Source organism: Vigna radiata, chromosome 7, assembly GCF_000741045.1.
Source record: "Vigna radiata var. radiata cultivar VC1973A chromosome 7, Vradiata_ver6, whole genome shotgun sequence".
NCBI lineage: Eukaryota > Viridiplantae > Streptophyta > Magnoliopsida > Fabales > Fabaceae > Vigna > Vigna radiata.
In genome coordinates this window covers 3,748,098-3,808,609 of record NC_028357.1, presented here as the reverse complement: position 1 = coordinate 3,808,609, position 60,512 = coordinate 3,748,098, and the positions used below count along the sequence as shown (strand labels likewise).

The window sequence follows — 60,512 nt, the reverse complement described above, 5'->3', positions numbered from 1 at the left end:
TCTGTATTTATTGATTTTGGTGTACTTAATTGAATACGTCATGTTAACCATATCACTTTGTTTATTAGCAATTGAGGTGTTGATGTTGTATTTGAATATGGTAGCTTACCCTTATTGTTTGTGTATGAATGCGATGATCGTATAACTCGTGTTGTTATACGGGAGCANATGTTAATACAGATGTTCCAGCTGATAATTAGAGCGAAAAGAAGTCGGGAATGGAATGGAGAAAGATTTTCTTTGTTTTTGAACATTTTCAGTTAAATTGAATTTATGTCATTTTATTTTCAATTGACTTGGAACTTACCAGTTTGTAATAAATTTCCCTTTAATGGGACCGTGATGGTTTATTGTTTATTTCCTCAATCTAAGATTTATATGGATGAATTATTTTGATTTCGTTATCAAAACAACATTTTTTTTTTCTTTCTCTCATAACTAACAGAATTGGGATGTTACAACATCTGCAATAACGACTAAGGTAAAGAGAAAAACACTTGTATCCTTTTTTTGATCTAGTAAAGCATAAAAAAAAACACATTTTTGTGATTGAAGAGCAAACTTATCGAGACCATAACTAAAATTATGAACAAAATATGGAGACCCAAAAAATTTTAAAGGTAAGGGGTGAAGGGGTTCACAAGGAAATAAAATAGAACAAGTTATTTTATTATCTAAAATAAAAGTGGACATGTGATTAATGAGATAACGTGCAGTAAGAATAACATCCCCTCAAAAATATTAAGGAATGTTGCCATCAATTAAAAGAGTGCAAGTTGTTTCAATAAGATGTCTGCTTTTACACTTAGACGTCCCATTTTGTTGAGGTGTATTAGCATATGAAGTTTGATAAAGAATACCATGAGAAACCATAAATTTTTTAAAAGAATGGGAAAGATATTCATGACCATAATCATTGCGCAAAGTTTGAATAGAAACACCAAACTGATTTTTAATTTCATTATAAAAGGTCTAAAAAATATGCAATAAATCAAAACGATTTTTAATTAAATGTAGTCAAGTGCGTATGGAATAATCATCAATTAAAGTAACAAAATATTGAAAATCTAAATTAGACTAAACACGACTATGTCCCCAAATGTCATAATGGACTAAGGGAAAAGGAAATGAAGCACATTGTGAGACATTACGAGGAAAGAAACTACACATATGTTTTCTTAATTGACACGACTTACAAACCAAATTGGATAACTTGGATAAGCTAGGTCCCCAAAGGTCAAACTAAGGCAAAAGGAGACACAACACACTGTGAGACATTGCGAGGAAAGGAACTACGAATATGTTTTCTTAATTGACACGACTTAAACCAAATTAGATAAATTGGACAACTTGGATAACTTAGAGTCAACTTAGCTAACATTAAATAAAATATATTTTTAATATTAGTTTAATTTGGATCGGTTTGGTCAATGCTTATAACAATAACCTAAAAAACTCTCATGCAATGCAACAAATATAAATGAAAAAGAAAATATAATATATGATGAAGGAGATGAATGTAAATAAATGTGTATGAATGATATGAATGTGGATGAAAGAGATTAATATGAATGGATGAGATGAGGAGAAGTATGTGGATGAAGAAGATTGATTGACAATAGGAGTAAATCACAAAAGTATTTTCTACATTATTCATTAGTGATCAAACTCCACCTTCACATCAAGTTTTAAAAAACAAAAAGTCATGTGACCAATTGGCAAGTGAACCAAGTTAGTTGTGGTATAATCAAATGGGGGTTATCATATTCATAGGGAAGCAATAAGTATATTAGTAGTTGGTTTTAAGAGTTTTTCAGGAAATTTGGATAATAGTAGATATTATATAGATTGAATGGATTGGAGGCTAGATCTAGATGAAAATGTGATAAACTTAATGAATACAACAACATTTAAATACTTCCAATTCATATACGAAAAATTAATTGTTCCAAGATAAAGTTCTAAATAATTGTACATAGATTCCTCTTGTAACAAGATTACTTAAAAACCTTATGGAGGTTCAATCTCAAAGACTTGCTCCATGGTTGTAGATCTTTGTTCAACTTAACCTAATATATCCCACCATATGTAGATAATCTTGATGATAGATATTATTTTTCCTATTCTCTAAGACCAAGAACACTTGAATTCCTCATATTATGTTTATTTAAGTCTTGAACAACTTACGTAATTCCTTGGCATAAGTTCTGCTCAATACCCGCATTTAGATTTAAAATAGGGGGGCCAAATGCAAAGTTCTATCCTTGGTAACTGGTTTTATTTGGTTTGATTTAGTTAGTTCACTTACTAAAACCCCACTCCTGACAACTTTCAACAACTAGATCATGCTCTAAGGTGTACTTCAAGACAAGCATTAAGCATAAATCAAATCAATGGAAAGTATAAGCATTTAAGAGATTAATTGCAGAAATACAAAGAAAGAATAAGAAAGTTATTGTTCCACTAGTATCAATAGAGAAATCAACAACTCATGGAGTAGAGTGTTACAATACAAATTTATACTGCTATTCAGTTACTTCCTTACTCAATGCCTAAAATAAGAACATGAGGTTTGTATTTATATACTTTTTCAATGGTGCTCAACTTCGGCTTTGGTGTTCAACTACAAAGGTTTCCCTTTTAACTACCTTTTGAGCACTTAACATTAGTCATGGAGCTAGATTTGTTGTAGCTTTAACCGCCTGGGTACTTGAGGTTTCCTTCTCATGAAGGTTTTCTCAATCGCTTTTTTAGTGCTTAGCACTGTTATTGGGCTTAAGTTGCATATCCTTAAATTCTTGTAAAAATTGTTGTAAATCACCAAGAAATCATCAGTGTCAAGTTTTCCTAAATTCCTTTACCCTGTTATGTGGTTCTAAGCTAAAGAGAATTAATTCACCTAATTTTCTATCAAATTCATACAAAATAAGGGTAAAATTGACATGCAAAGAATACATAAATTGAACACTTAGCAAAGATATGGAGAAGAATATGGATGAGAAAAAATGTAAATGAATATGTGTATAGATGAAAAAGATGATGTGAATGAAGGAGATTAAAATAGGTGAACACTATAAGAAAAATTGATATTACTGACGACCTACACACAATAAGACGGAACAAGAATTTATGTGTGTTAGGTAAAAGAAGAAAAGGAAAAACTAAAGGTGAGGTGAAGTGATAATTTCTCATCAGATTTGGACAAGAAATTTGTCTCTTTTGTTATCGACGAACAAATATGTCAATAATAAGAATTTTAAATTACTGACAAATTTCATAAATGAATTTTAAAATATGTGATTATTGACATATTTTGCATGAAAAAATCTGTCCATAATTAAAATTTGTATTATGGACCGATATTAAAAAATAGGTTCGTCAATAGTTAAAATTTCAAGATCTATAAAATTCATTTGTAAGTTTGAATTACAAACTATTTTACTTTTATTGATAAAATTTCGTTAATAACTCTAATCAGTTTTGTAATGAAAAAAGATAAGTGTGGATGAAAATAACGAGTAGGAATAGATTTATAAATGTGAAAAAAAGAAAATAAGCATGATGAAATTTATATGGAAAAAAAATGAAATTGTGAATGAAAAGATTTGTCATCTTTAAATCCAAACTATTAAATTAAATATAATATATGATTATATTATTTTTAATATTTATTTTAGTTAGTATTCACTTATTTATAATTAACCTTATTTACTTTTAATATAAAATTAGAATATACTAATCGATATTAATTTATTTATTTTTAATATTTATTTAAATTATGATAACTTAATTATTTTTAATTTTTATTTAAATTATAAAATTTATATAATAAAAAAATAAAATTGTAAATGAGATTATTTATCACTTTTAAATCCAAATAATCAAATTAAATATAATACATGATTTTATTTATTTTTAATATTTATTTTAGTTAATATTGTTAACTTTATTTATTTTTAATATTTACTTAAATTATGATAATTTATTTATTTATAATATTTATTTTAATTAGCATACAGTCGAAACTTTGTTTTTAATATTTATTTTAATTTATGTCCATTAAGCCAATACTAGTTTATTTATTTTAATTAATACTTTCTTAATCAATACTAATGTATTCATAAATTTATTTTTAATATTATTTAAGTTAACCTATAGTTATTTATTAAAAAAGCTTTAAAAAAATCATTAATCCACACTTTTCTCCTCAATTTTGCAATTCTAGAAGAACAAATGCGTCTTTATAATTCCATTTTCATGCTCTCTTTTATAGAAGAATAAAAGAGTAATTAAAAGAAAATACAGTGTAAAGTTGAGTTTACTTTAAATAGAATTTACGGGAAATGCAAGGTTTGCAAAATTGAAAATCCGAATAGAAAAGAAATATGTGTAAATTAACATAATCAATTTTGTTTTCAGTGCAAGTGATTAAATTATATTAAGAATTAATTATAAAAGTCTTGGTATTATAAATAGTAATATCATATTAAAATAAAATAAAAAATATGTATTAATAATAAATAAATTTATCTCACTTTTCACTCATTTATATCTTCATCTAATTCAAAACTGTCTTATTTCTATTTGTTTTACTCTCTTCCTTTTCATTATTCAATTCAAATAGAACCTTGGTTGTTTCTTTCAGTGACATGACAACAAAACATCAATTGAGAGAAGGTCACTCCACTAACAAAGTGATGAAATCACCTATGACAAAAAAAAAAAAAAAAAACCCTAGAAGTTTGACCTTGGATCCAGTTGTTTTATAAACAATCTATTTAATTAAGAAATAGTTCTTTAGTAAATTTTACTAAGTTGTTGTTTATTAAATTAATCAAAAAGTCATCTAATTGGGAGGTTGGAAAAGAAGATTATTAAGGTAAAGCATAAGAAAAGTTAAAACAGCATGATATGTTAATAATTTTTTAACATTTTTAATAATACTTTATTATTTTATTAGTTTGTATATTTAAAAAATAGGGCTACATATGTTTTTAGTTCCTATACTTTGCGGCGATTTTGGTTTTAGTCCCTCTTTCAAACTAACGTACAATTTAGTCCTTTAACTTTAGAAAACTCTGGTTTTAGTCTTTTTTATCAAATAAAGTTAAAAAAAATTTGATAAAAAAGACTAAAACCAGAGTTTTCTAAAGTTGAAGGACTAAATTGTATCTTAGTTTAAAAAAAGAACTAAAACCAAAATTGTCCCAAAGTATAGGGACTAAAAACATATTTAACCCTAAAATATACTATGGTAAAAAAATAATTAAAAGAAAAACATTTCCAAAAAATTATATGGGTAATTGTTACTGAAATAATGGTTATGTGATGTTACAACTTTCAAGCCTCGTGTCATGTCTTCTCTTCCTTTGCCCTTATATGTCACCCCTTTCCCCACCTCCAATATCTTTTCCTATCTTTTCATTTCTCTTTTCTTTCACCTTTTTTTTTTTCTATTTAGAGTACCTAAATTCTTATATTTTTCAAAATTTTCTCCTTGATTTTTGAATATCTACTTTTGGAAATATGATGAATTTCCAATTTTCCACTTTTAATACATATTTTTATAAACACTAAAAACATTAATTGCGGAGAAAAATATTCTGACTTCTATATATAATGGAAACAAATATTAAACTAAATGCTGGTACGTAGTAATAATATTTTATTTTCAAACAAACATATTATTGCAAGATGTCAATTTTTTAAATAAATTTCAATATTTCCAAAATTTAGTTCTTGAGTATCAATAATATTAATTACTTGTAGGGAAAATGATCTTCTGATAACATCCTCGTGAAGCAAAACAAGTTGAACACACAATACCCTATGAAAGTTATGAAGCAAACAAGACCTGTAAGAAAAAAAGGTTTCTGTCTTTTTGACTTTTCTTAGTTGGTTAAAAAAATTATAATTACCATTACTTTAACATTTTCTTTGTGGAAAAAGTCTCTTTAATAATTTATTTTTTTTACAATTTTTTGATAACGCATAGGTGATCATTTGTAATTTGATTGTCTGTTTCAAATATTTTTTTAGAATGAATTCAAATAGACCAATAAAATGGTGATACGTATCCTCTTGTCAAAAAGTTGTTAAAATATCATTGTTCTTTCTTACTACATCATCAATTAACTTTTATCTCTATTTTGTTATTCATTCTCCTTTTACCTAAATTCATTCGCCATGAAGGTTTATCACTTATTCTATTAGAAAAACGGAATTTTTATTAAAAATATTTTGTAACACAGTATTAGAAATGAATTTTAAGTCTAATTCAACTCTATAGATATTGTTAGGATAAACTCTAATCATGATTCTGATACCATTTTAGAAATAAACTTTAAATCTAATTCAATTTCACAAAATTAGATTATAGAATAATACTTACATCTATTTGTATAGACTTAATTGATGTTATTTTTAGTCCATATAAAACTTTCAATATACAATTTAAAAGGTATGACTGTTCCGAAACGAACATAAGAGTATTTTCACGAGAGGTGATAATAATCACACATAACTAGATGACATGTTCTTGAAATTGAAGTCTTCTTCTTCCATTATAGTAAACACTTGAATACTGCATGGTTTGTGAGGCATTGATGAGACATTTATGAAAACGGAATTTGACCTCTTCACTTGCATGGTGGGAAAAGCACCATTAATGCTAGTCAGGTAATACAAGGTATCGCTATCACTTTTCGCCACACTCTCTCTCTAAAGGGAACCTTTTTTTCAATTTAAGACGAGAATCTGAGTTAAAAACAATATCGAAAAGTTTTATATAAAGTATATTTTCTGGCTGTTTGGTCCTCGAAAAACCAGAACATATTCCATTGAACTAAACAACAAAGACAGGTGTGTTTTTTTGAGGTGGTTGAATTAGAATAAGTAGAAAGAGAAAAAAAAACGATGATTTGTCTTGGTGTGGCATTCCTGATATGATACAGTATAAAAGGTGAATTGCAGAAAGTGAAAGTTGGGAGTCCCCACGCATGATAGCGCAATGTCAATTACCATCTTTAATGCCGCAAGAATAATGTAGACATGAAACTGGCGGAAATTTACTGCATACATTCTAGATGCATAAAATGCCAACCAGAACATTGCGATTTTAAATCAAACCATTCTCTCCCACATAAGTCTGTCTTTTCCTTTTCCATGGCTTTTGCTAATGTGAGATAAGATAGATGCATGTGCATGCTGCATCATCAGGTTTCATCCCAGACTGACATGCATGACCATGACCATGATGTTTGGTTTTGAACATCATTAAACTGAAAACTGTTTTATGGTTAATGATGATTGAGATTTGGTTAGTGATAAGCAAAGATGTCTGGTGAAAGAGAGAGACAAGTCGAGAGTGGATGGTAATGTCTGCCTCCGAAACCCGAGAAAGTGGCAGTTAGTAGTCATTCTCATTTTGGCTCAACTCACATCATTTATTGCACACAACAAATCACACTTACACTTTTTCTTTTTATCAAACACCTTCATTTTATTTTAAAATTACGTGCCTGCTTTCTTTTCAAATAAATTATCCATTTTATCATAAGACATTTTTAATTATCCAAATAAAATTGTACAAACATGTTCAATTTCTGTTTAAGCTGAAATTCTACTTAATTTTATTAACATTAATCATACTTAATCACACTGAAATCCTGATTGATCTTTAATAACCATTTTGGTATTCACACTGAAATCACTCTCTCTTTGATTTTGAACTAAAAAATGTTAGTTGCAGTGACGAGTTCATACTTTTATATTAATAGTTTTATATATATTTTTTATTTCAAATTATAGAAGTCAATATCATATGACTTCATTCTTTCATATTTTATAATTCTTTTCTCTTGTTTATAATGTTTTTTTTATATAATTTTTATATAAACTTATTTTTAATAGATTTTTCAAATTTTGTATGTTTTCTTAAATTTTTATATAATCACATATATTTTAAAAAAAATTAATAGTAAAAACTACCAAAATGATTCAATACATAGATGTTAAAAGAACGACTACGTACAATAAACCTCTTTCAAAGAAAAGAGATATATTTTTATAGTTTATTTAACAATTCATCTGCTTCTCCTTCATCTCTAGCTGAAACAACTAGAAAAGTGAATCTATAAACTCACACCATTAGGTGGTCATCATAAAAAAAATAACATACAAAAATAGAGAACAGAAAAACAAGAATAAACTAGATACCAAAGAAATCATATCACATTCATAACATGAGATACATAAATCATTTACATCACATACATCATCAACCCAAACATCACATATATCAGTTTTCTTTTTTCTTATTTCTTGGAATTATTCTCTCTGTAGTTATATATTACTTCTTTTTAAATATTTTTCATATATAATTGATTGTGTATTGTTTAGAAGATATAAATGAAAACACAAACGGGCAGATATGTCCCTGTACATCTGTTAATTTATATATAAAAAAATTACAACTAAATGTCTAGATGCAAGTTCAGATCCAAAATAAAAACAGAGAAATGCAGTTAGAAATGAACTGAAAATTCATTACTTATTTATTATTTTTAAATTTTAACAGTAATTATTAAAAAAGTGAAGTGTTTAGTCACTATATTTGGTTGTTACATTAGGATGTAATTTTTTTACAACATAAATGTATTTCGGTTAAATATGGAATAATTCCTGAAAAAATTACTTTTATAATTCCTATATTTGTATATACTTTTTTATATTTTTATTCGCAGTCTCTTATTTTTTTTTCTCCTAGCCATCATCAATATGCGATAATTCCACGATTAAAAATCAAAACATTTTATGATTATATCATTTTAAAAATTAAATTATGATTATATGAAAAGAAAAATTCTTATACCGCCAATCCCTTTTAATGAAATTAAGAAAATAATAACATAAATCTTTGGATTTAATTTCAATGATTATTAATATGAAACGTTTGTAGTGTTAACTTAAAAGATAATATTTAAAATATATTTTTAACATTAATTACCATAAAATGAAAGAATAATAAAGTGTTTCCTCCTTGTAAATACTTCTATTTAGAACATTTTAAATTATTTAATATAGACACTTTGGTACAAAATATAAAATATAATTGATCAGATTGTGAATGAAAACTCAACAAAAGTATATACTAAAATATATTTTTAACTTATAAGAAATAACAAGAAATGCTTATATTTTTTGTTCTTAATTTAAAAATAATTAGTTTTTATTTACTTCTTATGTGATAGCTAATAATCATTTATTGATTATTTATGTATTAAACAAACAAATGTGATAATTACAGATGACGAAATATTAACAAGTGATGTGTCTCCAGAGTTTGTTTAATTTTCAAATTTTTTATCTTATAAAAATATTAGAGAGTTATAATAATTCTTCCAAATTTAAAAAAAAAATGATAATTTTTTAAAGATAAAGCTCGATTATTTCTTGAAAATTAACTTATTTTAATAATTCACGATACTACATTAAATTAAGTGTAGGTATAAAAAGTAAATATATATAGCTCTGAGCAGAGCCGCGTGTTACAGACATAATGCTAGGTAAGTCTGACACTCAAAGAAGAAAGATAAAGGATCACGAGATTTCTGAGGTTGTGTTTTTTATCTTTTAAACACTTTTATAATTATATTTTGTATAAAAAATTTGTAATTTTTTTATCTAAAAAGTATTTTTAGTACCTTTGATAATGATTTTTTTTATTACTATCATAATTTTTATTATTATCAGTGTAAAAAGTACATTGAAATAGATATATTTTATAAAAGTTACTGATAAATATAGTAAAAATTTAGAAAATGACTTTAAGAATTAAAAACAATGATAAACTAATGGATAATTTTTGAAAACTAAAATATTCTATAATTTAAGGTACAGGAAAGGAAATCTTAGACAGTCATGTGAAGAGATAGGTATTTGTTTTGTTTTGATCTATGAATTTATTTTGGTAGGTTGTTCTGAAGTTTGTGTCTCAACCATGGTAGGTTGTTCTGAAGTTTGTGTCTCAACCATGTCAACGTCGGTTAGGGGTTTTGGAGACATGTCCGCGTAAATAAATTCAAATCACTCAAGGCCCATCTTTTGTCTCCTTACCCTCCAAAAATTACTGGTTTTTGCTGTATACACTCCTCAACTTACATAAATACCCTTTTCTATCCTATTTTGTACTTCTTCTACTTCCAATGCCTCACGACTTTATCTTATTAAATAAGACATAACAATTATATTATAATAAATATTATATTTATAGGTGGCATAGTAATAAATTGACCTGATTGTTATAATGTTAGAAATAATAATTAACATATTAGTTATTGCTTTATTTTCATGATCATGTATTGATAACAAATATAATTTGTTAGCAACAATTTTATTTCTTGTCTTTTTTGTCGAAACATTTATCATTTTGGACGCCTTTTTTTAATGTGGTATTCTGTATCTATCCAAACAAAAGCCCGTGAAAATTTTGAAATAGTATTTTATTCCACGATTCTGAAAGCTACTTTTCAAAATTGCTTCAAAATGACTAAAGCAATTATATCAATTTTAGCTATTTTTGTATGAAAAGAATAATGTTATAAAAGAACATTTATAAATTAAAAATATAATTTAAACAGGTTCATAAAAAAACCTACATTTTCCCTACGAGAAAAAAAATACACAAAACGCAAATTATTTTCCAGTATAAAAAAATGTTATTAAAGGAAGAACTTAAATTCAATCCTAAACATAAAATCCATAATAAAAGGGGAATGACAAATACAAGGAACCTAATAGATGTTAGAAGTACAAGGACTTCATTTTAAATTTAATTATAAAAAGTATAATATAGTCATTTCTTATAATATTGATTGCATTACCTGTTTCATATCGATTATTTCTAAGAAAATTATTTATGAATTTCTGTCTAACCCAAATAATACATGTCTCATTAGTAGATTGTTTTGGTCCCATGTGCTTTTTGTCAATCAACTCACAATTCCAAAGTTTATTTTCTATTATTTCCCCCTTTTGTCTAACGTAAAAAAAGTCCTATGTACTTCTTGATAATAATCCCTACATTTCTACATTAATTCAAATCACGTATTGAAAGTAAAAGAGAGAGACATGGGTTGGATTATCATATTACACTTTCTCCAACAATTGAAGAAAACTAATATGATTCACAAGGATATTGATTTACTTTTTAAGATATTTAAATGAAAATTATGCTGCATCTGGAACTTATTTTTTCAATTTTAAAGTTCAAAGGACTCGCATAGAACAGAGTACATACATATCATACTTGATTAAAATCAATTCAACACTATTTATTTACTAGTGTAGAAAGTAAGCAAAATAACTACGGAAGAGAACAAAGAAAATATGAAGTAGCAGAGATGAACCAATGACTTAGCCCATGGCATATTTTTGAGTCCATGACCGGGCAGTGGCCTCATACTTGGATCTATCAGTTTTGTACATATGAGCAATCTCAGGCACCAGAGGATCATCTGGGTTGGGATCTGTCAGCAGAGAGCATATAGACAAAAGGACCTACAAAATTTTAACATTTTTTAGTATATCACTGGCAACAAAATTAATAAATAAAAAGAAATTATCAGATAGATTACCTTGGATATTGTGAGGGCAGGGCTCCATTGCTCTTTGAGAATGTCTAGGCAGATACTACCGTTACTGTTGATATTAGGATGGAAAACCTTTGTTCGGAATGAAACCTTATCCAACAGATAATGAATACGTATTAAAAAACTTGGATTTTGAAGAGATTATGTCCAAAATCCTTGAATATCTCTACTCACCACTAGCCATTTCTTTAACTGATAATGATTTAAAAATATAACAAAATTAAACAAGAGTCCACAACCAATGATCTGATGAATAAATCAGATTCATTTTCTTTATCGGCAAATCAGATACATTATTACACTGCAAGTCGACAACAAATAGTTTCAATCCACTACAATTGATAATGCATTACCCTAAACTAAAATTGAAATTCAGTCATTTACAATACTTCAATGAAAAAATCTAATGAGATTAAAACTCTTGATACAAAAAAAATTCATAGTTAGCACAAGAAAAAGCAGTCCCAGTGCATGCATGATATAGACATATACATAACAGAAATGCGAATAGAGTAGTAGAGATTGATTTACCTTGGGTGGTTTGAAAGGATAATCAGGAGGGAAGTGAATTGACACAATAAATACACCTCCAGCAAATGGGCTATCCGCAGGGCCCATAATTGTAGCTTGCCAATGGAACATGTCATCAGCTACTGGACCTGAATATAAAAGTTCAATTATTCAGACATTGACGGACAAAGAACAGTCCAAAAGTTCTGACAGTTTTTAAGCAAACGAGAATAATTGGGGTCCTATCTTAGTTCCTTACTACCATACCATGGCATTATTTTATTTATTTACCCACAAAAACAATCGATGCATAACCTGGGATGAAGTCCTCAAAATTTTCTATTTTACTAGCAGAATTAGCAGAAGAGTCACACTGTCGGCTATATTCTACAGACTTTGATGAATGATTGTGATAACTAGCAACACAAAAGAACAAAACCCCTAAAAGTGCATACAGTTTCAGGCTGTACAAAATAGAGTAATCATAAAAAAAGCCGTCAAGCAATACTATAAAAATAAAACAAAGAGTAATATCAACCAACAATTGTTCAAGGTTTTAAATTGATGTCACAAGGATAGTTTTTTCATGCTCTTGAATATTCACCGAAGTAGCAGACATATATGGCCAATTTGGTCACAATTGTGGGCTGACACCAAAAATATCTAACATTAATAATCAACCATCACACTGAAAATTAGTATAGACAAATTCTGGATTGTTATAGACATTACTGTCGGAAATGCGGCCACAATTACTCTGGCAGACACCAAAAACCTTAACTTTGCGACTGAAATTGCAGCCACGGACCATTTTTAAAATGGTGTCATCCATTCCATAGTAACAGTCTATACCATACTAACAAAAAATAGTCCGCGAAAAATGTAATTTCTATCCCAATTTCAAAATTTTTGAAACCACCGAAAATTGCTAATCAAAACTGAAACAACAACTACAGCCATAACTTAAAACCTTAGTCTATACACTTGGCCAAAAACAATTTTTTTCAACGGAACTACGTAGCGCAAAAGAGCAGAGAAACATACCAGCACTGCAGGATGCAGGGGGATCTTTCTGCAGGTCCTTCAATTCCTTGTTGATTCGTTTGGTGGCCATCTGATCAACGCTGTCACATTCAAAATTGCATTAATATATACATAAGCACACACGTATACATGCAACAATATATCCAATTATTCATGTACTTGGAAATATCTTCACTATTATTTATCACAATTAGACAATACATTAGGAGGAAAAAATCAGATGAGAATGAAATATTAAAATAGAAAGTGATGATGGGATGTGTGTAATTTTGAATAAAAAGCAAAACACGGAAGGAGAGAAGTGAGAGTTGAAAATGGAAAAGAGAAAATTTGACAGACCTTGAGTTGTGCTAGGGTTTGGGGTTTGAGTTTTGTGAATTGGAAATAAAAGAAGAAAATAAAAGGAAGAGAGAATTTGAAAGGGTAGAAATTTAGAGCTTAAAAACCGAGCTCTGAGGCCTTCCCTTCTTGCCACGCACAGGGTTACCTGGCACTCTCCCATTTCTATCTATGCACAACTTTGTTATTATTTTTTTTTTATACTATAAAACAAAATATTATTTAATCTTTTCACATTTACCTTTAAAATAAAATTCAAACTAAAATTATTTTAATCATTGATTTATGCGTAACTGATTATAATTAAAATTATTTTTATTTTGATAATTTTGTGAAATTAGTTTTAAGTTAGAGAAGAATAAAAAAGGTGTTTTTAAAATTTTAAAACTATTCTGTTTTAATTCGACAATTTTGAAATGACGAAACCGTAAGGTATTAATAAAAGAATTGTATTTTCAATTAATAAAAAAGTATAACAGGAATGAATTTTATCATATAATTTTTTTTTTTATAAATGTCAATAAACTTATCAAATGTGGTGATTATAATTACATGAAATGGAAACTCTTTATATTACGGATGTATAGACTATTTATAGATAATATTTTGAAAAATGAAATTGCATTAAAATTAAAATTACAATAGAAGCACAATAATATTTCTTTTTCATTTTCTTAATCATGTTGAAGAAAATTACAATAATTGAAGAACATATATATAATTGAAAAAAAAAATCACATTAATAAAATTACAATTAATTAAAAATATATATACTTGAAGAAATATTACATCATCTTGAAATTTAAAAAATAAAGATATATAAATGTTTTTTTATAGAAGAAGAAATAAAGAAAGTATCATTTACTGATGTTTTAAATGAAGAAAAACTGAAATTATTTTTCCTTTTCAAAAACTATTTTCAAATACAATATCACGTTGAGAGTAAAAGTATACATCATGAAAGAAAGTAAAAAGTACAACTAATCGCGTGCACGGAGGATTTCGGGAGCTTTGCTCGAAGGGCGCATTCTTCAACGAGAAAGGAAAAAACGAAATAAAAAGTTGTTCAGCTTTCTGTAGTTTAACATTTACTTTACTCTTCCTAATTTTGTATATTTTTTTATTTAAAGATATACCTTGTTTAGGTAGGATTTGTGTTCGATTGAGTGACTAACTATTTTTGACGTGCCTTCCTTATTCTCGAAGACTTAGATTGTCTGAATTTTTGTTTTCGAAGATTTGGATAGTTTGAATTGTTATTATTATTGAGTATTTGGATCTTATACATACTGATTGTTTGTCTTGATCCTATATTTATAGGACGCCTTATGAATTCTAATATGACACAGACTTAACAAAATAAAAACATATTTACTTTTAGAGTTGGTGGGTTGCTCATAAACAACTTATGAATATCTTTACTCATATTTGATCATTCTACTATTATGTGTTAGATTACTGGTCCAATTACTTATTGGTCCATTGTCACGAGACTTAATATAAGTCACTCAATTTCTAGCCCAATTATGATCCAAAATAGACATAATGTTATACATAACCGATAAACTATTTATCTTAACCACTCGACCCAGATGTCGTACTATACATACATCATTTATAATTTTTTGTAATTATATTTTTTATCAGAGGATTGAATTTAAAATTCATTTTAAAAAACTAAATTTATTTTTCTTTATTGAACAAAAACAATTTTAAAATATTTAAATAAAAAGTAAATTTTTTATGGATTGAATTTAAAATTCATTTTAAAAAGCTAAATTTAGTTTTCTTTATTGAACAAAAATAATTTTAGAAAAATATTTAAATAGAAAGTAATTTTTTTATTTAAATAAAATTGTATATTAATTATAAAATATTTTATATTAATTTAAGATTATTTATTTATTGTATTTTTAAGGTTAAACTCCTTCGGAGGTTCCTATTTATGTCAGGTTTTCCCAATATGATCCTTGTCTTTTAAGTTTTGCCAATTTGGTCCTTTATATTGAAAAATTGAATCAATTGGGTCCTTGTCGTTAAATCAACTTAACGGGATTAAGTTTTTTATGATCTGTGAGGGTGACGTGGACAAATTTTTGAGACGTGGCTTGCACAAACCATTATACGTGGTTTTTATTAATGAAACCCTTGCACGTGGCATTTTCTTAAACAAACATTTTAAAAGTTGAGGTTTTTTTGAAACCTTTTAAAATTAGGGTTCATTGAAATTTGAATCGGAATTAAAATTGGGAAGAGAAAATCTGAAGTGGGGTGTATCGCAAGCACATGCGAAGTCCATAGTGGAGAGGGAATTTGCTAAATTAGGGCATTGGAGCTTCATTATTGGAGTAAGGGTTGCTATCTAGAGGTTGGATGTGAATTGTGAAGAGCTTTTTCATGTATCGCAAGCGGTTGGTATGGATTTTCATGGAAGGTTAATATTTGTACTATAGATACATATCAATTTAATATTCGATGCTTTTTGTTGTTATCTACTCATGCTTTTTTTAATGTGGGTTGGGGTTGTCTGAAAATAGATTGTATGCATATTGCGGTTGTGGTCTTGTATGTTCCCCATAGTTAAAGTTCCTTCTCTGCTATCATTATCAATTGATTAATGTTTTAATATTTGGTGTTTTTTATCGTTTTACGTTTATTTATAGGTGTAGAATATTCTTGATTGTGTTGTCTGTGATGGAGGATGATATAAAGTTTATTATTCCCCATGGGGGGAAATTGGTGAACGAAGGGTGCCTCAAGTATGAAGGGGAAAGTGATACTATGTATTTTGACCCAGACGTGTGGAGTTACTTTGTTGTAGTGAGTGTAATAAAAGGGCTTGGGTATGATGGACTTAAGGATTTGTGGTATTCTGTTGGATGTGGTCCTATATTAGATGATAAGCTAGAAGCCTTGTGTGATGACCTAGGAGTCATGCATATGGTCAATTTAGCTAGGTTAAATGGTCGGGTTCATTTATATGTTGTGTACACTGTGTCTGAACCTCATGTCATTCACATGATTGAACATAATGTTGATGAAGGAGGTGAGGAAGTTGCACCTGAGATGCATAAGGGTGGTGAGTGTGTAATGTTGGATGAAAGGACAGAAGAAGATGATGGTGGTGTAACTTCACAATTTGGCGAGGCCACAAATGATGGTGTATGTCTTAGGCAATCCTTAGGAGATGGTGGTGTCATAGAACAGTTGGATGAGGGGGTAGGTGGTGATGGTGAGAGGATAAAAGGTGATGTTGATGAGAGTGACAGAATAAAAGTTGATTTTGGTGAGGGTGACAAAATAAAAGTTGATGTTGGTGAGGGTGATGAGAGGACAAAAGCAAATANTTTTGAGGAGACAATAAAAGTTNATGTTGGTGAGGGTGATGANAGNACANAAGCAAATATTGTTGAGGAGACAATAAAAGTTAATGTTGGTGAAGGTGATGAAAGAACATAAGCAAATATTGTTGAGGAGACAATCGAAAGTGATGAAGCACATGATGAGAGGACAAAAGTAAACAATGTTGAGGGTGAGACAATAGAAGTTGATGAAGCACATGATGAGAGGACAAAAGTAAATGACGGTGAGGCTAACAAAACAGAAGTAGAAGAGATGGAGGACATAGAAGTACAAGTCCATGAATAAAGTACATCAGATGATGATAATGGTGAGGTGAATAGTATGGATGGGTTAGTAGACATAAATATCCAGTGTGACTTTAGAGAAGGTGATACTTCTGCTAATACGGAGGTTGATTGTAGTGTTCTTTCTGAGTCAGATTTGGAAGAATATGACACTAGTGATACTAGTTTATTCAATGATGACTAAGAATATGAGGACTTAACTTCTCCTGACATCAGTGATGAAGAAAGTGACGTTGAAGAGGAATATGGGAATTTTATTACATTCACTATGCTAAAAAAATATGGTTGATTTCAACTGGAAGGTGGGAACATTTTTTGGGCAAAAAAAAGACATCTTGGATGCCATTAAAACCTATGCACTAAAGAATGGAAAAAATCTCAAATTTATTAAAAATGATAAGAAAAGAATAAGGCTTAAGTGTGTGGGAGCAAAAGGAGAATGTCCTTGGATGGCTAATTTTGGTTACATGGAGGCAGTAGATACATGTCAATTGAGGACTGTGGTGGATAGGCACACATACAGTAGGGAGCACAAGTTAGGCCTATTCAATGCAAAATGGCTAAGTAAAAAATTGGAAACAACAGTTAGAGAGATAAAATAAGTAGAAAATGGAACATAGCAATATCTAAAAATATGGCTTACAGGGCAAAAGCCTATGCTTCAGAAGAAGTGGAAGGGTCCTTCACTATGCAATATAGTAGAATTTGTGATTACGCTAATGAGTTATTAGCAAGAAACCCAGGGTCCACTATCAAGGTCAGAGTTGACGAAAATGATGCAAAGCACATATTTTTTAGGTTCTACGCATGCCTCAAGGCATGAAAAGATAGCTTTGTCTCATGCAGGCCAATCATTGGCCTTGATGGAGCCTTTTTGAAAGGTAGACATCATGGAGAGTTGTTAACTATTGTTGCTCGAGATGTAAACGATCAAATGATGCCACTCGCATATGCCATAGCAGAGGTCGAGAACAATGAGACTTGGACATGGTTTATGGAGCTACTCATTGAAGACCTAGGTGGACCTGAGTTTTGTTCTTCACTTACATTGATATCAAATCAACAAAAGGTAAATTGCATTATATTTGTTTGTCTGTGATCTTATAATGATTACTTGAAATAAATGTCATCTAACTTATTGCTAACTCATTCACAGGGACTGTTACTAGTTGTGCAAGATATACTTCCTGGAGTTGCACACAAATTTTGTGTAAGACATTTATATGTTAATTTCAAGAAGAAATACCCTGGAAAGAATCTTAAGAAGCTTATGTGGAGGGCAACAACAACAACCTACCCACAGAAATGGGAGAATGAGATGAGAAGTATAAGAGAGGTCAATGAATGCGCGTTTCGCCATTTGATAGCTATTCCTCCAAGGTTTGACAATCTCACTTTAGATTTCTTTTACTTTTTGATTATTTTAGTTATTGATTGTATGACTTACATCTACATTGAAGGCTTTGGTCCAGATCAAGGTTCACAAGCACAACTCAATGTGATACCTTGGTAAATAACATGGAAGCATTTAATGGTGTTTTGGTTCACACGGAGACAAAACCAATAATTACAATTTTATAGGAAATCAGACTTTACATCATGAAGAGATGAGTCACTAATAGGTCAAGGGTAAGGTCATTTAAGTTGTCAATTTGTCCAAAAATACTCAGTAGACTACAAAAGGAGGCACTACTAACAAAGTACTGGATTCCCAGGTATTGACATATTTATTTCTTTCTTTTTTTCTAGAACAGGTACTCTGCATTACTAATGTTGCCTAATGTTCACAGCTCATCTGCACAAAATCTATTTGAAGTCATACATGTGTCCCAAAGTGGGGACAAGTTTGTGGCGAACAAAGATGAATATTCACGCTCCTATAGAAAATGGAGCATCAGTGGAATACCTTATGTTCATGCTTTGGCAGTAATGAGGCTTCTCAACCTAGATGGAAAGGACTACATACCTGTAGGCTTTCTCACTTCAAAGTATGAAGAAATGTACTTATCTATTATCTATCCTATTAATGGAAACAACATATGAGAGGTAACTGAATATCCAGATGTCATGCCTCCATCAAAAAGAAAGTTGTCTGGCCGTTCTAAGAAGAAAATGAGGTTAGAGCAATCAGAGTTGAAGAAAAATAGCACTAAAATGACCAAAGGTGGATTGGTGAAGAGATGTAGCATGTGTAGGGAAGTGAGCCACAATAGAGCACGTTGTCCCAAGAGAAACGAAGAAGCTATTGTGCAGCCTAGGGAGAAGAACCCACTTCATTGGCTCAGGGTGCAACACAGGGAGAAGAACCCACATCATTGGCTCAAGGTCAAGAACATGGAGAAGAACCACATCAAAGTTGAACAATGTTTTAAGTTTTATGAAAAGAAATGTAATAGATAGATTAAAGTTTGATGTAATACATTACAACACTCTTTTAGAAACAACGTTTTATCTTTTAGTATTCTATATATTGCTATTTGTATCAACAATGGATGACTAAATTTAGGTATTATAATACAATATGTTATTATGTCCATGAATATATATTGGTATTTGTATGACAGAGTTATGAATGACAAATTTGATTAGAACATTTTAGTTGTGAGAAATGTGATATGTGAAACCTACACATTTTATGCAGATTTGATTGGAACATTTTATTTGTGAGAAATGTGATATGTGAAACCTAAATAAACTACATCAGATATGTCAAACATGAATAAACAACATCAGTAAGATTACTAGTTACATTGGTTCATTATAGGCTTACGTGACATGTCAACAAGTACAATCAAGAATAATGTTCACTTCAAATCTTCATTTCATTAACCATTGAACATCTTCATTTCATTAAACATTAAATATCTGCAACTATTACATCTGCAGCTAACACAAAAAACTATTACATCTTCATTACATTAAAGAAAAATACATTAAACTGACCTACATTACACCTACAAATAGGCACAGGTTATCATGCCTTTCCCATTAACATTGCAACTACAATGATGTTCATTACACATACAAAACTAACAACCCTAACAAAAAATTTCGTCCACCTTTCAAGACCCATCACGGCTTTTTGCACAACAACTATCTTCTTATCACTTTCATTTTCAAAACTCTTCAGCAACCTCTCATAATTTGCTTCCAACACCTCACAACTAACACTTTCGTCAATTCCCCAATCAGTGTACCATGTGAAGTAGTTGCATCCAACATTTTCACTTCAAACCTTATACTTAGTGCAACCCTATAATTGTTTGCCTCGACTCTTACTGGTCTTCGTAGTCCTCAGCACAAACTTCTCCCCCTAATAGCAAATCAGTGACGCATTTTTCCTGTTCCAGCCTCCATCTCCATGAGTGCTCAGAGAGCATAATTGCTTTTGACACTCATTGCAAGTGGAAGATGAACATGAATGCCCCATAGACATGGTTACGTCTTGTGTTTTCCCACTTCCGTATTCCAAACCTTCAATTGCTTTCCAATCTTCAACAACAACGAACCCTAAATCCTTAAATTTATAAAATCAGTGATGACAACTTTTAAAATGTCTCAGAAACTCCAGTTTTTAAATTGTTTGTTTAAGAAAATGCCATGTACAAGGGTTTCATTAATAAAAAACCACTGTCAAGCCATGTCTCAAAAAATGTCCATATCACTCTCACATGTCATAAAAAAAATAACCCTGTTAAGTTGATTTAATGACAGAAATCCAATTGAGTCAATTTTTATAAAGGACCAAATTGGAAAAACTTAAAAGACGGGGATCATAATGAGAAAACCCCACATAAATAGGAACTTCCGAAAGGATTTAACCTATTTTTAATTAAGAAGGAACAATGACAAATTGTATATTACATCAAATTTGTAGCTATATTGCTACGTGTCAGATTATTTCTTCACTATCTTCTCGTAAATTAGTGAAAAAGATTTTTTATAACTAATTTATCTAGCAAATTAAAAAATTTCTTGTAAATTAGTATCAACCTGTCTTTCGTTTTAGTTGTAAAAGTCCTAAATATTCTGGAAAGACCTAGGGTCACTTCATCCAAATTTATCTCCAAATTAATATATTCCCTTTGGCTATATAAGATAAAATAGAAATGTTAATAAAGTAAGAAATAGTAGGTAAATATCTAAAATAAATCTATATGTAATAAAATACAATATAAAAATTGTAAGTTATATATATTGGAATGATCTATGGAGATTTCCATTCCAAGTATCCTTTTCACTGCACTCAGGTCTTTCATGACAAATTCAACTAAATTTCGAGTTTGATGTGGCTAAATTAGACCAAATTTTGCTCAAGACTAACACAGACAAATTCGACTAAATTTTAACTAGGATAGACTCGGTCAAATTCCATTAAACTTCACCCAAGGTTAGCTTGACTAAATTTGGTGGAATTTCTGTTGTGGATGACATGGCCAAAATTTTCTAAATTTTGAATAAGGTCGACTCAACCAAATTTTGGTCGGGACCTAGCCGTTTGAATTTGGCCAAATTTTGGTCAGGGCCGACTTTATTGAATTTTATCCAAGGTCGACATGACTAATTTCGTGCATGCCCAACTCAGCCAAATGGGTCAAATTTCGGGATTAACTCGATCGAAATTCGCCAAATTTCGATTGAGGCCTTCTTGTCTGAATTTGTTCCAATTTTGGCCAAAACAATTTAACCGAATTTGATCAAATTTCAGTCGGAGTCGATTCAGTCAAATTCAACCAAACTCTAGCCAAGGTCGACTTAACCAAATTTTACCGAATTTTAGTTGTGGCTAATTTAGTTGAAAAGTCAAATTTCTAAAAAAAGTTACTAGACCAAACTCTACCAGAAGTTTACTCGGCCAAATTAAGTCAAATTCTTTTAATGTTTGAAAGAGTGAAGTGCATGTTACTGTTCCGTGCCTATATACTTCTATACGTTTTGCAACGTAGTAGTTTTACGTTAAACCAATTGAACTGCAACTTTAAATTTTCAGTTTTTAAAAATTGATTTATAAAGTTGTTCATTCAGTTTTTTTTTTGTTATAAATAGTTTAGTTTGCTTTTTTCTTTTAATAATATGATACACTTATTTGATATTTTAGTTTATTTTGATTTATTTGTTTCCAACCTACAAGAAGAATGATATATGTCTCGTTAATACGAAGTTGAATCCTATTACAACTAATAATATGTATGTCAATTAATTTCCAACATTTCAAAAATCATTTTTCTATCTACTATTCCACTCCACTATAACTAATATGATATGACATGTCATCAATATTTCTCATTTATATTATAGTGGTTGAAGTTAATTTTATCGTTATATATTAGAATAAAGTATAGGAAAAACTTTTTTTAACAATACTTTTTTAATAATTTTTTGACAACGCATACATGACAGTTTGTGATTGGTCTGTTTTAAATATTTTTTAGACATAAATTTAAATAAACCAATAAAATGATGACACGTGTCCCGTTGTCAACAAAGTTGTCAAAAAATGTTGTTAAAATATCATTGTCCTAAAGAATATCCCCACTATTTACAATAATTAAATTTTATTTATTTACCATTCTCAATCTTGCTAACTTTTTTCGCACACAAGATATCATGATTTGATTAAGTTATCCGAACATAATTTCACTCGTAGGAAGATTTTGTGAAGTGTAATTTTATGCATGCTGATTAAATTATCACAACTTATAATTAAAGGTTAAAAGGAAAAAGAATAAATGTGCTTGAAATGAATGAAGTATATATAATAATAGAAAAAAGTTTCTTTAATTTTTTTTTTAAATCTGAAAACGTATATATGATAATTTATAATTTTTTCATTTTAAATATTTTTTTAAAAATAAATTTAAATTGACAAATAAAATGGTGATACATATCTTATTTTATTATAAAAAATTTATTAAGTGTTGGTAAAATATCATGATACATAATAATAAGTTGGAGAAACCAATCATTCACTTGTAGAAGTATGTTTAAAGCCTAATAAGGAACAGTTGTTAGTAACTAAGCATATTTCATATATATTCCTCTTGTAATGTGGTTATATTTTTATATTTTGTTTCTTGTGAAGTGATGCAGCATGACCTAAATCTATGTGAGGAACAAGAAAATTTGAGAATGCAAGTATTTGTTTAAACATTAATGTAACGGAAATTCCACGCAACTCATCTTCCAAATGATTGAAGTTACCAGAAGAAACAAATAGTGATGAAAAAAACAGCTGCACTTTACAAGGTCCTTTTCTGCACCCTCGAAAGTTTCGTTAACCAGCTGTGTTTGCATCAAACAGTTACAGTTCCTATGTTACTGTGACCATTCTTAAAACACCATCTTCCATTCCCTCTTTCTACGCAACAATGAAGGAATCATCGGACACTGAAGGTCAAGCATCAGTTCTTGCACCTCCAAATGGGAACAGCACAGAAACTAGGTCGAATTATAGTTATGCGAATGAAGAAGTTATTGGAGATGAGGCATCAAGGTTTGAGGTTTGGGGATGGTATCTGTATGAGTTCTGCTCTTACTTTGTTCAAACTGTTCTCATCCCTGTGGTTTTTCCTCTCATTATTAGTCAGTTACAGCACCTTCCAATGGACCCTGTTCAGGACTGGTTCAAGAACCACCAAGGTCTGGTCTGTTCAGAAAAGGAAATTAACCTGTAAGGACACTCATCCTTTCAGTTTTCTTCCAAAATCATATTACGTATTTACTCCTTAGATTGTTATATTTCATTTATTTTATTTTAAAATAGGATAATTCAATTACACAAATTATTACCCAATTAAGTCTGTGTGGTATTTTGTGTATAGTTTTTCAATTGAAACATTTAAATATGTGTTCAAGTTATATATATAGAAGAACTTTGAACTTATATAATAACATAATTATTTTTCTTTATTTTTAATAGAATAAATTATAATCAAATGTATAACTTGTATATTTATTATTATTATTATTACTATTATTGTTATTAAAAATTTGAATTTTATAATTGAAATATTGGAATGGTCATATTTATGATATTCTTTTTATCATAATTAATTACGTTGAAAGTTTTCAACAAATTAATACTTTGATGTATTTAGTGTATCCATTGGTATCATTATTGGTGACTCATCATTATAGATATAGATAGAAAAAGCAAGTATAACATTTTCAAAATCTATGGAAATAAAACAACAAAAATAATGTGATTATAATTTAGTTATTTTATAGAACTATTTAAAACTGAGCAAAAAAAATCTCACAAAACATTAAGATGCTGAAAATAACTTTGAGATTAATTTTTTTTTTCTATCTCCTTATTCATGTCATTTTTTAGGAGATTAACATATATAATAAAAAGGCAATGGTGATAACACACCTACATTCATGGTTTTATGATGAAAGAATAAAAAATAATATTTTAAAGGAGTATAATTGTGTCAAAGTATATCTTTTTTTTATAATAAAATACCGTAAAGACCATGTCTACATTTCCATTCCAATTTTACTTTACTTATACTGAACTTTAATTAGGTATAAAAATTTACCACAACTTCCATGTTTTGATCACATCATATTATACTAATTAATATTTTATCTTGTTTTTTTTTTCTTTATTTTTTCTGAAAATATCAAATATATAATTGAAGATGCATGCATATACATGTTTAACCTAGTAATCACAAATAATCTCATTAGAACTAAATGTTTGCATGAATGGCTGCATGCAGGTACAGCACACTAACAAAGCGCACCATAACAGTGAATGGTTCAACCTTCTCCTCTTTGGAGTGGACAGCAATTGCATGGGGTGGAGGTCTTGCTCTAGCCGCTCCAATTCTGGCCTTTATTTTTCTCTACATCAATGGTTCTTTCCAATCATTCATCACAGCTGCAGCCACAGGCATTGGATTCTTCTTTTGCCTCCCTGTGGGGCTTTTCAAAACCACTAAGATCTTTGTTCTTTACATTGCAATGATTGTTGTTGCAATCACAGTCTCAACTGCAACACACACTCACCACTTAGCCCTAATGGCTCCTAAAATTTCAAGACCATCACCATTAAAGAGACTAACCATATTTTCCACAAAACAAAGACTCTCTAGTTGGATCTCTCTCTTTGCCACTGCTGTTGGCTGTTTAGGTGCATGCATTGTCTCATCCTTCACCTACCACATGCTTAGGGAGCCCATTGAACGTGGGTTTATCAGTCTTTGGATTGTGACAATATTTTGTGGCTTGTTATGGCTAGTGGGAGTGTTGCATGTCTTCACAGCAGAAAACAGAACCACTTCTGTGCCAAATATTTTGTCCTCAAGGCTTCAACTTTTTACAATATTCAAATACCCACATGCAATCGGATGCTTGGTTTCTGTTTTACTCTCCTCGTTTACCACAATGGGCATTTTCACTGGTGGGGTGCTGTTCATAGTGGGCCAACTCTGCATCGTGCCAGTGCACTTGCTTTATTTCTGGTTAACCTATTTCCTCTTCCCTCTGGTTTCTCTGCCACTACTATTCCAACCACTACAGAACCTACTCAAGGCCAATTCTGCGAAAATGAAGATCGTAGGGTTACTCTTGTCGCTTATAAGTTCTGGTTTTGGGTTCTACTTCTGGGAGAGTCACTGGAAATGGGGGCACTTGCTGGTATTCGGGGCTATTCAGGGCACATCAAGTGGGTTGTTGCACACTTTTGGAAGGGTTTTGATGTTGGAAACTGCTCCATGTGGTGAAGAGGGTGGGTGTTCTTTTTGGTATGGTTGGGTGAGAGGTGTTGGCTTGTTTGGAGGTTTCGTGGTGGGTTCAGTGGTGCCGAGGAGTGTGAGAACTTCCTTTGGGGCTGCGTTTTGCAGTGGCCTTGTCGGCATTGTGGTTCTGCTTTTTGGAAATGTGAGTGACTTTGGTGCTGCTAAAGAGGATGGTGAGAGGGCATTGGATTCTAAGGAATCTATCAGCGTTTGAGAGTGAGTCGTGTAATAAATCAATGATTTTGTCGCATTGTACATTTTGTCTGCCTTCACTTTTTGTTTGCTCTCTCTTGCAATTGCATGGAAAAGTCGGGTAATAGGATTGATTTGGTGATTGGTTTTGGGTTCTCTAAATGTGTCAAAGATATTGGACCCCTTCTTAAAGTCTTCAAAAAGTTTTTGGAGCATTCAAATTGGCCATCCTCTAATGTTGTTCTTAGTTATTTGCTTAACCATATTTTATCATAAAATTTTACAACTTAACATAAAGATAAAAAGAGAGAAATATATTGCATAAACATGTCACCATCACAACTTCTTGATGTAAGGTAAACATAGACTTAGACTTGAAAATGAGATTGGTTTTATTATTTTCAATCATGACAATTACAGTTTTCTTATTTCTATATGTAACAATCTAATATTCTAAAAAAGAAAAATAAAAAAATAATGTACTAAATAGTAATCTAGAAGATCATACACTTATCTTTTCTATTTAAGAAGATTCTATAGATATTTTTCTAATTAAGAAGATTTTATAAATATTTCCTAGGTTTAAAAGGTTTGAAGGTTTCTATTTCTGCAGATTCGTTCCAATTAGGTCCTCTAATTTTGGAAGTGCTCAATTGAGTCCCTAATTTGATAAATTTGATTCAATAATTTCCTTTCCGTTAAATGCAATGGACAGCGTTAAATTTTTAAATAGGTGACATGTTGAGCATCCTTTTATTTCTAGGTGGCGCAGTATGAGTTTTATATGTGGATTTTTATCATTTTAAATTATAACAAAAGCAGAATTAATGATTTCTGGAAATATAATTATAACTTATTAAAGTAATGTTTCCTATTTTGACGTCAGAGATAGGGAGTGTTTGTGAAATTGAGGAAATTAGATAAATTAGAGTTTGTGGGCTGAGAAGAGGTTGTGGAACCCTTACCAACCATACGAGCTTCCAACTTTGCAATCTTTGTAGGCAGAGAATGATCGAACTGGTTTGAAGAGTTGGACGAGAAATGAATGAGCATGTCATCTATCATTGTTGCTGTTACTGCAAACTGATTGGCAACAAAGAAAAAAAATGTCTCACCTCAAGATAAACCAACAATAATGAGAATTCAACCGATTTAGAGGAAAATGGTGAATAAAACTAGGCCATATGCATTCGTGACTAAAGATGCCAATTTTCCACAGATCCACGTGAAAGAATTGGGGTTTATGAAAAGGGAAAATGGAAGAAACATCGTTCAAGAAATAAGGTGATCAGAGAACTGAGGCACTGATGTGATTGAAAGAAAAAAATTGAAAATTTGGGAAATTTAGAGTATCTTCTGCCTTTTGGGTGTAGAACTCAGAGAATTAAGCGAAATAGAGAATCTAGGATTTTGTTGTTTGGGAAAGTGGTGAAATAATCAAAAGATTAGGAGGGAAGAATGAACACAGGGGAAATGAAAGAAATAATTAATTTTGCTTTTATTATAATTTATAATTTAAAATTATAAAAATCCACGTATAAAGCTTAGACCGTGTCACCTAGAAATAAAAGGATGCTTCAGCATGGACCCAATTGAGCACTTCCAAAATTAGAGGACCCAATTGGAATGAATCCGCAAAAATAGGGACCTCCGAACCTATTAAACCATATTTCCCATAATTACAACACTCCCTCTCATGTTGGTAAATGAATATCAATAATTCCAAATTTATATGTTATTTAAAGTTTTGTAGGAACATGAGTTGTAATCACAAAGTATCTGTATAGATTATCTTTGGTAAAAATTTCTATCAGTTTCAATGTGTTTGGTCTTGTCATGTTGTACTGAATTATGGGCTATGCTTAGGGCAGACTTATGGTCACAATGTAGTTGCACAGGGTTATCCACCTTGACTTTAAGGTCACCTAAAATGATTTTCATCCAGAATCCTTCACACGTTCCTTGAGCAAGAGCTCAAAATTAAGCTTTTGCACTATAAAAAGATACTTATCTTGTTTTTCACTCCTCCATGTTACCAGACTATCTCCAAGAAACACGCAATACCCAGAAGTATATTTTCTGTCAGTAATAGAACCCGCATAGTCAGCATCAATATATGTTTTCATAGTCAATGTGTCTTCCCTTTTGAATAATAGCCCTTTTCTGGACTTGAGTTCAAGTATTGGAGAATTTTGTCAATTGCTTGCATATGTCTCTCTCTTAGGTCGGGCATAAATTGGCTCACTACACTAACTGCATAAGTAATGTTTGGTCTTGTATGTGATAGATAAATAAATTTTCCTACCAATATCTTATATTGGGCCTTCTCTACAGGAGCACTTTCCTCACTTTCAATTCTATGATTTTGTTTTATAGGGACTATTGAGGTTCTACATCCCAACTTTTCTGTTTCTTTGAGGAGATCAAATACATATTTCCTCTGGGAGATGAAAATTTTGTTCTTGGAGTAAGCAACCTTTATCCCAAGAAAATATATGAGTTTTTCTAAGTCTTTCATTATAAATTGGGCTGCCAATTTTTCTTTTGATGTCATATTTTTCTATTTCATCATCTCCTGCAATAATCATATCATCCACATAGATAAGAAATAGAGTGAGTTTACCGATATAAGAGTGCTTCGTGAATAAAGTATCTCCTGGGCTTTATCTGTATCCTAAGGAAACCATTGCTTTTGTAAATCTTTCAAATCATGCTTTAGGAGATTGCTTAAGACTATACAATGCTTTCTTTAGGAGGCATACCTTGTTTCTTTCATTTTTCACTTCAAAACATAGGGCAATCTCCATTTACACTTCCTCTTCTAGATTTATATGAAGAAATGCATTCTTCACATCCAGCTAGTGTATGTCTCATCCAAAATGAGCAGGTAAAGCGAGAACAACTCGAATTATATTCATCTTTGTCGTTGACACAAATGTCTCCTCATATTCAATCTCATAGATTTGGATATAATTTTTTGTCACCCATCTAACTTTATATTTTTTTATTTTCTCATCTGCCTTATGTTTAACTAAATAAAAGTATGCTCTCCATCTCTAAATAAAGATGATGGAACCCCCGCTCACAAAATTAGGAAAAATTAGAAATTACGGAAATAAAACAATTTTCTAACCCTTACCAAAACTTTACTCAAAAACTATCGTAAATATGTTTTAAAAAATAAATAGTATATTTTTAACTGCAATTTCTTAAAAAACTGCATAAAAATTTATGAGGTTACAAAAATCATCAACAATGAACCCCTACAATATTACTATATTTGTGTAGTAATTACTGAGATATATGTGATTAAAAGAAATATTTCAGTTGAGAGATTCCTTTTCATTCTTTTGTTGAAATTTGCGAAAAATAGAAGAAAAATTAATTAAACGTACGTATTCACAATGGTGAAGTCGAATTTCCCATTGAATTGAATAAGCAACATGAATACCTATGGTATTGTGAATTTAGATAGTTTTGAAGTTATTCTACGTTGTAATGTTCCTTATTGAACCAATAGTAAATGATAAATACTCCTTTTAACCTCCATATTATTTCTAACAACACCATCCATGAGCTGAAATTTATTAGGACTAGATTGCACACTATGTATTTGAATGTTGGGATTCAGAATAAAAAATCATGTCTTTAAACACAAATTTTCCTTCCTTTCGTCATTTTACTATACTCAAACTTGAAGAATTTTACAGAAATGTAAATTAGAGCGAATCTTATGGATTTAATTTCAATTACTACCTACTCTAGAAAACAGGATCACATGACTAAGAATTAAATATATATTTAGTGTGTGAACTCTCACCTAAAATTATAATTCGATTTTATCTAAAACATTAATATATTTTAGTTCTCAAATTTTAAAAATAAATAAATTTAATCATTTTAATTTAATTATGTTAAATTTTGTTAATATGTAAAAATATTTCATATTAATATTTATTGTTTAATATATTTTTACTTCAATGACAATTAAAAAATATGTTTAACATTTTAAAACAATTAATATAACTAGATTAAAATATTTATTTATTTTTAAAATATGTATAATTTTTTTTGCATAAAAATTCATATAATAAAAATATATTTAATTCATATTTTAATTTTAAATGTGTTAGGTGATTAAATTGTTGTTATTTTGTATATGACATATGTCAAATTTACTAAAAATATTAACAATAAATATTTATCGTGGGAAAGTTATTAGAAAGATGGTTTTAGACTTAACTAGACCTACAAAACTGGCTTGTAATTCACGTCGAGGTATAGAGATTTCGTGTATGATAGTAGAAATAGATGGTCCAATAGTGACCCGACAATTGATGGAATAGAAACATCCAAGAAATAAGAAATATCGCTAAGATAAGCTATAACCATACCATATTAGAAAGTAAGTTTTAGGCCTAACTCAACCCCTCAAAACCGGCTTGTAAGGTGAGGTTTGCATTTCACTTATATATTATAATTTGACCTTATCTTTCGTGTCGATATGTAATTTCCAACAAAAGTAATACATTTTAGTGTTTAATAAGAAGAAAAATAACACTTTAGTACATATAAATTTTTTTACATTCATTTGATATTATTATTTTTTATTTTTTACGTTTTTTCTTTATTAAAAAATATAAAAATTTAGACTTTTATAATTATTTTATCATTATCTTACATATCAAATGAGTGTAAAAGTGTCATGCTACCGTTTTTTATATAAGAAAAATACTAAAGACAGAATATTAGAGAAATTTAATTGTATATTTTTTTCATCTTACTTTCTTAATGTATATTTACTTAGAGAATCCAATTCTAGATGAGAAACTCTACTCCCACATTTTGTTATCTCTAAATAAAATTGAATGACTAAAATTACTCAAATGACAAAGTTAAGTAACTGAAAGCATAATTTAAAATGATGTTTACAAGAGTTTATGGAAAATTAGAATATATTTACAGGGTTTATTGAATTAATTTCTATTAGTAAATTTTATGACAAGGAGAAAAAAATAACAAGTTAAATAAATACCTGATTAAATTCAGAATTAAGATATTAAAATTACAAAAACTTCAAATTTAATTATGTAAAGAATTTATCATTCCAGCTAAATGTAAGAAAAAAAAATCAATACTAACAATTCTTTGTATTATTTTAATTTAGTAAAAATTGTAAAAATCTCAGTATATATAGTGTCCGCTCCCACTCCTTTATTTCAGAGAGTCAAATCTGCATCTTCAAATCACCACAGTCATGACATCAGCCGTCGACTCTCAATCGGATCCCCAATCCAATTCTCTAAGCCCCACACTGTCACCAAACGCACCCGATTGCGGACCAATTCTCCCCCCAACTCAGTGCCTCCCTTCTCCGCCCCCGAGCGACGCCGTTGAAATGCCTCCGCCGGCGCATGCAGAGAGTCTCCACTACTCTACCAGTCAACAACCCGAGCCCACAGTCGTAGAAGACGCAAATGCAGGATTCAGAAAGCGAAAGCTGCCGGCGGAGAAGGAGGGGAATTCTCTGAGACGCTCGCCGAGATTCTCATCGGGTTCTGGATCAGGGTCGCGTCATCTCGTTAAGGTGTCTCACTGTACTTTTTGCTTTGCATGCTGTCCTTTTCTTTACGGCTTTTACTTTTTTTTGGTAAAATCCGATATTTTAGGTCAGGAGTCGGTAAATATTATTTTAATCCCTTTCACTATATTTTTGGTCATCGAATTAAATATTTTTAGAGAATAAGCTCAATTTCATGATATTTTTAGTTGTGCTCAAATCTACATTTGCACATTATGATTTTATCTGGAAGGTTAGTTGGGTGTAGAAAATATTACTTTTCTTTATTTCAATTATATAAAACATACCAAAAAGGAGTTAGGACAGAATATACTTAAAACTATATGTAATATATATATATATATATATATATATATATATATATATATATATATATATATATATATATGTATGTATGTATGTATGCATGCATGTATGTATTAATGTATGAATGTATGTATTAAATATATGAATGTATGTATTAATATATGAATGTGTGTATATACATATATGTATATGTATATATAGACACAAGATTGGAGCAAATAATTTTTTTTCGTATAAATATACTCTTTTTACTCAGAAAGAAAATATTATCATATCAAAACCATAGAAACTATTTAATATATGCGGTTTTAAGTAACTGAAAATTAAAAGCTAGTAGCTGAAAGTTAAATAATTAGACTGTAGGAGATTAAAAATATAATTTTTTAACAATAGTTATTTGGTTGTAAGTAACTGAAAATTAAAAGCTAGTAGATGAAAGTTAAATAATTAGACTGTAGGAGATTAAAAATATAATTTTTTAACGACAGTTATTTAATTCACGTGATTAATAACTGTTAGAAGAGATCAATATGTAACAAAAAAGAAAACAGGGAATAATTGATCTTTTTTTTTTGGTTGCCTGGTAATCATAAATACTGCTTGCGAAATTTATATATATTGGATGTTCATGCATGTACAATCTAATAGTTGACATTTATTTATATTTCAATTAATATTTACATCAGAATACAACATGGTGATCAAATTCCAACCATGATTTTTACTTTGTGTGAAAAGTTGTGCTATCATTTTGCAACCCAACTGTTATGTTGAATAAGTATAGCAAGGTTTATCCATGGGATGTAGAGCAATGCACCAATTACCTCAGGATTTTTTATATCTATTTTTGGACTACGACATAATATTAATTATTTTCAAACTGTACTTGATTCTCTAAGCTTTGTTTCTTTCATTTCCATGCCCTCAACCATAATTGTTTCTACTGTTATTCAGTCTCATTTTTTGTCCACGTATCTTTTTCTTTTCTAGTATAATATTGGCAACACTTGAAACAATCTGCAGTAGTGGTGATGTGTATCTTTGACTTTATTTGAATTTCATGGCTTAAAATCCTGTCTGTTGATTCTTGAGTTGTGCAGCGGCATGGGTCTAGGGGTCCGGAATTACCGCTGAAGTGAGTGAACATGGAAGTTGATATATCTTCGCTTTCCTGCATTGCTTCAATTTTCATTATTTCAATTCAAGGCCACATAACGCCTTTTCGTTTTACAGTGTCCAAAATGTTTATGGAAAGTTCAATGGTGGGGAGCACTTGAGGCGATGCCCAGGATTAAATCCATCAGAAAAGCTTGATGTGAAACTGGACGGTACATTGGAGCTTAGGAGATCCCCACGATTTTCCTCTTCAAAAGGGAATGAAAACATGGAAATTAATGTTTTACAAAGAAAGAGAACATCAAAAGCAGTTCACCAAACGAAAAATAATATAAAAGCGGTTTCTACTTCCGTTGAATTGTCTAGTTCAACAGTTGAGCAGCATTCTGAAGTTAAAATTATGTCTAGAAGCTTGACCTATGGAATTGACGATACCAAATCCTTAAATTGGTCATCAGAGGCAATCTCATCCCCATATCAAAATGGCAGAACAATTTCTAATTCCTTTCCCTTGTCTCAGTTAGATGATGATCCACCAAGAAAGAAATATAGAACATCAAATTCTTCAACTAAGGAAGGTATGGATTCAGAAAGCATTGCTGCCTTCATTGGTGATCCAATACCTGAGGATGAAGCTCAGAAAAGATGGGGATGGCGATATGAATTAAAGGTTGTTGGCCTGATTTTTTTTGGCATAAATGCTATCAAGAACTTCTGTATGTATGTTGTGCTCTGATAAGGGAGAAAATATTAAACATTTTTGTGTCATTTATAATGATGGTCTCGTTTGCATTATATTTACTTTTGAAGAAACGGAACAGGTTTTGTTTGTTTCCATCTAATCCAAATAGATTGTATTCCTCTATATTGTTTATCTGATTTTTCTGCTGAAGCTTGCAGGACAAAAAATGTAAAGACCAACAGCTAAAGATAAAGTAAGTATTAATCAATTCATAATCTTATATAGTCTATTGCATGCTTGTTCTCAGTTGATGCGATTTACAATTTCTTATCCATATATTTTGATTCTGTTGGTTTCATAGTGAGGGTGAAGAAGACGAGATTATTGCAAATGTCAAATGCCATTATGCACAAGCTGAAGTTGGGAATTGCGTTTTTAGTCTTGGTGATTGTGCTTTTATAGAAGTAAGTCGAGTTTAGAAAAAACATATTTTTCTTCTGTTCACCTTTCCCCTATCCAGAAGTTTGGAAACCTTGTTATCAATACTCCTATTGCCTTTTCATATTTTCCACTACATTCCATGTTCACCGTTTCACTGACAATTTAATCAAGGTTATATATGTGGCCTAATTCTTGTCCTTTATTTCTTCCGCAATTTTTCTTTATGAATCTTATCCACATTAGTATTCCTAATGTATTTACTACTTTTCTTTTTTTTAGTCTTTTCTTGGAGATAATATTTCTCAATCCTGAAATTTAATTTCTTAGATTTAATCACAAGTATTTAAATTAGTAATTCAAGCGGAAACAAAAGGGCTAGCTAAGCCGCTTAGGTTTAGCTGGGAGATAATTCTTGTTGAAAGCTTTGGTATCAATACATCTATATCTATAAATTTCCATATTTTATTTTTGTTCTTGTCTAGGTTCTCAGTTCTCTCTATTTATGAATTTCATAGAGGAAAATGTATAAATGCGTGTTTAAGTTTTTTAAACATGCAGTTATATATTCTAGGAATAGGAGTGTAGAATGGAAGCGTACACACATATATACTTGTACACTCCTTCATGGAATAACAGTGGGTAACACTTTTTAGCATATCGTTTGTCAGGAACCCTAATAGAGTAATAGATTAGAAAAACTAATAGAAAGACTTGTACTATTGATGATTAGGAAAATTTGGAAAGAGAAAGTTCTCACTGTCACAGGAATGTTCCTTCTGAGAGCGAATGCTCACTGTCCATAATAAACTAAGATTATTCTCTACCTTTATAGACTACTCATTCCCTATGTACCCAATTTCCCCTTATACTATTGACATTTTTGTTTTACCCCTTGCCACATCATCATTCCCATTCTGTTCCTATTTCTCTTCACGTAAGATATTTGCCACGAAAAATTCTCCTCCTCTCTGTAAAGTATTAAATGGAAGATTTAAAATTTGCTATTGAGATCATCACCATCAGTTACTACTGTTATATGTTCAAATTCATCAACATTTCTAATGTCCATTGTAGAGTATGTGAGCAACATAATAGGTGCCTGTTAGTGACATCGATGAACTTTATAATCTCATGTCAACATAATGAGAGCAATTTATGCTCACACCTTGTGTAATCTTTCAGGGTGAAGGAGAGGAGAAACACGTTGGCAGGATTATTGAATTTTTCCAAACAACTGAGGGACAAAACTATTTCCGAGTCCAATGGTTCTACCGAATTCAAGATACAGTGAGTACTGACTATGTCATATTTATCTAATAATGTCAGGATATGTCATTGTAACTTCCAATGATTTTCAGGTTGTTCAAGATGAAGGTGGTTTCCATGACAAGAGGCGTGTATTTTATTCATCAATAATGAATGATAACTTGATAGATTGCATAATAGGAAAAGCTAATGTAACACAAATAACACCCAGGGTATGTCAAATCTTGGTCAGACTTCTTCTTAATCGGTTTCTACATCTGTCTGTGTGTATATGTATATAACACACTTATGTGTTTTTCTAACCAATACTAACCAATACTTATGGGTTTGATTTGCAGGTTGGTCTGAAGTTGGCTTCAATTTCACCATCTGACTTGTATTATGACATGGAGTATTGCGTGGATTACTCTACATTCCGCAACATACCAACAGGTGTGTCATTAAGGAGCACTAGATGCTATCGGTTATCAGAGTTTTTCTGGGGAAGGGGAACCCTATTTATCTTTTGGCCGTAGGGTGACAACTTCTGTATGCAGACATCTATTTTCACACTTTCATCCATAAACTATCATTTACTAGAATTACAAACAGAAGATAAGAAAAATAAGATCTTAATGGATAAAAACATAAGTTTTACCTTCATATTAATAGGCACAAAATTAATTTTACTAGTCAATGGGCATAAAATTAATATTACTAGATAAAAAATTATACCATTCTCTCTTTAAATCCCAGGAGATAATTTCTTCTATACTATAAATTATTTTGAGATATAATATTGATATTATGAGATCTTTCAATTCAAACACTTGCCTTTAATGTAACTAAAGCTTCCTATATATATACAAAAGCCCTTTTAAAATTTAATGTCGGTTCAGCCAAGTGTCTATAAGGTGATTGATAGTTCTGCATTGGTGTGTATTACTTTAGTGAATTGGGTATTACACATTTTTAAAACGTGTCCACAACAGAGGCTGGACAGTGGATGAATTAGGCCTGCAATGAAGTCTAGAGATATCAATTAATGTTGACAGTGTTAACATGTAGAGATATTTCTACACCCTATGTCATATTAATACTTTGCTTCTAAGTTTCATTTGTTCTGGTGTAATCAACGTTAACATTAACTGCTATCTTGAGTCTTCAAATATATGTTCTGTTGTTTTCCGATATTAAGAGTTTATATATTTGTCTTTGATCAGCCGTTAAGACTAATGAGTTATCATCACCTCTTTGTGAGAGTCTCTCAACAGACGCCTCTGCTGTGACAGAGAGTCTACCCTCTTCTGAGCTGTGCAAGAACGAATTATCATTACTAGATCTCTATTCTGGGTGTGGTGGCATGTCAACTGGATTGTGCTTAGGTGCCAAAACTGCATCAGTTAACCTTGTCACGGTATTATAAATGAAATGTTTCTCTGTGATGAGATTCTTCCTATTTATGGATTTTATCAAATATCATCCATGATAAACTTATCTTGCTTTGGTTGCTGCTTTGCTCAGAGATGGGCTGTTGATAGTGATATGTCAGCCAGTGAAAGCTTGAAACTAAACCATCCGGACACACATGTGAGTGCTGACAATCTTCAGCTACCACAAAGATATTTAATAGTAACGGTTCATAGTTATATTCCTTCATTGTATAGGTGCGAAATGAATCTGCTGAGGACTTTCTGGAATTATTAAAGGAGTGGGAAAAACTATGCAAACGGTATAATGCCACTGTTGCAGAAAGAAAACTTCCATGTCGATCCAATTATTCAGAAACAAAGAAACAAGAAGTTCATGATGTTTCTGATGATGAATTTGAAGTTTCTAAGTTAGTTGATATTTGCTTTGGTGATCCTAAAGAAACTGGTAATCGTGGTCTATATTTCAAGGTAATAAATCCAATGTCAACTTTCCGATATTCAGTTTTTGTCTCATTAAACCTTATTTTTCATGAAATCATGTTTATATATATTGTTTTACTTGCTTTTAGATAGTGATTGTCATGTGACCCTTATTTTTCATTATACTTGCAATTTTGTCAAATTCAAATGTTATGAGCTAATTACATAATTCTCTAGTTGAAAGAGATGATTATTGTGGATTTTAGAAGGGCACGCAAGCTTGTGGAGACTATTTACTGTACATTGAAAAAATTTCTTCATTGTCCGTGGATTGTGTGTTTAAATGAGCTTAGCCAAGCTTTTTCTAAATTATATAGTAAGCACTCAGACACATAGCCTCTACATGGAGTTTTACGCCAATGAACCCCCACTAGAATTCCATATTTATGATGTGGGACTCAAGTATCCTAACTTGTAAATGGATCCTAACATAGTTCAAGCTTGAAACTTCTAAGTGTTAAGCCGTATATGATTACAAGATCTTTTGCATAAGTGTTAAACCAACTTCTAAGTGTTAACTTGAATGCATATGTATGTATACATTTTATAAACCTAATGTATATGGAATGAATTCTTAATATTAGTGAAAGTTGTATAAATATTAGTGAAAATTATAGCATGGGTTTTCATTTACGAGAGTTTTTCTGTTAACAGAAGTCAAATAGAATCTATAAAACCAGTTTTTTTACAAATCTTTTTGCTTTTGTGGATTTGGAGACCTCTAGCTGTCATGAGAGACAAGGAAGGCTTCATTTGTGGATTTTTCTCTTTAAAGATTTTTAAATTTTAGTACTACCAACTTTATGAGATGACAGGGAAAAATTGTTCCTTTACTATGTTATCTTTTACCTTATTTTACCCTATGAATCTCTAATAGCATATTTGGGTAAAACTGTTCTGGAGGGGTAAACCGTTTTGAGTTAAAAGTAATTTGGGAGGATTCCTCCGATTATTCAAACATAGGCTAAAAATGTTTTGGCTCATAAATTGATGATGTTTGCTTTCTCGTGGTTGTTTCATAGGTGCATTGGAAGGGTTGCAGTACAAGTGAAGACACTTGGGAACCAATTAAAAGCTTAAGGTATGTATTTCTCTATTCTTTTCAATGTGGTTGATGATATTAAACAATCTGGGAGCATTGGTACTTACTTATTTATACTTGTAGTAAGTGTAAGGAAAGCATACAGGATTTTGTGAGAAAAGGGATGAAATCAAAAATCTTGCCTCTTCCGGTAAGTTGTACTATTTATACTGTAGATAGGGTAAAATCTCGATGGATTATGCATTTTAAATCGAGTTGTTGCTTAAAATTATTTCAGGGAGAAGTTGATGTTATTTGTGGGGGTCCTCCTTGTCAAGGAATTAGTGGATATAATCGCTATAGAAACTCTGAGTCACCATTGGATGATGAAAGGAATCGTCAGATTGTGATTTTCATGGACATGGTGAAATTTTTGAAGCCTAGGCATGTTTTAATGGAGAATGTGGTTGACATATTGAGATTTGACAAGGGCTCACTTGGAAGATATGCATTAAGTCGTTTGGTGCATATGAAATACCAAGCAAGACTGGGAATCATTGCTGCTGGGTGTTATGGTCTTCCACAATTTCGGTTGCGTGTTTTCTTGTGGGGTTCTCATCCCAGTGAGGTCAGTTTTAAAGTTTGGTGATAGAAAAAGTTGACAAATGTACAACTGAATACAACATCTCTCCCTCTATCTTAATGTCTATTTCAAAGAACATGTTTATGTTAATCCACCAAGTTTACCTAAAAGCGTGTCTCTCTCCATCAATGTCTTCAACAACTTGCAATAATTATTGTCATATATATATATATATATATATATATATAATGTAACATTCATTATTAAACCATAATGACAATGTTTTGTAAGAATCTAACAATTCATAAAGATCTAATTCCATTATAATCTTTCCATTTTGGGTTGTTTTGGTCTTCCTCTATCTATTATTGGGCTTAATAACCTGAATGTAAGCATTGTAAATTCCTTTCTCTAGCACATTCCACATTATTTGTTGGAAATCGTGGTTATCACTAGCTTGCCTGCGCTGTAGTCTCCTTGAATGTTTTCTTAAATACAGCCTCAAAGGTTGTGGTTTGGTCCTTTATCAACTAGAGATATGACTTAATTAAAACTTAGAAAGCTTATGCAGATCTCACCTTATAAGTTAGATTTATTAGGATGAGTTAAACTTAAACCCACAATCCAAAAGGGCATCTAAGTCTAACATTCAACATGCAGTTGAATGTTATAAAGTCATTTCATTGTTGTTATCCCTAGCATGCTTTAGTTGCGACTTCTTTGGGAGTTTCCTTAACCATAACTTTTAGGGTGTTGATCTAGTCACGCATTGACTATAGAGATGTTGACTTAAATAGAGTTTATAAAGTTTGGACAATCTTCATCTTATATACTGGTTTTGTTCGATTGAGTTATTTATAATGATATCAAAACTTGCCCTATATCCATTATTGGACCACCTATTATCCACGCATACAACCCCATAATGTTCAGCGTGATGGAGTGTATTGGGAAAACCCAAGTCTCATCAACTAGATATATAGCTAAAATAAAGTTGTAAGTTGGATAAACTTAATCTCATTAGTCGGTATTCTAGGGTTGAGTTAAATCCTAGGATCAAATTTAAATCTTCCCAATCTATCACATGTGTTGTCGAGGTCAATGAAAAACATAATAAGATCTTTGTTTGTTTCCTCCAATACCTTTGCATAAAACTCAAAATTTACATTTCCCTCCTTGGTTGACCTGCCTAGTGTAAAATCATATTGGTTATCTAAAAGTTAGGTGAGTCTTTTCTTAATCCTTAATGGAGATGAACTGACGCTAGCTCAAGGAATGAGGATTGCCCATGTTATACAATGGCTAAAGTATTCTAATCATACCTTTTCCCCGTGGACAAGATATGGAGTGTGAGTTTGTCAAACTAGGATTGTTGCCCAACAACAAACTATATGGACTTTGATATGATAATCGAAACACATTGGGGTTAATTAGCTTCTAAAAGCTTATCCAAAGGAGGAGGATTGCTCATGTGGTGGGAGTATTCTGGCCTTATTTTTTAGCTAATGAATTACTTGATTATTTTAATTTTTAGATCCTAGAATAAACCTATGAGAAAATGCCCAAGATAAAATATTCCTAAATATCTAACAACATTCAAGACATGCATTAGTGCACACTTATGGGTAGCAACCTCTCAGTTTTATTTTATTTTTGATCAGCAGCAACCTCTCCATTAAACATCCATACTATTTACCTTTTCATACAGATTCAACAATGTTATATGTTGGTTGTCTATTACCTAGCACAAACTCTACACTTTAATATAGGCTCAGGACTGGCTATGCAACAATGTACATTAGTCAGAGCTCTCACATAACTGCAAGAGAAATATCTATTGTTTGCTTACTATATTTTTTTTATATAGAAACATCTTGTATACATAACTATTGTATGGGAATAGAGAAATCTGTGAAGACGAACTCAACTTAAATAGAAATATTTGAAATGCATAACTACATATAGAAAAAAAGATCATGAAGATGAACTCAACTATGGTGCAACATAATTATTCATTAGGGAGTAGGAGTGCAGAAAAAATAATACTACCCAAAGAGTATGCTATCTCAGAGTGACTGGATTGCAAATAAAGACATGTAGCAATAAACCAACCATGTGATTAAACTGAAGCCCAAACATGAAATTTGGATGGGTTCTCCTTTGAATTTGGACATAGAACTAAACACAACTACATAAAACTACATTCTAAGGAGAGGATTGCCTAAGCTTATAAGTTCATCATATTTCTAGTTGAATTGAGACTAAACCACTTCCATTGAAGCTACAATTAAGGTAATTCCCAACGAGTGTGTGACTGTAACAGGTTAGGGATGTCTACAACAAAAGCAACTTAACATTTCCACTCGTTCTTCATCCTGAAAAATTGACTTGTTATATGAGGACTGCTTTAACTTTAAATCTTTTCTTTAAGCCGTATCTTTGATTGATGTGAGACAAAATCACTCTCTTCAAGCTACATTTAAGGCATTTCACAAAGAGGCCACCACTAAAGCCAGTTAGGAATGAATTCAATTAAGGAAACTTTTCAATAACAAAATTAATATTTTCTGTAAGATATAATATGATCCCTTAAATTCATCATCAAATCCTGAATGACGACTAATGTGATCTAGTAAGTCATGTGGTTTATGATGGAGACATAACTTTGTGCTCTAGAATTATTAATAAAGTATCGAATGTATATGAATTACTTGCAAGCTTTCTTTATTAATTTTCAACAATTAAGATTGGTTTACCCGTTGCTTGTTTTTCCCCTTATAACATTGTTCTGTCTCTTATCCTCCCTCTGCCTCTTTGTTTAGTCTCTTGTTTGAGCGCCTACTTGAGCATGGCCACCCTTCTTTTTCTGTTCACGTTTATGCTTCTCTCACTAGCCTTCTCCAGTTGTGACTGCCATGGCGCATCCGCAACATCAGCCTCACATTTGTGCTCTCTCTCTTCCTTTCCACCCCTTCTTTACACCTTATCAATCTGCTGCATGATCTGTAGCTGCATCTTTGTCTTAATGACATTTGAACATTCAATCCATGCCTGAAAAATAAAAAATGCACACATTTATAAATAGAACCACCTTTTCTTTCTCCTTGGAAACAAAGAAAGGGGGACTTTTACATTTCGATGATACCACTGGCATTGGTTTTTATGAGGGATTCATTGAAGTCGTTGATGTGGAGTAGTTCAAGTTTGGTGAAGAGTTGAATGTGGCGTTGTTTCTAAAGGTGGGATTGGTGAATCATTCTTAGAGGATGGAAATGGTAGTGTAACTGGTAAATCATTGGTTATGGAGAAAAGTGGAAAAGACAAAAATAAAGAACGATGGTAATGCCGTAGGAAATTAACAATGGAAACGATGTAGAGCGTAGATAGGGAAGAAAGGAAGGTGCAGAAAGATCGGAGGAGGGATGGAAGGATGAAACTATAATTTCCAAATAAAATGAATCGGTAGTCATCTTGTGTAACTAACCAGTTAAATAATTGGTCCACTTATAGACCACACCACTAGGTGCTCGAAAAACTATTCAAATTTTGTACGAAAAGTATAGTTCTCATGTTTAAGAGGTTTGAAGGAATTTTATAGCTTACAACAAAATGGAGAAAATGTCATTATTTTATGATTTGTTAATTGTTAATCTTTTGCAGGTTTTACCCCAATTTCCACTGCCAACGCATGATGTCATCGTTAGATACTGGCCTCCGCCAGAGTTTGAGGTATTGATCCTCATGCGTAATTGTATAATTCTATATTGTCTTGTATATTTTTAACTAGTTTTGGATTTACATGCAGCGCAATGTTGTTGCTTATGATGAAAATCAACCTCGTGAATTAGAGAAAGCTACCGTTATCCAAGATGCCATCTCTGATCTTCCAGCTGTACTGTTCTTCATTTATTTGCTTCTCTTTTTGTTTTTGTTTCTTAACTGTAAAAATGAAGAGTACCCTTCATTTATTTTAAGTGTTTGGTGATATTAACTCACTAAGATTGCAACCCTTTTCTCACTTTAACACTTTAGATTAGCATTTCTTTATGTTTACTAGTGTTCCGCATGACTAAAATAGTTCAATGTAGGTCATGAACACGGAAACTCGTGAACAAATGCCATATCAGAGTCCTCCAGAAACGGAATTTCAAAGATATATACGGTCAACTAAATATGGTAATAGCGCTTTCCTTTAACCGCTACGTTTCTTTTTTTATTTTTACTCTTTATTCATCTGTAATATTAAAATATAAAAAAAATAGTTTGAATTTTATTTCTTACAGATTCAAGTTATTAAGTTAGTTGATTTGAGTTCATCACAAGCACTAGATTACTATCATTTATTTGTTGTCATTGTATATTTTTTTCCTTTTGAATTCTTCTCTTATGTATTTTGGCAATAGATCTTTGGACCAAACGTCAGCTTTTCTTTTGTTTCCTTCTTGTTCATTAAGTAGATATGACTGGGTCAAAATCAAATGAAACAACAAAGAAAATGCCCTTGCTGTATGATCACCGTCCCCACACTTTGTCTGAAGATAGCTACCAACGTGTTTGCCAAATTCCAAAACGCAAGGTTGTTGTCTAGATTAAGTTCATGTGTTATACCTTTGATCCATTCTTTGTTCACCCTTACATTTAATACGACTGTAGGGTGCAAATTTCCGTGATCTGCCTGGTGTTGTTGTAGGAGCTGACAATGTGGTAAGACGACATCCCACAGATAATCCGATGCTGCCATCTGGAAAGCCATTGGTGAGTCTTTATGTTTGTCACTGGAAAGAGGTTTATATCCATTTTCATTTATTTTATATGCATGTATCTGTTGCTCTGTGATCATTGATTGAACTTCGAGAGCAACTCATTTTTAAGGGAATTTTGTAAAAAGTAACAATAATAATAAGAACGTGAGATATTCAAGATTGATTCTTATGTAAACGATCAGGCAAATCTCTATTGTGGTTCTTGTGAAAAGGACCAGAGAGAGTGCATAACTGTATTTGAACTTCAATATTCGCCATACCCGTTTTAAATTTAAGGCTTTTGTAAGGAAGTTTGAGAGAATGTATGAAGAGATTTATAGCGCATCCAAGATTTCGTGATATCATGCCAATCTGTGTGAACATTTGTTAAGAAAAAGAATGTTGTTGGATGGTTCTGGTTTCTTCAAGAAGTTGAAGTTAAACGGGGTTTTGAATGGCACTTTATCTGTTTAGCTTTCTTAATTCATACCTAGAATAGCGTGATGTCAAATTAATCTTACCTGGCTATTCTGTGTGGTCTCAGATCCCAGATTTTTGCTTCACTTTTGAGGGAGGGAAGTCTAAGAGGTGATTTTTCCAATAAAGTAGCAATCTTGCTTTGCAACATTTGAATGACTTCTAATCTGTATTTTCACATATATGCAGGCCATATGCACGGTTATGGTGGGATGAGAATCTTCCAACTGCACTAACCTTCCCAAGTTGTCATAACCAGGTCTTACACCGGTCTCTGATTTGCTAAAGAAATCACGCAAATCGATTTCTTATATATCTGAAATCCTGTAGGTTGTACTACACCCGGAGCAGGATCGAGTGCTCACTATACGAGAATATGCCAGACTGCAAGGATTTCCTGATTATTATAAATTCCATGGGAGTGTGAAAAGGAGGTACAAAACCATTGTTCAGTGAAAAATTAAAATAAATTTAAATGTTATAATGCCTAAAAATATACAAAAGGTTTCATTTTAATCCCTCTAAAAATTGGATTTTGGTTTGCATCCCTGATTTTTTTTTTTTTAAAGTGAGGATTATCATAGGTTTTCACATGAAAAGGAGTTTATGATATTAGTGGTGTTTTTAAAAAGCATTTAGCATATTTAGAAATGTACAGAAGGATGCATTTTAGAATGGGATACTTTGGTATGTCTGTAGTTTCACTTAATTGTCTGTATTATGTTCTTATGATACACTAATTTGTAGGTACCGTCAAATTGGAAATGCAGTTGCCGTCTCTGTTTCACGGGCTTTAGGTTACACCTTAGGACTTGCTTGTAGAAAGCTCAGTGGAAATGAGCCACTTGTAGCCCTCCCTCCTAAGTTTTCTCACTCTCACTATCTTCAGTTATCTAACAATCAGCCATGCAACACTGACAACACTGACTAGCATTCATCCTATTATTTTCCATTCATTTCATCATAGCCAGTGTTTTTAGTTGAAGTTGTCGCTGAGGAACTCTCCTTCGAATACCCTGTAAACACTCAACTACTCCACTTAACTTGAATTCACAAGAAATTATGTTCAACATTTAATTTCAGAGATCATCTTGAAAACTTCTCTCATTCGTTGGAGCATGTTTGGTTCAAAGTTTCACAAGTATTTTAACACAAACTATTCAAGTACTTGATATCTTTAGTTTAGACAAGGTGGTGTGAGATTTAACATCATTATCATTTTTCTGTCTAATGGGGTGAGTCGGTGGCTATGATAATTTATTGTTCTTTTTCGTGAACTCTTAATTGCCTTTTTTGTATGGATGTGTTGGTAAGGGAAGGTACACTACAGAGCGTGTTTATAGGTATATGTACCCCTGTTTGTTATAAAAGGAAAACATGAAAAAAGAGTGGTAACAAATTTAATGAAATACAAATTATGGAAAATAATAGTGTTTATGCTTAAATATAAATTTTTTTTCAACTCACTGCATTTCAAGATATTGATTGTCATTAATATTTACGACACAATTAATTATATCATAAATATTTTATTATATATGTATATCCATGTTAAAGATATAATGGATTACATAATCAATATTTATATTTCTTATTATAATAAAATAATAAGATTAAAATAATGATAAATAAAAATATTTGACTTTTCATTCATTCCTACTCTTTTTTTTCTTAGTGGAAATCATTTTTTTCTTTTTCTTTTTCATTTTCTCACTTTTCATCATTCAGTTAAAGGATATATAAGTGTATTTTTCTTGTTAAAAGTAAGTGTTTGAAACTAGTTTTTAAACATGAACTTCTTAATCAACATTATAATGAGAAAAGAATATTCCTGATAGTCTAAAAGAGTTATAAGTTTACTAACATTGTCACTTCGTAAGTGGAAAACCAATCTAGATTGAGAGTGTAGAATATTCCTGATAGTCTAAAATATTCACAAATTTATCAGGTTTATCTTTGGTCATACAATTCTTTAGGTTGAACTTTTAACTTCCTTCTCTGTTATATATACCTTTCTTTCACACACTCACGAGGAATCACAAAGATGTTAATAAACCTAAATAATCACAAGTGTTAATAGCTTAACAATTTCCCTTGGTTAGAGTAATATATCAAAGATATTTTTTCGTTACTTGTTATTTATTTTCTAAATGTCAAGCTCGTTTTACTTTAAAATGGAAATTAAATAATGAAAAAAATTATGCATTTTTATCTTGTCGAAAAATGTCCTACATTTTAACAATATGACTAACTAACTAACTATATTATATATATATATATATATGTATATATATATATATATATATATATATATATATATATTAAATATTAAATTATTAAATGATAGACATTTTAAACTCAAGTATTTAAAAAAATATGAATGTTTGAAATCTAAAAATTGAAGAAGTTTTCTTGAACAATAAGTATATTTTTGTAGGGGAAAAGTTTCTCGTAAAATACTCTTCACCATCTATTCAAAATAAAATTTGAGGAATTTTCTTGTAAGATGTAAAATGAAAACATATAAAATATTGGTAATTAAATTTCTTGTTTAATTGTTGATGAAACATCAAATGGATTTAAAAGAGAGCAAATAAGTCTTCTTATTACATTTGTTGATAAAAATTAATATGGTAACAAGCTTGTTTGACTTCATCCACATGCAAGATACTCTATGGTTTATTCTAAGCCTTTAGTGGAAAAAGAAAAAGAAAAAAAAAAAGAGAATTATGATAAAAAGTAATTTTATTTGAATTTAGTGAAAGAATTTATGTATATAGAATAGATTAATAAGTTGACATTTATTTGAGAAGCAGAATTACGAAGACCCAAACCCTGGTTAGGGTTTAAGCACATCACGGCAAAAATGGCGGCAAGGTACGTCATGCTCAGAACCTCCGCAAGAACCCTTTTCCAACAGCATCAGTCTCCTCTTCAACATTCTCTCTCTGCATTTCCGTTAATCAGAACCCTCCATTCCCTCGTTGCCCGGCACTTTAACACTACTATATTTCCTAACCCTTATTCTGGAACCTTCCGAGGCATGGTCTCCGCCCCAAACCCTAATCTGCCTGAAGCTCCTTCGCTCGCCCTCGATGATCGCGTACCCGCTACCGTCATAACCGGTTTTCTTGGCTCTGGAAAGGTGTCGCTTTCCCCTCATATTATATTCCTCTGTAGAACAAAGATAACTGTTTGCAAAGAGAAAACCATAAAAGTAACAAAAATAGCTTTAGAGGACTTCATTTAATCACCACATATAATGCACTGCAATGTGTTCTGTTCTCTGTTTTTTATTTTTTTTATTTCATTTTGAGTTTTAACCAAATGAACAGTTAATAACTGAGTTTTGGGCAATGCAGACTACTCTCCTTAACCATATTCTCACATCTCAACATGGTAAACGGATAGCGGTAATTGAAAATGAGGTATTGAATTCTACCTTACCTATCTTTGTACCAACTTCTGTGAAATTTTATGATGGCCTCGTCAAGTTTAATTGAAAATACTTTATTTCTGTAATTCCACTTATTTTAAATTAGGAGTAGTCTTTTTGGTCACTGTGATAATGACTAGAGATTTTCTTGGACCATATATAAGTCATGGCATCGCCTGGGCAGCTTTTTTGTAATGATAATGACTAGAGCTAAATTAGTCACTAGCAGTTGGCTTGTTGAAAAGATTATTTGGCGTCTTATTTGTTTGGAGTTGGAGCTATTGTGAAGTAAGCGAAGAATATTAGTGCTTGGAGTGTTTTAGAGGATTTTCCCTTGTAATGTTTTGGGCTTACTATTATTTATGAATTTGACTCGTTGGCGTAAATGCAGTTTGGTGAGGTTGATATTGATGGGTCACTGGTTGCTAGTCATTCTTCTGCGAGTGAAGAGATTATCATGGTTAACAATGGTTGCCTCTGCTGCACTGTACGAGGAGATCTTGTCAAAATGCTGTTGGAATTGGTTAGGAAAAAACGAGACAAGTTTGATCATATAGTTATTGAAACAACAGGTTTGTAAATTGCTCTGCTCATGTAATTAAATTAAAGGAATTTACTCAGTGGAATTGAGGTGTTGGAGTTTGGACTTTGCTTGCAAGTTGAAACTAAAATGTCCAAATTGTCAAGTAGCATTCCCCTTGTGGCAGTATGAAGTTCCGTTGTTTTGGGATTTTTGGATCTTATGTGAAGAGAAAGTGAAAATATATTTGTATTTTAGTGAAAGGGATATTATAAAGAACAGTTTGTAGAACCCCAATGAGTTCTTCTCTTATCTTAATGCTTCAATTTTGGGGAACCATAATGAGTTCTCATTATTTCCTTATCTTAATGTAGCAATTTTACTTGTGGTCATCTGGAACATTGACTTCTTTTATGGATTTTCCTTCATATTTCTCAAAATTTGTTTGGAAACTCAAGGGTGTGGTGATAAAATGTATGTTCTGTTGTTAGCTTATCCGTTTGGTCTATGAAAAAGTTCAATAGAAAGTTTTTAGTGCTTAAAGATTAAACTTTTTTTCAGGTCTTGCGAAGCCTGCTCCTGTTATTGAAACATTTTGCAGTGATGAATTGGTCTCACAGCATGTGAAACTTGATGGAGTTGTGACTTTGGTTGACTGCAAGCATGCCATGAAACATTTAAATGAAGTGAAACCAAGATTTGTGGTTAACGAGGCAGTAGAACAAGTTGCATATGCTGATCGTATTATTTTGAATAAGGTAAGCTTCTGCCTTTAAGATTCCATGCTAGTATTTTCTTTTTGTTCTTTTTCTACTTCCTTTTGTTCCAATATTGACTTCTAAGATATTTGTTGCCATGTTTCTAGATTCTGATTATTTTTAATTGCTCTTGCAGATAGATTTGGTTACTGAGTCCGAGTTAAATTTATTGACTAAGAAAATTAAGGTGGGTTGTGTTACATGTGGATCCTCTACACATTTTATTCCTTAATTGAACTAGGATGGTAACAGAATTCTATTTAGCAAGTAAAAAAGGTGATGTGTATTTGCGTTAAACTAGGATCATGAAATGAATTTATGTACTTGACTCATACAAATTTCATACAGAGCACAACTTGCCCTTGGTGATGCCATATTTTATGATTATATTTCTGTTTTTAATTGGCGTATGATGGGGATTGGTAGTTAGATTCGATTAAATATAAAATGTGTTTGTGTTGATTGACATTTGATACTAGTTCTTCCGTTGTGTTGATTTTCCAATATGGATGGAGTGGTTCTGTCATTTTGTATTAAACTGAATTCTTGTTCTAGGGGAAACTGTCATATGTGATACCTTTTACCATATATATGCTATTATTATGTTATAAATATGACTGTTTGTTTGAGAAAGACATTAGGAGAGAAATTCAATTATTTTTCATAAAAAGGATCAGATTGACGTCTGTTGATTTTCTTTTAATATTTTTTTGATAGATCAAATTGTTTTGGATAAATGAATCAGATTGTTGTTCTTTGATATTGGTTCATATGTTTTTGCATCAGCTTCTGTTACATTGTGTATACATGGCTCCCCAAGCAATAGTGCTTACGGAAGTAGTTCATTTTTGTGAATTGTTGCTAGCACATCAATGGGATGGCACAAATTACGCAAGCTAAATTTGGATCTGTTGACATAGACTTTGTTCTTGGTGTGGGAGGATATGATCTTGAGAGGTAATAGGTGTTCAACTTATTGTATCTTCTAACATATGGCTGCCTTTGTTTTATATTTTAAGTCCCACTATAGTACTTGATGCATCCCTTCTTGCCATGCTCTCCTTTTCATTCCTAATTAATATGGTTCTGAGTCTGATAAATCACGATGCATGTTTATATATGTGGTGTATTTTCTATGAAATTATCTATTTTTCAATCAAATGTATTGTCGCTGCAGAATTGAATCTGAGGTACCTGGAGAATGTCCATCTGCTTCAAGCCATCGGGATGATAATGGACATGGTAATTTTTGTAAACTCTTTTCCCACTTTTTTCTTTATGTTTTCAACTGTGTTGTTAGTGCAAGCTGTAAAAAAGGTCAGTAATATCTAAATGGAAAACAGAGGGTGTTGCTGGACCATGTTGAATTTATTGAAAACCATTTACCAAGGTGAAAACACTACAATTGCACTTTTGCCGGATCCTTCTCTTTCCGAAATACTAATATAGAATTACTGAATAGTGAAGTGGATGTTTTCCAATTAGAAAGTCTAGCATTTATCTTTGGCGCATTTTATTTAGGACAACAGCAACCTAGTGAACTTCTCTATGATAGAGTGTCCCTTCATATCAATCATGTAATCATCTGAACAAAGGAAATATCGATCATATAATTATCAAAGCATCTCTAACAAAGGACCATAAATCCAACATAGCCAAATACCGTAGTAAGTTATTCCTAATTGCCTGTTCCAACATGAAATAAGTTAGTCCAAAATAAAATAAAATCCTTAAAAAACATAGCAATAAATAAACCAAAATTGTAAACCCTATTTATGAAATTAAAAGCTCTAAATAACAGAAGTGGTAACTCAATCAACATTGTTCCCTCTAGACTAGAAGGACTTTCTGAAGATTAAAAATGACTGAAATATATACTGGGGAAAATGTCCAGCAAAAGAAAATCATCTTCTAGGTCTTGTATAGTATCTCAAGTTGGATGTTTCTTCCACTTACAAAGTATTGGTGAAAAATAGTGTCATAGAGTTTTCATATTCATGAGAACGTCTAAATCTCATTTGATCACTGAGTGTTAATGGAAACCGAGTCATTCAGAAGACGTGAAGCCTGTAGAAAGCAAGAAACATAGGGTGGGTAATAATGAAGACTTAACTATTCTTTTGAAAAGGCCCTAGTTTTCTTTGAAAACAAGACTGATAGTCATCATATCACCAGGCAAATCAAATTAATATGCACTGGACCTTGAATTAGCTAAAATATGTAGGAAAAGGACTTAGAGCTCTAGTATGCTACTGTTTGAATTAGAGGAGGTTGAAAGTAAAGCGTTTAGCATGATACAGAAACTGAGCTAAAAAGTGCACCGCATCCCTAAATTTTTTAATTACTACTCAAACCAAGGTTATGCTTATGTTGACACTAGACTCCCCTAAGCCCTGTCCAGTCCTAGGTGGAATTCATACAATATGATGACGACAACAACAATAACAAAAGCCGCACAACTTTATTAATAAAATAGGTTTCCATAGTATTTTTAAGCATTTGTTCTGTTGTGATGCTGCATGACTTGATCTTTCCAATATATCCACAGAACACGAAGGGCATCACCATCACCATCATGACCATGTGCATGATTCTACTGTCTCCAGTGTCAGTATTGTTGCAGAGGGAACTCTGGATCTTGATGAGGTAATTGTTGCTCCTTTTCTTTCTAACCCTTCACAAAATAGTCTAAAATTACTGAATTGCTTCGTGTGCATTTGGCATTTTATGCTTCAACCTTTACATCTTCTGTGCTTTTGTTAATGGTTGATCTTATCCTCACTTTTCTTTTATATGATGGTCTAGGTTGACGATTGGCTTGAGAGAGTGATTGAAGAAAAAGGAGAGGACCTCTACAGAATGAAAGGTGTCTTGTCAGTGGATGGTTCTGATCAGAGATATGTGTTTCAGGTTCTCTCACATGCTATCAATAATCAATTCAAAACTCAATTACCAAAACATTCCCATGTGCATAGGTCCCCTTACACCATTTTCCCTAATACTATCAGGGGGTGCATTCCATGTTGGATGGCTGTCCAGGAAAAACATGGGAACCTAACGAGAAGAGGACAAATAAGCTCGTTTTCATTGGAAGGAATTTGGACGAAACCGCCCTTAGAAAAGGCTTTAGAGGTTGTATAGTATAGCATTACAAAATTATTTCAGGTTCTGAAGCAGCCTTGATTTTGGAATCTGGATGGATTTACAGACTCACTTATTTTGTAGTATGAATAATTATATCATAGCATTGCTCACTCGGGTCAAATTTGATTTTAATGTATTATCACAACCAACAAATTTTTACAAGTATAAAAAGTAAGAAGAGTAACATGACTTGCTGAAAAAACATAGGTTTTAATAATCTCGTTTAAGAGTTAATTTAGTTTTTTATTATCATAATTATTCATCTATTATCGTTTAAAACAACATTTTTTACTGAAGATAAAAAGATTAATTAAATAGTTGAACAGGCGTTCATAACTATTAGCTAGTGTTCAATAAGAGATGGATTGTTTAAAACAAAACAATTATATATATGAAATATTTAAGATTATTTTATTAATATAGATTATATACATGATAACTTAATAAATTATGGAACTTTTTAAATATTTACGTGATTTACATATATTTATCTTGAACACTTAAGTTGACATTTAATTTGTAATTATTTTTGTGTGTAAAATAGAAATGACTAGGATTTATTTGAGTTTACAATAAAAATTTGAACTGATTAAATTAATTGGGTTTGTTTGATTTGGGTTTTAATGTATTTTTACCTGATGTGAACTAAATTGATCAATTGAGTTGATTTTGTTCAATTTACGAGGTTATGATAAAAAAAATATTATTTCTAACTATTTTCTATTAGTTTTTATAATAGCATAAGATAAAAATGTTTCTTACTTCTTTAATAATTAAATATTTCTTTGGTCAATATTTGATTTTTCTATCATGATCAATTTGTATGTTTCTAATTTTTTATTCATAGCATGATAAGATACATACATAAATATTAATCAATTAGTTGTTGATGTGAGTGGTACTAGCCTTGAGTTTTTAAATAAAAAATTCGTAATCCACAAATTTTGTAGATATTTTGTAACAATAACATACTCTCAAGAAGTGTATATTTTACCATAATTTTTCTTTTGTAATGGTACAGAACAACATTATAGTTGAAATAAATACCTCAATCATTGTAAATATAATTGGTCAAGTAAGGATTAGGTCCCATTAGAGAAGGAAAAAAGATTCAGTTAAAAATATATCTAAGAAGTATCTATTTTTTTAAAGAAATGGATAGATATCATGACACAAACAATACAGTGTATACTTTGTAACATTAATATAACTTATAAAAAAAATGAAAGCAAAAGGATCTAAATATTGAAATGTTCTTCTCAATTAACATATCCCAAGAATTACAAAAAAATCTAACCGTACTTGTAACAAAGATTGGTTACTGAATTCTTGTATTAAACTGTACAAGAAATCTTAGATCATGTTCTTGTAGGTTTGTTTTAATGTTTTCGACCTTATCAGTTAGCAAAGAGTTCCAAAAGTTGAATGTTGATCCAATTCAATAGTTTTGATATGTGTTTTGTTTCACTTGATAGGTATAAAAGTTTGACCTCTGGAGATTTGTCTGAATGCATAAACCAGAATGAAATATCTGGAGAGATTTTCCTTTTTCTCAAGTGAAGGTTACAAACTTTGTAGAACTTGATTCAAATTCTAAGTAACTTTGTGACCTTTCAAAAAGAATAGAGCTTACTTAATGATAGAGTAATTAAACTGGTTGACATTTCAATATCAGAAAAAGCCACTTACCCCATCACAAAAACATCCCCTTAAATTAAGTTTATTTTAGCTAAAAACTGTGTTCATGTTTGAATCACAGAACGAGTTCATTTTACACATAAACTTTTAGGTACTCATCCATGCGTTTGTAGTTCACTTCAGGGTAAAGCTTGGAAGCTTCTGCACCCTCTTCTCCAATTTCAAAATTTGTTAAGCACCCCTCATAGAATATATGATAAAAGTGTCCAATCCCTACTTGAAGTTTATAATCCAACCCTGCAAATTAAATTTCACATAAATTACAAATCAAAACGAATGGTCTAAGAAAATAAAGTTACTTTCCAAATGTGTTACCTTTCAGTGTTGTAAGAAAGCCTTCTGGAGGTATGTATGTCTTCTCCAGTTCCTTTCCAATGAGTTTCTCCCAAATTCCAATAAGCTCTGCTTGGGAGAGAATATTTTCTGGTGGCCTTAGGTACAATGTTTTGTTAAGAGTTCGTGGATCATCTATTGCCTTGACTGTATATGTTGCAACATCATCTTCATCCAGAAAAACAGCTGCAATCATCATAGAAATGTCACAATTAATGATAAACCATTTTAATGTGGTGTGACTCAAAAACCAAAATCATTTGTTGAAACTTTGGTATTGACCTTTGAGAGTGCCATCCCCAAAGAGATGCACCTTGTCCCTTGGAGGAACAAAAGACCCCATCTGAGAGAGGCTGCCAGCAAAGTATCCAGCAAAAAGGTTTGCAGAGATGTAAGTGAAAGGGATGTTGGCTTCCTCTATTGCTTTCCTCACAGACATTTTATCTACAAATGTTACTCTTCCTGGTTCTAATGCATCTCCCATCCTTGCTGGGTCCAGTCCAAATTCTGAAGGCAAGAAACGCTGCAAGTAACACACAAACAATGTATTATGATATTGTTTAGTATCAGTGTAGTGTCCATGTACATGTATCATTACCAGAGAGTGGAAACAGATATTACTAATGGAGTTACTAAGAATGTGATTCCAGTAATGCAAATGGTGTAATAAACCAGAGATAATAAAGAAACAGTACATGTTTAAAAGTATAAAGCTATGTACTTAATCCAGCATAGTTGAACTAATTGTTCTGATTTTCATCATAACAAAGTAAAATAAATAACCCTTTTTACGAAGGGTAAATACAGCTAGTAAAAGTGGGAAACAACATTATATCATATGACTGATGATCATGTTAAAAAACAGTGCTTTAACAGAAGTATCTAATTTCTCTATTATTTTATGCATGATGAAGAGTGAAAAAGGTTACTGTATCAAGTGTATTTGCCATTCCACGTGCCAATGCTCAATTAAACCAAAATCTGAGGTAATAAACAAATATAATATAAAATTACTGTCAAACTCTTAAAATGATATGAAAGGCAGTACAAGATGAGATAAGAAAACATTTAAAACTGATAAATTGAATGTTTTAATAAAAAAAAGAAGGGTTGACCTTAACATTCCCAGCTTCTTTGATGGCATCGACGAGTTTGGACTGCAAAGTGATGCAGTGGGTCCTGAAGTGAACACCAGAGATAGCACTGATGACAACATCGACCTTCTTCACCGCATCCACAAGGCTTTTGTGATCAGAAAAAGAGGCTTGAACAAGATGAGCACCCTGTTTCTTGAAAGAGAGCAGCATCTGCAGCTTTTCAATTTGAAGACCCAATTCTGGGCGTTGAACCACATAGGTTTCATGCCCTTCAGCCAAACATGCCTTCACTATCCTTCTCCCTATGTACCCTGTTCCTCCCACCACAAGAACCTTGCTTTTCCCCATTCCTTCACTTCAAAAAGTGATTTTCAATAATTGATTATTCCCTTTGCTCTGCTCCTGCTACTGCTAACAATATATATAAGAAATGAGGAGGTGGGTAGCTGGGTAGGTGGAGATCCATCTCAGTTGACTCTGTTTACTGAGTGAGGTAGCCAATTTTGAACAAAAAAAAAAAAAACAGGACCTTTTTGACATAGTTTAGTAAATTTCTTGTTGGAATGTACAGATACTTATTTAGTTAATATTAAGATTACATTATGGTTTAAATGTTTCATACAGGATTAATACGTTTTTATTCCGAAAACGAAATCAAATATATTTTTGTCTTTAAATTTTAAAGATGATAAATCCTTTTAATTGTTAAAGGTGTTTTAAAATAGCTTTTGAACTGTTTCAACTTTTTTTTATACATTCCAGTTTAAATGTCATATTGAAACAATTTGGAACAAAAATTAATGTTATTAGATTAAAAGGGATTATATTTTTTATTTTTAAAATTTGATATGAAAATATAGGAAAGTTTAAGACAGGATGAATTCTAATTTTTTATTTAAATTTTCATACTAAAACTATATTTAACTCAAAATAGTATGTTTTTCTTGGTTTTATTTCTTTTACAGAGTTTATTGATTCAACTTGGTAAAATATTTGCTTGTGTAATAATGGTGTAATAATAGTTTTTACTCTGAGTTACATATTTAATTAATAGTTAAGAAACCATTTCTAGAAAACGTTCTCGTTGCTGACAGTAAAAACATGAAAGGCAAATAAATATAGGTAAGATCTCTAAATATTCTAAAAGCTTTGAAAGTGGTTGATAAAAAAAAATACCTTTTCTCTCAAAAGAATTTTCTAATAAAAAAGAAGGTTAAACCCATTCAGAGTTTGTTATTTTCGTGTTTTTGTTCCACACTCGTTTTTGGCTTTTTTTCTTTTTAAGATTGAAAAATTGCAAGAAATTTATTCTTGTCGTTAAATCAAATTAATCAGGTTAAGTTTCAACTTAACTATGCGAGTGAAGTGGACAAATACTTTTACGTGGCCTACATACAACCTTTGATGTGGATTTTATTATAGAAATCTAGTTATTATTATCATTTTAACTTTTATTATTATTATTATTATTAATTATTTGTATTATTTATTTTTTATTTTGAATAAATTTTTTAAAATAACTCGAGCTTCTTCCTTCTTCCTTCCACAAACCCTAGAACTTCTTCATTGTACTGTTTTCGCCGTGCCACTTAGATCGCTGCCACACCGTCGCCGGCAACCACCTCTTGCATCGTTAATGGCTTTCCCTGCCTCAACCTTAAACTCCAAAACTCCACCTACTTCCTTAAGCTTCTCCTCCATCACCGTTGCGGTGGCATAGGAAGCATGAGCAATTACAGTGTCAGGATAATAGCAGTTTCCCTGTGTCATAATCTCCATGCAATCAGCACCACCCTCTCCACAAGCATAGTCCATAGCCTGTTGCAGGGTTTCTTCAGGAACACTAGGCTTAGCCACACACCACACCTTCTGGACAGGGAATATCCGGGGATAAGGTGAGCCATTGTGTAGAGGGTCACAAGGAGGGAGTGTGAAACCATGAGGTGAAGGTGTTAGAGTGCAAACAAAGTCTCACATTGAGTGAGAGACCGACTAGTCAAGGGTTTATATACACATAAATATCTCCAATGGTAAGAAGCCTTTTGGAGTGGTACCAAAAGCAAAACCGTGAGGGCTTGGCCCAAAGCGGACAATGTCTTACCATGTGTGGAAATCTATGTGTGTGGCGAACCTCCCCCCAACAGAAGGTACATTGGAAGGAATCATTGGTGGCTTGGCTATTTCTGATGTTGGAGCTGGCCTTACTGGTAAAGAGTTTATTGGGCTAAAATCAACAACTGAAAGCTTTCTTGCTGTGTTTTTTCTCCCTTTTGTAACAATGGCGATGACATTTATGTTGCTGAGACAAAAAAAATACAAGCTTTTTTAAGGAATCAAAGTGAGAAGACACCAAAACCTCAGTGGCAGAACCGGAGCATAGAGACAAGCTGCTAGAAGTATCAGCGCGCTGTGGACTCCGACAAACGGCCGCGACAGGAGATTCTAGCGAAGAGCTTGCCTACGGCGTGACGTTTCTCTTCTATTTTCTTCCTGGGAAAAGGCAAAAGAGAGCGTAGAATATGCTTTTGGGCTTTTGCATTCATCCATTGCTCAAAAATCAGTTCAGTTCGAAAAAGGGGAAGAAGAAAATGGAATTCGAGAAAATGAAAATGAAATTAAAGATGACAAAACATAATAGAATAGAAAGAAAGCCCTAAAAGACTTGTTCATGGAATCCAGAATCCATGACAAACAATGTTCATGAAAATCTCCTATTACAGTATTTGGGCTGAGATCACCTTCTGCTGCAAAAAGAAAAAAGAGAAGATAGAAAGAGATAAACAGTGTGCGTTGCGTTGCAGAGAGAGTGGTTAAGGTGCAAAGGAGAGATTACTGTACACCAGAACAAAAGCGGAAAGTAGCGGTGAGGCTGTCTTCACTGACGTCACTGTTCATCGGAGGCCAAGCTCCCAATTCAATTATAAATTAATCCTAATTTCAAAATCTTTAACAAAAATTCAAAATTTTAATTTATTGTTTAAAATATTGCCACATACAAGGATATACATAATAAAACATATTAAAAGGTCATGTGCAGGTCACGTAAAAATTTTTGTCCACCTCACCCTCACAACTAAACTGAAACTTAACTTCGTTAACTTGATTTAACGGCATGAGTTAATTTCTTGCAATTTTTCAATTTTAGAGACTTAATTGATAAAAAAAAATTAACCAAAAACAAATGTGATACAAAAACACGAAAATAGAAATCTCTGAATTGTTTAACCTTAAAAAAAAGATAATAACAATGTGCAATCTAGAAAATTTTAAAATCCAACATTTAAAAGTGGAAAAAAATGAAAGTGAAAACTTGATTTTAAAGGAAGATTTATTCAAGAGAATGAGATAGTTATAAATTTAATTTTAATCAATTCAATCCATTTAAATCTGAATTTTATATGCTTTGAGTTTGACTATGTTTAGATTAGATTGCTAGTTTTAATTTTTTAAATCTGTGAATTTGAGTGAGGGACATGAATTTTTATTAAATACTTAATTTATTATATATATATATATATATATATATATATATATATATATAATTGTTTGTTTTAAAGGCAAAATGCACGTAATTACACATAATTATAAATCACATTAACCAAATTATCAAATAACATTAACCCAAAATCACCCAAACTAAACAATTATAAATTGAGTTTGAAATTAAAAAAGAATTAAACATATTAAAAGTGTGAAAATAAATTTCAATTTTTAATATAAATTTATCCGAGTAAATATTTTTAAAAGTTCTCAAATTTACAGGAAAAAAAAACAACAATAATAGTAAAAACTTCTATTATTAAGTAATAGAAAACAGTGATTATATATATATATATATATATATATATATATATATATATATATATATATATATATATATATTCAAATATTGTAAATTAATTATAATATTAAAATAATTAAATAATTATAAATTGAGCTTTGAAATAAAAAAACAAAAGATAAACCATAAGAAAAGTAGTATGCCATTTTACAACTAATTAAGTATGCATATTTTAAATTTGATTTTGCAGGGTACATAGATAACCTCAAGGTCTTTTATTTATTTTTCTCTTTTTTCTTCTTTAGAACATTCTCGAGAAACAAGAGAGAAAATCAGAAGGAAGGAAACCCATTCAACCTCTTTCTTCTTATTCTTTAATTCTTCTTTTATTTAATTTTCTCTCTTTTCTTCTCTAGGACCAAAACCCTTTTTTACCCAATTCTTCTTCTTCAATTTTGTTGGAAAATGTTACTTTAACACCCAAATTTGACACTCTTTTAACACAGGTCAGGTGTTATTGACTGATTGGGTGGTTTTTTAATTTTTAAAAATGATATTGTTAAATGAACTGAGGGACAAAGATGGAATAAGTGAGGGGCAAAGATGGAATGTATGATGTGGGGTTTTAGTTTTGGCGCTATCTTTCATTTTTCATTTTCGTGCTCTCTCTCCGACGATTCTCTCATCTTTGCCCAACGTAAAATCTGCTCCTTCGCCAGCCTCCTTGTGAAAGGTTGTTTTCGTTCTCTCATCTTTGTTTTCGTTCTCTCATCTTTGCCCAACGTCAAATTTGTTGTGGGGTTTTAGTTTTGGCGCTATCTTTCCTAGTTTTCTCAGGCGTTGTCATTGTGAAAGGTTGTTCTCNTTGTCGGACCATCATTGTCGTTGTGGGTGTCTCGTGAAACCTTTTTCGTGTCGTTATCGTCGTCGCAGCATTCTCGTTCTCGGACCATCACTTTAGTGGTTTGGGTGGTGATTTGCTTTTCGGGTAAGTGCAAGAATGGACCTTTTCTAATCTGCTTTTTAATAAAGAGGTATTTATTTTTAAGCGAAACCTAAGTTATATATTTGTGGGCATTGTTATCACTGCAGGTCCAATGGCTTCAACAAAACCTACTGTAAGATAAAATTTTATGTGTTATTGGAATGGATGATGTATAAAGTTTGAAAGTTAGTATTTAATGTATGTTATTTTAATGTTTTGTAGTGGCGCCTTCGTATTTTCATGGAATCGGCTAGCATTCTTGAAATGAATACCAAACTACAATACCGTCATATAGAGCGTCTTAATATGACCCCTTTTAAATTCTGCATGAACCTTTTAAACCCTATAGAGGTGAATTTAAAATTATTGAAGGAGATGGTTCAACGGTGGGCTGGGAGTGATGTTAGTTTTAGGGTGTGTCAACAATTGGTTCCTTTAAATGTTGTGGATGTCTTCATGGCCACAGGGTTAGACATAGGTGGAATTGTACCATGTCCATGTGCGGAGATTTGATATATGTTGT

General features: G+C 31.3%; 6 protein-coding genes across 9 annotated transcripts; 3 read left to right on the top strand and 3 right to left on the bottom strand.

Moving 5' to 3' along the window:
* Nucleotides 1–11,217: 11,217 nt before the first annotated feature.
* Nucleotides 11,218–13,680, bottom strand: LOC106766749 (ubiquitin-conjugating enzyme E2-17 kDa). The gene is made up of 5 exons (XM_014651490.2): nt 13,545–13,680; nt 13,206–13,285; nt 12,183–12,310; nt 11,637–11,741; nt 11,218–11,559 (listed from the first exon to the last, which is right to left on the bottom strand). The coding sequence occupies exons 2-5, from the start codon at nt 13,273–13,275 to the stop codon at nt 11,416–11,418; spliced, it is 447 nt and encodes a 148-aa protein (XP_014506976.1). The 5' UTR covers nt 13,276–13,285; nt 13,545–13,680; the 3' UTR covers nt 11,218–11,415.
* Nucleotides 13,681–25,010: 11,330 nt separating this feature from the next.
* On the top strand, nt 25,011–26,298 carry LOC106768045. The gene has a single exon (XM_014653011.2). The coding sequence runs from the start codon at nt 25,163–25,165 to the stop codon at nt 26,150–26,152; it is 990 nt and encodes a 329-aa protein (XP_014508497.1). The 5' UTR covers nt 25,011–25,162; the 3' UTR covers nt 26,153–26,298.
* Nucleotides 26,299–31,309: 5,011 nt separating this feature from the next.
* On the top strand, nt 31,310–45,514 carry LOC106768707 (DNA (cytosine-5)-methyltransferase CMT2). 4 transcript variants are annotated; one of them, XM_022782866.1, is made up of 23 exons: nt 31,310–31,717; nt 33,118–33,152; nt 33,251–33,803; nt 34,034–34,068; nt 34,177–34,279; nt 35,439–35,543; nt 35,615–35,734; nt 35,861–35,954; nt 36,725–36,918; nt 37,026–37,091; nt 37,169–37,402; nt 38,437–38,495; nt 38,580–38,646; nt 38,734–39,063; nt 42,679–42,747; nt 42,824–42,910; nt 43,107–43,194; nt 43,473–43,594; nt 43,672–43,773; nt 44,305–44,348; nt 44,427–44,496; nt 44,568–44,671; nt 44,985–45,514. In XM_022782866.1, exons 1-23 carry the CDS (start codon nt 31,388–31,390, stop codon nt 45,166–45,168), a joined length of 3,195 nt encoding a protein of 1,064 aa, XP_022638587.1. In that variant the 5' UTR covers nt 31,310–31,387; the 3' UTR covers nt 45,169–45,514. The 4 variants fall into 4 exon arrangements, with proteins under 4 accessions (XP_022638587.1, XP_022638588.1, XP_014509465.1 ...); XM_022782867.1 differs by having other exon boundaries at nt 31,311–31,717; nt 36,776–36,918; XM_014653979.2 differs by having other exon boundaries at nt 31,312–31,717; nt 43,476–43,594.
* A 1,510-nt stretch (nt 45,515–47,024) lies between these two features.
* LOC106767183 (uncharacterized GTP-binding protein YjiA) lies at nt 47,025–52,216 on the top strand. Its single transcript, XM_014652023.2, has 10 exons — nt 47,025–47,382; nt 47,600–47,665; nt 48,065–48,245; nt 48,755–48,951; nt 49,088–49,138; nt 49,817–49,908; nt 50,129–50,193; nt 51,500–51,597; nt 51,757–51,861; nt 51,960–52,216. The coding sequence occupies exons 1-10, from the start codon at nt 47,104–47,106 to the stop codon at nt 52,095–52,097; spliced, it is 1,272 nt and encodes a 423-aa protein (XP_014507509.1). The 5' UTR covers nt 47,025–47,103; the 3' UTR covers nt 52,098–52,216.
* A 1,515-nt stretch (nt 52,217–53,731) lies between these two features.
* LOC106765640 (isoflavone reductase homolog) lies at nt 53,732–55,672 on the bottom strand. The gene is made up of 4 exons (XM_014650328.2): nt 55,242–55,672; nt 54,409–54,649; nt 54,109–54,312; nt 53,732–54,030 (listed from the first exon to the last, which is right to left on the bottom strand). Exons 1-4 carry the CDS (start codon nt 55,569–55,571, stop codon nt 53,867–53,869), a joined length of 939 nt encoding a protein of 312 aa, XP_014505814.1. The 5' UTR covers nt 55,572–55,672; the 3' UTR covers nt 53,732–53,866.
* A 1,077-nt stretch (nt 55,673–56,749) lies between these two features.
* LOC111242133 (PLASMODESMATA CALLOSE-BINDING PROTEIN 4-like) lies at nt 56,750–58,118 on the bottom strand. Its single transcript, XM_022784464.1, has 3 exons — nt 58,064–58,118; nt 57,917–57,967; nt 56,750–57,193 (listed from the first exon to the last, which is right to left on the bottom strand). Exons 1-3 carry the CDS (start codon nt 58,116–58,118, stop codon nt 56,787–56,789), a joined length of 513 nt encoding a protein of 170 aa, XP_022640185.1. The 3' UTR covers nt 56,750–56,786.
* Between the last annotated feature and the right edge of the window lie 2,394 nt (nt 58,119–60,512).

Bases quoted from the DNA above. Each gene is read 5' to 3' on its own strand.
- LOC106766749 (XM_014651490.2), bottom strand. From the start codon at position 13,275: ATGGCCACCAAACGAATCAACAAGGAATTGAAGGACCTGCAGAAAGAT. The intron at 12,311-13,205 runs GTATGTTTCTCT...TTTTATATTCAG, and splicing joins CCCTGCATCCTGCAGTGCTG to GTCCAGTAGCTGATGACATG. The intron at 11,560-11,636 runs GTAATCTATCTG...AAAATTTTGTAG, and splicing joins CTGCCCTCACAATATCCAAG to GTCCTTTTGTCTATATGCTC.
- LOC106768045 (XM_014653011.2), top strand. From the start codon at position 25,163: ATGATTGTTGTTGCAATCACAGTCTCAACTGCAACACACACTCACCAC.
- LOC106768707 (XM_022782866.1), top strand. From the start codon at position 31,388: ATGACATCAGCCGTCGACTCTCAATCGGATCCCCAATCCAATTCTCTA. The intron at 42,748-42,823 runs GTATTGATCCTC...ATTTACATGCAG, and splicing joins GGCCTCCGCCAGAGTTTGAG to CGCAATGTTGTTGCTTATGA. The intron at 44,497-44,567 runs GTCTTACACCGG...GAAATCCTGTAG, and splicing joins TCCCAAGTTGTCATAACCAG to GTTGTACTACACCCGGAGCA.
- LOC106767183 (XM_014652023.2), top strand. From the start codon at position 47,104: ATGGCGGCAAGGTACGTCATGCTCAGAACCTCCGCAAGAACCCTTTTC. The intron at 48,952-49,087 runs GTAAGCTTCTGC...TTGCTCTTGCAG, and splicing joins ATCGTATTATTTTGAATAAG to ATAGATTTGGTTACTGAGTC. The intron at 49,909-50,128 runs GTAATAGGTGTT...TTGTCGCTGCAG, and splicing joins GGAGGATATGATCTTGAGAG to AATTGAATCTGAGGTACCTG.
- LOC106765640 (XM_014650328.2), bottom strand. From the start codon at position 55,571: ATGGGGAAAAGCAAGGTTCTTGTGGTGGGAGGAACAGGGTACATAGGG. The intron at 54,650-55,241 runs GTCAACCCTTCT...TGTTACTTGCAG, and splicing joins AAGAAGCTGGGAATGTTAAG to CGTTTCTTGCCTTCAGAATT. The intron at 54,313-54,408 runs GTCAATACCAAA...TGATGATTGCAG, and splicing joins TGGGGATGGCACTCTCAAAG to CTGTTTTTCTGGATGAAGAT.
- LOC111242133 (XM_022784464.1), bottom strand. From the start codon at position 58,118: ATGAACAGTGACGTCAGTGAAGACAGCCTCACCGCTACTTTCCGCTTT. The intron at 57,968-58,063 runs GTGTACAGTAAT...TTCTTTTTGCAG, and splicing joins TACTTTCCGCTTTTGTTCTG to CAGAAGGTGATCTCAGCCCA. The intron at 57,194-57,916 runs GTTTGTCATGGA...ACTCAATGTGAG, and splicing joins AGGAGATTTTCATGAACATT to ACTTTGTTTGCACTCTAACA.